The 72089-nt window shown below is 44.3% G+C and overlaps 3 protein-coding genes and 1 long non-coding RNA gene across 4 annotated transcripts; all 4 read right to left on the bottom strand.

The window, feature by feature from the left end:
- Window positions 1-15419: 15419 nt before the first annotated feature.
- On the bottom strand, window positions 15420-21536 carry LOC125760167 (uncharacterized). The gene is made up of 2 exons (XR_007417806.1): window positions 20839-21536; window positions 15420-18448 (listed from the first exon to the last, which is right to left on the bottom strand). It is a non-coding gene; the product is annotated as an uncharacterized LOC125760167 (long non-coding RNA).
- Window positions 21537-24125: 2589 nt separating this feature from the next.
- LOC119371930 (zinc finger protein 600-like) lies at window positions 24126-31777 on the bottom strand. Its single transcript, XM_049420082.1, has 4 exons — window positions 31488-31777; window positions 29779-30173; window positions 27963-28006; window positions 24126-25521 (listed from the first exon to the last, which is right to left on the bottom strand). Exons 1-4 carry the CDS (start codon window positions 31507-31509, stop codon window positions 24672-24674), a joined length of 1311 nt encoding a protein of 436 aa, XP_049276039.1. The 5' UTR covers window positions 31510-31777; the 3' UTR covers window positions 24126-24671.
- A 12811-nt stretch (window positions 31778-44588) lies between these two features.
- Window positions 44589-49666, bottom strand: LOC119406405 (zinc finger protein 271). Its single transcript, XM_037673149.1, has 3 exons — window positions 49322-49666; window positions 47126-47177; window positions 44589-45082 (listed from the first exon to the last, which is right to left on the bottom strand). The coding sequence occupies exons 1-3, from the start codon at window positions 49664-49666 to the stop codon at window positions 44589-44591; spliced, it is 891 nt and encodes a 296-aa protein (XP_037529077.1).
- Window positions 49667-64253: 14587 nt separating this feature from the next.
- Window positions 64254-70667, bottom strand: LOC119371931 (zinc finger protein 358). The gene is made up of 2 exons (XM_037642383.2): window positions 70338-70667; window positions 64254-68797 (listed from the first exon to the last, which is right to left on the bottom strand). The coding sequence occupies exons 1-2, from the start codon at window positions 70547-70549 to the stop codon at window positions 68506-68508; spliced, it is 504 nt and encodes a 167-aa protein (XP_037498311.2). The 5' UTR covers window positions 70550-70667; the 3' UTR covers window positions 64254-68505.
- Between the last annotated feature and the right edge of the window lie 1422 nt (window positions 70668-72089).

Raw genomic sequence — 72089 nt, forward strand, 5'->3', positions numbered from 1 at the left:
AGGCATCCTTCTTCAGCTGGAAAAGGCGAGTACACAATTAACACAATGCTGAAAATTGTGCAGTTAAACGTCACTTAAACATTCATACGTATGCCTCATTGACATTCTATTAGGTGAGTACTTCTAGAGTTATAAAATTTATTACAGCTAACCAATTAAACTTCATTATTGAAAAAATTGCTAGTGGCTACTTCAATGCACCCGGAACAATATGAACTAGGTTTGCCCAGCATAATACTGTTCCACTTTTGTTAAAAATCTTGGTGCATGATAGCTGGGACACCCTGTATACATGGTGTCTAGGTGTACAGGCGTACATGGTGTCCTGGTGTATAAGTCACTGCCTGTTTTAATGCGTCTATTGTGGGTCCATGCTTTGTTGAGAATACGAAAAAGCAGATAGCCCTGCGGAGCAACAACACACGTCAACAGTGATGCAGATCTTTGCCACCTCATCAACAATGCATTTTCACAGGCACAGATAAACACGGCACAGAATCATCCAATATAACCTCTGTCAGTTGAATCTTGCCCAACTAGCAAACATACACAAGAAATGCAAAAGCATAATAATGACAGTGCAGTGTGTTTTCACAGAACGCATTGATTCTCAGCAAAAATGTCATCAAAACACAACGGCAATTGAACGTTCTCTCACACCATCTATTTTTTACGTTATTTTCAGGAATTGATTGAAACACTATTTCTTCCATAATCCTATCTTTCATAAGATAGGATTAAGGCTACTCTTGATTCAATGCATCCATGCCACAGACCGTGTAATGAACCAGAAAAGAAACTGTGCCAAAGACATAAGCATCAGTCAGATATTAATGTTAAAAGTGACTGGTGCAATACATGGTGCATAGACCTTGATATTAATAAACACAAACATGGGCATATAAAGCAGATAGGTAACGCTACCCCCATATTTCCTCAATGATATCCTCCGAGTGTGCATCTTTGGCAAAATACTAGGAGCGTGCGAATAGTGAAATTTCATCTCGAATCGAATAGTGTCGAACAGTGGCCAAAAATATCGAACACAAAAGATGTTATTAAAAATTGAAAGAAGGAACAAAGAAATGAAATCTGCTCATGTTGTTGAGCACATAACGCGGTGAGTGACTGCTACAGAAAGACTACGAATTGTCATGCATAAACACAAGCTGTTCCACATGACCTGGCTTGAGGCTCTTTCGCCGTGATGTTACGGTGTTTCCTGCAGTTGAAACCATGCGCTCACTGGGCTGCCCTTATTTATCTTATTTACATGAAACGTTTGCCGCCACTTACTGCAAGACAAAGGAAAAATTCGGGACACTACGGCATGGTGACAGCTTTATTACGCGCTCGTCTGGGAGGGTTTTTCTTTTTTCAGCTTTTATGGGTGCACAGGTATGTTGAAGAACCGCCATTCCATCAGCAGCAGCAATCCTAACCATGTAATGGCTATCAGAAGGGGGTGCAGTAGCTAGTTTTCCCTACGGTCGCGCAACACGGCTCATCTGACAACAATAATGTTGTGCTTCATCGTTTTAGCTCCGAGCCCAAAAATCTTCGGGCGCCCATTCACAGCAGCCCCGTTCACAAGTGGGCGCCAGAACAATGGGAGTTTCTGAACAAGTGGTGCGGTGCGGCAGTGGCGACTGCACAGTGTAAACAAAGTTTTACATGTGAAGCCAATCACCGGGGGTATCGCGGGCCAAAATCTGGACATTTTACAGTGCTTGCGGCATATGCGACCGAACTACACAAGAAGTCTGGGCCTTCATTTCGGAAGCGAAGTTGTGAAGGGCTTGACAGTTTTCTAATGTTTTTTTTTTACATGCGGAAATGACATAACCTTCTTTAAAATAAACATGCGCTCGCTTTTGAACCAGGATATTGGTGAAAGCTTTAACAAAAGGCCTACTGTAATGACGTTAGCGTTACTTTTAGCCTAGCCAAGTTGCACCATGAGCCTTTGTCGTGTTTTAGATATTCATCCTGTCAAACTGTTCGAAACTTCAGATACTAACTATAATTGAAAGTCGAATCGAATTATTCGATTAAGTATTACTCAATTCGAATTCGAAACTCGAATATTCGCACCCCCCTACAAAATAACTTTTAATTGAGCATTAGGATGGACAAGTGGCTGTGTGGGTTTAGCATATTCTCAGGCGAAATGACAGACAAAAGGAAATACACACACACAGGGTGCCACTTCTAACAGTTTAATCTGAAATAAGACACTATCTGAAAGAAGACGCAGCCCCTGCAGTGATGCTACCGAGGACTTCTGATTTGGAGCAATTTTTGGAGCAGCAAAATTTCCGTTTTGGAGCACTTTGGAGGAGCAAAATTTTTATCTTGGAGCACTTTGGAGCAGATAATTTTGCATCTCGGAGCACACTGGAGCAGCCAATTTTACATCCTGGCCTGAGTGCACTACAGAAGCATATTGCAATAACATTCAAGCACCGGAATATTACTATGGGGCTCTTATGAAGGCTAGAAATATTTCGATTCATTGCAAATCTCATGGAAAAAATCATCTCAGGAGTACTCCATATTTCACTCGCTAATCAAAAATAAAGGCTCATGCAGTTGAGTGTTCTGGATTAACCTCTTCGGCGATTATTTTCGACACTAGCAAATAAACAGAATACCAGATTAATAAAATTGCACTTTATGAAATAACCCTAAATGCATCTATGTGGTTATCAGCAGACATTGTAGACAAACACTGTGATGTACAGCAGTGCCTCAATGCCAAAGAGCCAAACTATCCCTAATGCATTCCCCTAAGAAAACTCCAAGGCGAAAGCCTGATTATTTTTCTTCTCGATTGACGGGTTGATCCTCCCCCTCCTTCTCTGCATGCTTTCTGCACCTCACCTGGTTTTGCGCTAGCTCCATGATCGGCGCACCGATTACGCAAGCATTGTAAAGCGACGATGTCATGTGATGGCGTCATCACGTGACATCACGATATATGACGCCATGATGACGTCACAAGTTTTGACGATCTACGACGTGATGATGACGGCATCACATGATGATTATTTTTTGCATCAATCGATTTACGCCGCCGATGGTCAATTTTCGTGTTTGATAAAGCATCTGAGGCTTTCGCATTAATATTGCGTATTGAACGTTAACAACCTGGCCTTACATACCAAACTGTCCTCCACCATGTCACCTCTTTGCCATGCGCGAAACAGCTTCGCTTATCATCCACTTCACAGAGTGAAATGGCTCCTCAACTTTTTTAAAATGTTTATTGTGATAACAATTATATGGACACTCGCCGCGGATTTTTGCCGTCGCTATTGCCGTAATTTTCTGTATAAAGACCAAATTATTAACATCACCACGCGCATTCTAGCCGCGGTAAAAGCTCGCGAGCGCTGGCGACGAACGCGGCTGAAGCGGAGATTAAACTAGCCGGCCGTCTGTCTCCGTCGCACGGACAGCGCATGAGATAACATCTTCCCGTGTGCGGGCCTGCCGTCGATTGCTCATCAAACAGAAAGGAAACGCCCCACCCGTCTTTCGTAAGGAGCATGAAAGGACGCCAGGGGAGCGGAGGGGGGGGGGGAGGGGGGGGACCGCATCGTTCGAAGGGCGCAGTCGCTTGCGCGCGCGCTATCTCGAGGCATGAGGAAACGGCTCGTAAACTTGCTGTGCTCTCAACGCTTACTTCGTGTTTAGAGAACTCAGAGCAAGAAAATGCTTCGGTTCCTGGAGCGGCCATATTCCCTTAAACCAGTGTTTTGTTGAGTTACGCGAGATCGGATCCAAAATAGTTAGCTGCTAGCCTTACTTCGTTTAACTATACAATTTGTTGGTATCGCATTCATTGCTTCGCCCTTAAGCGAAACTGAGTTTTTTTAACCGTCAGCTATTCACCCTCGAAAGCGAGGGGCGGACGTGTAACATGGGGTAGCCGCTCAGTGGCGCACCGACGGGGGGGGGTTTTGGGGGTTGTGACCCCCCCCCCTGAGGCCGACCTGACCCCCCCCCCTCGTAACTGCTTCACGGTCATTGTTGCCGAGAATCCAGCGTACACGTTCACGGGCCTTTCAGACGTTGTTATTTCAATTCAAGAGGTGGTCTGAGGTCGATTTTCTCTCATTTACTCCAGAAATACGTTGTATTCACCCATCTACTCCTAAACTGAAAGAGCGCAAACCGCGTGCTCTGTGGCTCTGCGCTCACTTCCAGTGAAGCAGCTTTGGACGAAATAAAAGATGCTTTCACGGGTCGTCAGTTTGACCCCTCTTCTTTTCTTGCCCCCTCTGATTATTGCAATAGAGCAAATATTTCGGAATATTCGAAACAGCTATTGTTTTTTTTATTTGTTTGATTCTCGGGGGAAGTCTAAAAGGGGCTGTGTACAATGACAATGCGCCGCGTGACTTGACCACAGACGTCGGTGCACAGTGCATGTGACATGAAGAATATTACGTATAGCAGCTCATCCAGCTGTGTACGCAGTGCTACATACATGTTTGTCCAGAACAAGAGTTCGCAGTGTTGTTTACCGTTTGTAACGTTATTATCCGGTTCACACGGGCAAATCTAATGCACTTACCTGCGCACATGCAAATTATACCTGGTTCATTGGGACGCTTCTAATGTAATTAGAGATTAAGATATCAAGTGCCTAAATACCATTAAATTGTCGGTGTCACATGGCTTGATTTAATGGCACTAATGGCGCGACGACAAAATTGCGCAATAAATATATGTTGGTTTTGTCTTGAATGTGCAACTTCTTTCAAATTCTACGTCATAAAACTCATTTTATAGAAATAACAAGCGCTTTCATGTACATTCAATGCCTTACTCGCTATGGAAACGAAACTCGCTTAAGCGTGATGAACATTTCCTGTTGCGATGCCGGTGGCATTCCCGTTACTTTTTCTTAAATCCTTGATATTATAGTGAACACGAATTGTGTCCGTCATGGAGCACCTTTGTTTTCCTTTAAATAGTCAATAATGTACGCTCTCCTTGCCGACAAACATTCTTTTTTCATCATATAGATGGCTCTACAAAACCACGCCCTCTGGCCGTGACAAAACACAAAATGAAAATGAAGGCACTCATTCAACGGCAAGCCCTAAAGTATATAGCCACGTGTCACCGCTAAAATGCCCTTTATATTCACGGTGTTACCAATTAGCGCCACTTTTTACGTGCAGATGAGCTCTAACGTAATTCTAATTGGCAGGACCGAACCAAGGTAACTATCGATCCTCCAAAACGAAAAAAAAAAGGAGAAAAGCATTTGAAGAACTTGGGCCCTTCCAGAGACATATGGTGCGAATCTTCTTTTTCTGCCTTATCACAATGCATTAATTTTGCTAAATATGCAAACTTTCTCATAAACGTTTCACTATTTGGAACCCTGTGCCCATGTCTGTCGCCATGGCAAATATAACAATGAAACACATCGAAGAACAAGCTCTTAATTCATTGCAGCCGCTGTCAAAAATCTTTCACAGATACGTCTCAACGACTGTCATTCGAGCGTCAAGAGGTCATAAGTCACAATTATTCTCTCATCTCAATTTATCCAACGAGTACAGTTCACCCTTGGAACAGAAGACTCCCTGTCGTTTTTAGATGCCCTTGTAACTTGCAAATGAAACTGTGCGAACACACCTACACAAGTCGATATTTTCAGTTCACTTTAGAACCCCACGAAAATCCGCAATACATCAGTAGTAAAGATATTAATGCGAAGAGCCGGAACGCACTGCAGCACACAACTTTAGAAAGAAAAACAAGAAAAACGCGATATATTCAGGAAACGCGCCAGGAACGGCTACCCAAAATCTTTTATTCAGGAAGCATTTCGCTTCCAAAAACACAACGACGCAAGCTGAGAAATCCAGTAACAGGTGTCCCCAAATCAACATCACGACAGAAATACATATCTCCGCTATCCGTGGCGCCAGCAAAACCATCGCCCGTTTCCGCGGCCGACTGAGTAACGTAGACAGTAAGAACGCGAATGGCCCGTCGGCTCTTGCGCTTTGCCGCCTTTGTGCCATGCACACGTGCAGTCCGAAACGGGAGGGATAAAGACCTGACCGAAGCCAGTTCGAAACCGCTAACGGTGGCGCGCGCGCGACTTCAAAGTGAAACCACATGTTCGAAAAGCCGCCGGCGTACTAGGCTGCCGAAAAAAGAAGAAAAAGAAACGGTCTTGTTGACACCCCACTCCTCCGAGCGTGTGGCCCGTAGCCGACGATGGGGACCGGCGGTTCGTGAAAATGTTTGCAGCATTACGAACACAATAGCGCGTTCTATGCCTTCTCCCAAAAACCGGCCACCGGAAGAGCGTACCCAAGCCATCTTCAACAAAACTGATTGTACTGGCTGCGACGCGAGCTGCATCAGCGGAACTGAGAGAGACGGAAAAGACGTCCCCAATCCATCGCAGCTGAAGCCAATTACCGGAAATGAATGCTGGCAGGACTTCGCTTTTCCCCGCGCAAAGCGCAAGAAAAGGAAAAGGAAAAAAAGATGTACGCGTACAGCCTCACAGTCCGGCACTCCAAGTATCCCCTTTCCCTGTCTCTCATCTAACAGTGCACCTCGACACATCCACACGCCAAAGGTGCTCCCCACCACTTTTTACTCTTCAACTCATTCCCACCGGTCAATCCCTCGCACTCCTCTGTTCTTTGACCGAAGAGCACTGCCGCCGCCTGCCTCACCCTTTCATACCCACCAAACAAGAAAAGAAGCCCTGTTCATCCCTCCCTCGACCGCTCAAGAAGGAACCGTATGTATTCCGAAAAGTAGGGAAAAATGTTCACCCAAAGTTCCAAAGATAAGAGGGCGTCGGCGGCGCTTCGAAAATAGTGTTTTTTTGTTTTCTTCGGGGCTTGCGTTTTCTACAGGCAAATGGTGTCGCCAGCGGGGTGGCCGCGCATTTTTTTTTAAACTTTGTTGACAGAGGACGGACGAGCTGTATTGGAGCGGCGAGAAGAAAGGCGACCTCGTACGCGGCTCGTTCGTCAAAGCGACAGCAAACCCGGGAGGCCGTACAGCTCGAGCACATGGCGATATTCGTTTAAGCACGTACACTGTGGTTCCTGCACTTATGAGCAAGCCTTGGCGCAACTAGTGTGTGCGTCGACAGCCATGCCGCAGTACCGCGCGCACGCAGGGACCCCAAGCAAGCACGAATGCTATGCGAAAATCCATACGTTGCGAAGATGGGAGGAGTAAGACGACGGGGCAGAATGAGTAATTGTTTTCAAGGACGCGTGACAAGAAAAAAGGGCTTCGGAAAGTGCGAGAGTTATATTGGGATGCCACGTTTTCTTTCTCTTTTTTTCAGACAACTCTCGCCCTCTCTCTTTTTACCACTTCTTTTTTGTATGTTGTACATCGGACGGAAGCTACGAAGTTTGATGTGCCCCCATGCACACGTTCAGTTCGCTTGCTAGAACTTGCTTCTGTGTCTGCTGCGCGAATCTGCGTCGAATGAGCTACCACATCACATGCATTTCGCTGAAGCGCCAGTCGAACACGATCCTCACCTACTTCCCGAAAAAGAGTCCGTGTTCAGATTCAAGAGATGCAGCGACAGCACCGGAATGCCCGATTGCGGCCAAAAAGGAAGCGATGACCCAGCACTTATCGCCTTCAGATGCGTCAATCGATCAGTCACTTATCACTGAGGATACTTCAGTCGCCGAACCTGTGCACCCGAATGACATGGCAAAACGGTAAGCCTGGCTACAGTGCAGCTGCATTGAGCTGCACGTATATACTGTTTTATAATCAATGCCACAAAGCTTATAGTAAATATTTACGATGCACTTTCAGATTTGTAGTTTGGCGAGGCTTGAAGGAAGTATAATATAGGATGTTCTGCTCACATTGTGCACAACATTCTCAGTTGCAGAGTTCTTTAATTGCTAAAGTTGCCAATGGGGCTTGTTTGTATGACATTTCCTGATTACTGTGGTAATCGGGCACAAGACACAATAAATGGGACACAAGAAAGGCACACGGCGCCGGGTGTCCTCGTGTGCCTTTCTTGCGTCCCATTTGTTTGCGCTAACATAGTAATAATTTTTTTAACAGCAATGCGCGACCGCCAGCAGGCCGGCACGTCAGCACCCTTATCACTACCTGGAGCTGAAAAACTAGCAAAAATAAGTATTTGCAAGGCATCTTTGTTGGAACTATATTACGCGTTGGTTTATTCAATTTGCCATTTATTTTCTCCGTGCGCTGCTTCACTGAACAGTTTCTTGGCCCTCTCAAGTTTTTCAAGATCTTGCTGTAAAATGCTGAAAGATCATCATCATCATCACATCTGATATTATTATTATTATTATTATTATTATTATTATTATTATTATTATTATTAGCAGTAGTAGTAGTATTGTTATTACTATTTGGTATCTCATATTTTCTTTGTCGTTGCAATCCTCCAGCCTAAACAACGAAATGGCGTATTATGCAATGTGCCTGCACCCCCCCCCCATCCCACACTCCTGTAGGCTTCTCTTCTAAGAATTTCAACCCCCCCCTGAGAGAATTCCTGGGTGCGCTACTGTAGCCGCTTCAGTGTGGGCCGTCAGCGACGGGCCCGCTACTGACAGCTGCGCACTTGCGGCTGCTCCGACCAGGAGATATGCTTTTATTAATGAGGCGACATTTTTAAAAAGCAAGCACAAAATTCGAATTGGAACCCTAGCACGTGAGCTCGAAAGGGCAGGGCCTTTTAGGGGGTATTTACCGCAGAGTGATTACAAACTCGGACGTGCTGGTATAAGCAATTACGAAAAAGCTCTTCCGAATAAAGATCCATGGATGAAGTATATCTGAGGAAAAGTGTGAACGCGTTTCCACCGTTCGCGTGCTCTTCCATAAACGCGAAGCAAGGAAAATTCCATATTGTCCCATATATCTACTGCTAGCGATCCCAGATTTCATTCCGCGATGTCCGGAAACAGAATTGACAGACATTTTAGCAGCACACATGTAGTTATAACTGAACATTGCTTTCCTTACGTGCCGTACGACGCTTGAAACGAGCTATCAGCAGCGTTTCTAGAATAGACGACGTCCGCCGATGAATCGCCGTCGCACTTTCTCGCTACCGATAGGCCTAGACGTCACGAGCCTGTGCGGAGAGCGCGTTTTGCTGTCGAGCCGACTTGCAGAACGGAAGCTGCGTCGGCACCGTGCATGGCATCGTGGCTTACTCGGGACGCACGCGCGAGCGCTATTTATTCAGCGGAATAATTCTTGGTCCATGGTTGCGACTTTGGCAGCCCCAAGATCAAACTGCACATGTTCTGACGCGCCGACCGTGCGATTGCCGGTGATAGACGCCCCCAAACCCGAGACTTTGGCGCAGTTTGGCGCAATTTTCGTCGATATTATCAGGATGGCGCAGTAAATACAATTTGGCGCACTTTGGCGCAGTTGGCGCAGGAGTGGAATCACTCTGTCAAAGCAAGTGTCCACTTATGTGTTTCTGTTTTTCAAGTAAAACGCAGCTATAAGCAGTCTTGAAAGCAAATCTTTTTCTTTTATGCTGATGCCCACAGATTAGCATGCACACGACCAGTGTGGTAGAGACAATCTCTCTATAACTGCTGCTGGTGACATCCAACATAAATGTTGTAGTATTAGTCCATTGCACGATTGCAACTGCCTGGTATATGTGCACCTTTTCTAAAGTAAATGGTTGTCCATATTGGGTCATATTGTCCATAGAGTAAATGGTTGTCGATCTTGTCCAAAGTCCATATTGGGAATGGGTCGTGTCAATTTTAAGAGTACACCAGCTCGGTACTGCATATGGATCAACTCAATTTTCGGATTGGGCAAAGTCCACATTGGGGATGGGTCATGTTGAGTTCGGGAGAACACCAGTTAAGTGTTCAATATGGTCAACTCAATTTTCGGATTGACGGAAGTCCATATCGGGGATGGGCCATGTCCATTTTGGAAGTACACCAGTTTGGTACTGCATATGGGTGAAATCAACTTTTGGATAGGCCAAAGTCCATATCGGGGATGGGCCATGTCAATTTTGGAAGTACACCAGTTTGGTACTGCATATGGGTGAAATCAACTTTTGGATAGGCCAAAGTCCATATCGGGGATGGGCCATGTCAATTTTGGAAGTACACCAGTTTGGTACTGCATATGGGTGAAATCAACTTTTGGATAGGCCAAAGTCCATATCGGGGATGGGCCATGTCAATTTTGGAAGTACACCAGTTTGGTACTGCATATGGGTGAAATCAACTTTTGGATAGGCCAAAGTCCATATCGGGGATGGGCCATGTCAATTTTGGAAGTACACCAGTTTGGTACTGCATATGGGTGAAATCAACTTTTGGATAGGCCAAAGTCCATATCGGGGATGGGCCATGTCAATTTTGGAAGTACACCAGTTTGGTACTGCATATGGGTGAAATCAACTTTTGGATAGGCCGAAGTCCATATCGGGGATGGGCCATGTCGATTTTGGGAGTACACCAGTTTGGCACTGCATATGGGTCAACTCAATTTTCAGATTGGCCAAAGTCCATATCGGGGATGGACCATGTTGGTTTTGGGAGTGCACCAGTTTGGTATGCATATAGGTCAGCTCAATTTTCGGATTGGGCAAAGTCCATATTGGGGATGGGTCTTGTCGATTTTGGGAGTGCACCAGTTTGGTAATGCATATAAGTCAACTCAATTTTTGGATTAGGCAAAGTCCATATTGGGGATGGGTCTTGCCGATTTTGGGAGTGCACCAGTTTGGTATGCATATAGGTCAACTCAATTTTCAGATTGGACAAAGTCCATAATGAGGTGGGCCATCCAAAATTTGGGGGTGAGCCATGTCAGTTTTGGGAGTACACCAGTTTGGTACTGCATGTGAGTCAACTCAATTTTCAACATGGCAAAGTAAATTTTTTGGGTGTGGGCGAGGTTGGTTTGATTTGACATTGAGACGTGACACCACTTGAGCACGTGGGTTTTGGTACCATCAGATGTTAACAACGGATCCTGGATTTTTCGCTTCAAGGGCATATAATGCTTTCGCACTAATAAATATGAACAATGAGACAGCCCTCATCATCACACGAGCTGTGATGCTCTCACACACACACATATGAATATAATGCAGATTCTAAAATACGATCTATATTTCCACCCGGAAAAACGGCAACCTTGGATAAGCGACAACAGCATTCTAATGATGGGGTGCTCTTAAAGCACAAAGCCTCGGTCCAGTGGAGTAGATCCAATCAAAATGCATTGCCAGTTGTACTTACTAGTACCACGCATTTATCGTGGCTTGTAACAACATTTTACAATCTTGCTAAAGATCAGTTGGAAATTAGCAGATGGGACGAATGCCATTTTGCGAGCAACTTGTACTGCAATATGGCTGCCACAAAACCTGATGCATGCTCCCTTAACGACTAACTATGCCCATTTTATCTAGATTCTTCAGTGCCCTTCAAGTAGTTACGTAATGGGTTATTCTAAACAATATCCAAACATTGCTCTTTTCTTCTGACCACATCTGGGCACGTATGATCGCATTTCGTAGTAGTTGAAGACAGGCAAGGACATCTCTCATACGAAGATTTCCAACCTCACCGGCAAGTGTCACAGACATCTGGCCAGCCTGTCAAGGAGTAGTAGCGGTCCGCTTCAAGTGCTTGCACTGCTCGTGGTACTTCCGATGGAACTTGCGCACAAAGGCCATGGGACAAAAGCGGCACTGGAACGGTCTTTCCCCGGTGTGCGATCGCACGTGATCCATGAGGTGTACTTTCTGAGTGAAGGCTCGAGGGCACAGTTGGCACCGAAACGGTCTCTCGCCAGTGTGAATGCGGAGGTGGATGTTCAGGCTATTACGCCTCATGAAGGTCTTGCTGCAGTAGGCACACGTGTACAACACGCCGCCATGCGCAGGTTTAGAAGCGCAAGGATCGCTTCCACCATCGTCGGTGAGCGATAACTGTTGTCCCGCCTGTGTCGCAGACGAGTCATCCCCATGCCGATAAGCGACGTGCTGTCCTCTGGCGGTGCCTGTAAGAGAGACAAATAAATCTGGTGCAGAAACTACACCGAATGAAAATTCAGCATTATCTGCATTTTTTGCACCTTCCAGCTGATAAGTACTAGACTCGACTAAGACCTTAGAAAAAATGTCAGCTCCGCCCACAGCCATCGCTGTCCCACAGAGAATTAGCATAAATGCTTCATTCAATAACACTTACTCATTTTTATGACGTCAAGCCCTTCTCTGGTGTTTCAAGCAGTTGACTTTCTTATGCAGGCGCACGCTTGTGTCAATAGTTTTAGGCCAGAAACTTGAATGTCCTGGTAAATTTTTTCAGGGACTCTGACATCATTGCTCAGCTAAGCTTGATGTTTTAGGTAGTAAAAACGAACCTCTAACTCTTAATATGCGCAGTACTTACATTAGCCGAGAAAAAGTACTTACGGTTCAAGAGGAAACCAGCTAGCACGATCTTTCACAGGTGAAGGATAGATGTGCCACGGTACTGTGGGCGGAGCTGACATTTTTTTTCTTTCATTGTAACCGAGTATAGTATCGGTGACAGAACACATTATACCGGATAGTAATGCGCATCAATTCTGCATACTCTGACGTGTTTGAAAGTAACTCTATAGAGCTTAGACACAAGGAATCATGCAGCATTAAAGTACAGGGTCCTTCCAGTGTGGAACATGTTCCCACCACATCTTGCATGTGTCTCGCAGTATACAAGCACTTTTTCCAGCAGCTGGTTGGTGTGGTGTGGGCCATTCTCCTATGAAAGTGACACAAAAGTATGGTGGCTCCTTCCCATTAAGGACGCCATGGAAAACTATGCTAAGAGGCTTGTAATGGGGCTTATGAGACCAAGAAATCTCTTATTTGCCTCCATAACACTATCACCACAGCGACCACCGGTATCATAAAAATTGCGTACCTTAAACCAGCGAAATTGCAGTTAAACTCCGACATAACAAACACTAACGTTGAAGGTGACCATATAAACACAGTAAAACTGAAGCATTTTTTTACATCAGCATGAAAGAGAGAATTTGCATCAATCCAACATTAGCATGAAACGAAGATAACCTCTGTTTCAATGTGGTAGCTTGGGCAAGTTGTTGATTCAGTATCGACATGATTGCACAGTGCAAATGAAACAAAGACAGAAGAGAGAACGCAACACAGGTGCTGGTGTGTTCTATTTCAAAAATGCCCTCTTCTTATTTTTCACAACTTATTTATGCATTAGGTCATTCTGCAGAACTGATTTGCCAAGACCAAAATTTGTAAGGGTCATCAGCTTAATGAGCATCAGATGTGACTTTAATATAAAGAAGTTGAGCCAAGTATGTCATAAGTAGGGCATTTTATGCTACACTACCTTTAGTTTCAAGATTCTTGAACCAAGGGACCAGGCAGGATTTCGTACAGGCTTCTCAACAATAGACCATATTCATACTATCAATCAGGTGATAGAGAAATGCGCGGAATACAACCAACCCCTATACATAGCCTTCATAGATTACGAGAAGGCATTTGATTCGGTGGAGACATCAGCAGTCATGCAAGCACTGCGGAATCAGGGCATCGACGAAGCCTATATAAACATAATGAAAATGACATAAATGGCTGCGCATGTGTGAACCAAGGGCGCAACCTTGCACACGTTCTGTGATAAATGTTCTCTCGTGCCACACGAGATTGGTGGAGGCTCGTCTGACAGTCAGATGTGAGAACAGCAACCGGAAGAGGCAGCGCTGTTCATCGTTTTGTTGTCTGCTAGGCAAAGAATGGGCAAAGAACGGTCTATGGACAACTTGAATTGTATCGAAACATAAGCGCTTGGGCTGGAGAAGCGAATTAGCTTGCTTTGTTTGTGTCTGGATTAATCTAATTCCACGCCGACAGTTTGCGAAAATGGCCATCAGTGCCACCACCAAACGTCTCGTGAAACTGCGACACCACCTAGTGCCCAATCAAGACATTAACACAAATAAAATGCTTAAGTCATCCCACTTTCAATTTCAAGCTTTTAAAAACAATGGCCTCAATTATTTACATTCAGTCATAATCTATATTTTTTCATATATTGAACACATTTCTTAATTCATTATACGGCACCCAGCAGTTGATCAAAACGTGATGCATTCTTCAAGGGCAGTTCCCCTTCACCTATTGGCCGATTGCTCCCTCTCGTTCTCTTGTGACATTCCGTTCTATCACAGAACATCTACAAGAGTGAAGGAAAACAAGTGAAGGAAAACATGAGTTGATTCTCCAAGTAAACTAAAACACAACTCGAGGAAAACAGAGGGCTTGGTGTCACTACCTAAATCTTAAAGCCAGTCACTCACGCAGAGAAGGTACAAGTGAAAAACAATATGTATTGTCTTCTGAAGCAAAACATCAAGTGCTCTGTTCTCAAAGGACCGTATTGAGGCAATCCTGAACAGTGGCGCAGCCGCAAGGTTCGACCTCGCCGAAATTGTGCGAGTTTTCGTGGGTATATATACACGCAGACATACAAATGCACGCACAAACATACAAAAAGTGGTTGAACCCCCCTCCCCCCTCCCCAAAAAATATTTTTCGTTGGGGGTAGGGGGGATTAAATCAGTAGCTCACAAGAAACTACATTCAATAAAACTTTAGGATGGGTGCGAAAAAGAGTAATAATTACAGACATAAGCATCGACATCAACATCCATTATAAGTTCCAAGATCCTCCACGTTCAGCTCGCACTTGCCCAAGTGTCGCACACATCCTTTACGCTGTTTCTTATAGTAGCGCTGTGGCACGCTTCACTCAGGCATGAACAAGCTAGTTCCAACCTTATCATCTCTAGCCCTGCACTTGATGCCACAGAATCACCAGTGCATGTCAGACCCTTCAATCATAGAGTGTCCTATAGATACACTAGAGGGAACTCTGGCACTAGTGTCTATGGGAGCTGCAACGCATGGCACTTCAGCCAGCATGGGAATGATGGGTAGTACATAAATTTGTCTAAACTTCATTCTTTTGGCTCCGCGTCGCCTGCATCCGCTTTGTCGCAAGACGAAGTTCAGCAAAGGTCAGCAGTTCCACTTCACCAGTTTAACCTTTTTAGGCTCACCAATTCAAATCTGGTCGCAAAGTTCACAACGGTTCATTCTTTTACAAGAAACAAACGCAAAACACAGCAATAAACAAAGCCACAAGTGCATTCGAAGCCGTAAGCACGAAGACTAGGCCAATCTGTGTACTACCCATCATTCCCATGGTGGCTGAACAATCGCAGCGCCAGAGTTCCCTCTAGGCAACTGTAGGAAACTCTATGCCTTTGATAGCAGCTCACGTGTGAACAACATAGGGCAAAAGCTTCTAGCCCTTGTGTTTTTTCAAGTGGTGCACAAGGCCCGCCTTCTGGGCAAAGTCACTAGGACAGAGGTGGCACTTGAAGGTTTTTTCACCGGAGTGGATATAGAGGTGCTCAGCCAGATGGCCCTTCCGTTTAAAGCCCTTGTTGCACTGTGCACACTTGAACGGCCGCTCGTCCGTGTGTCTCTTGTGGTGATTCCTCATGACATGGGCGTAAGGCGTGGTGTAACCACACACGAGACATCGCTGCAGCTCTTTTCCGCTCTTAGAGCCTGGGGGCGATGGTGCGGCAGGGAGGTGACACACAAGGAGGAATTCTGGGCAATGGAAAGCGGCATCATTTTAGCAAAAAAAAATTACACGAAAATGAGAGTGAGGTAGCTATACTCGGTTACACCCAAAAAAAAAAGAATGTAGGCTTTGCCTGCAGAACCATAGCGCGCCTGCCATTCAACTGTGAATGACTGTCGTGCTAGTTGGTTTCCGCAAGAACAGTAAGCACTCTTTCTCGGCTAATGTAAGTACTATGCATATTAATAGTTAAAGTTTCGTTGTTACTGCCTAAAACATTCTCCTTGGTCAAGCAGCGATGTCAGAATCCCTGACAAAATTTAGTAAGACGTTCAAGTGTCCCACCTATAAGCAGCGACACAAACGTGTGTATCGGAAAGTCAACTATCTGAAACACTCGAGGAGTGCTTGATGTCGCAAAATTGAGTAAGTGCTATTGGATGGAACATCTATGCAAATTTTGAGTGGGAGGGACATGGCTGTGGGCGGAGCTGACATTTTTTCTTGGGTTGTAACCGAGTGTAGTATAAGGTGCAACTGGCTAAACTAGATGGCAGTTAAGGAGATAGCAGTACACAAAACACTGACAGGATTCTCAAGACAAACATGATGAAGTGCCAAACTGTAGCACCGGTTCCACAAATGTACTGGATAAAATGTCCTTATTAATATAAGAACAGCAAAACACTTAATAACAATAATCGTTGGGGTTTAATGTCCCAAAACCACGATATGATTACACTGCTTATACACTATACTGCGATATGACATAATTGCACTGCTAAAAACAGCCTCTTCAGCACCTCTATTTTCTTGATATACTGGAAAATGGTAAACTGCCAATGCATGCAATGAAAACTATAATAATAATATCTTGGGTTTAATGTCCCAAAACTACGATATGATTATGAGGGACGCCGTAATGGAGGGCTCTGGATATTTTGACCACCTGGGCTTCTTTAATATGCACCTAAATCTAAGTACAAGGGCCTTAGCCTCCATCGAAAATGCAGCCACGGCAGCCGGGATTTGATCCCGCGACCTTACGGTCAGCAGCCGAGTGCCATAACCACTAGACCACCATGGCGGTCTAGTGGTTATGGACATTTGGCTGAGCACCTCATGCAATGGAAAAAAAAAATGCTGTTGTGTGCAAATACGTGTACAGGTAAATCGTAATCTAATGAATTCCAAGGATACTGAGACACAACTAGTTGCAGTGAAAACACTTAAAAAACTCACACATGCAACATAGTCAACAGACAACAAATACATTTTGCCTACATGGGGTTCGGTGGAATAAAGAACTGCAGACTAATGTTGAACTGAGAAGAGAAATGTTTTATGTTGACTGCGACACAGCAGCTGATGCTATTTGGTAAGCAGACGCTGAGCTTTCAATAACGAAACACTGCGATGAAAAGACCCGCCTAAATCCTACGTGTTGTTTTCAAAACACAAGGCAGCATTTTGCAAAAAGCACAAAGTCAGTAAATTCACAAGTCCGATGAACAAGAAATAATGTCAGTGGCAGTAACAAGATGAGAAAGCAATGTACCATAAATTGCGTTGGGTGTTACATAAACATTCGCATTTATCACAACTACAGAAAGAGTAACTGTACAGAACCGCAGTAAATATTCAAGACACTGTTAAAGGGACACTAAAGTGAAACAATGAATCTGTTTAGATTGATTAATTGTACTCTGGGAACTCTAATATTGTTAATTTCACCATTATAGGTTTACTAGTGGAGGAGAAAATCAAGGTAAACGTTGAATTTTTAAATGTCTCACCGAAATCTCCGCGCATAACATCATGGATTTCAAAGTGTATTTTTTGTATTTTGACAACATTGGCTCCACGAAATTTCCTGAAACTTGGTATGTTAAGTCTATGCCCCCCCTCTGAAGACTATGTATTTCTTTTTTACTGATTAGGAACTACGCAAGACCTGGTAGATGCCGTCAAAATACATGACGTCACGACATTTGGTGTGGGAATATCAAGATAGCATGCCACCCGCATTTTCCTTATGCGCGTTTTCTCACTTACCAAGCATCGTCTCGCGGCAAGCATGGAGATTTTGGAATTGCAAAAGAGTAATTTACTAATATGAGAAAAATTATTTTTCTCTTTAGCATCCCTTTAATAGTACAATCTAGAATGGAAAAAAACTCTTGTACGTCTTCAGGAGTGTTAGCATCCATGTAATGTTCAGTACTGTGGTTGAGTTCCCATGCACAACTTCTCTGCAGAGTAGAACTAGTTTTCACCCGGAGTTTCACATGGCACACGTAAGCTTTCTATACCACTTTGCTTGAGCGCTGCTTAATTCTATGCAAGTTCTGCGGAAAATGCATGACCTGCCGCACATGAACTTTCTTTTCGCACTTTGTCCAATACAACATGTGGCTGGAAGTTGCTGGGCAAACATAACACTGAAATGATTCTTTGTCTGAGGGTCCTCGTACGTGGTGGAAAAGGCAGTGTTTCTGTGCGAAGCCCATGGAGCGGAGGTGGTGGCGGAATGGTCTGTTGCCGGTGATGCTACATAGGTGGCTGTCTAAGTTGCTCTTCGGCAGAAAAAGCTTGCTGCAGTAGTCTGACCAGTACAAGTGTTCTTTAGTGGTTTTTCCTTCTCATGTGGAAAGCTGTGCCGTGTGCACTCGGTGGCTGCTACACAAGACACCTTCCCATGTTTGGGCATGCATACTTGAGAGGACACCTCCAAGTGGTGAGGAAGTCTGCACCAAGGGAAAGAGAAAGATTCTGAGCCAATTATAGCCACCGGCACCAGCGAGCAGGCTGGCTCAGGACCTCGAACACAGACAGATGTAACTTGACAGCGTCTGAATGCAAGCCAGTTGGTACGTATCCATAAGTAAAATAGCACAAAAGGTAACTCGTGTCTGTTTCTGCATGTGCATGTTTCCTTATGCGCTTTTTTTACCTATGGACTGTCAGCTGTCCATGAAGGACAGCAAAGTGTCTTGCAGTAGCACAGCTTGTAACTTAAGGCGAGAAAATAAGGTAAGAGAATGAGAGTACTGAAAGTCCTAAGCATGATGGCAGGCAAATTATAGAATTGAGATGATAGGAAACCATTGCTTAATTTTGAAGCTCTATAAGTGTACTGACTTGTGGAGGAAATATCACATTTCAAAGCAAGGTCTGGGGGCGAGAGAAACAACTTCATTAGAGTAAGTCTGCTTGAATGCTGATTAATGTGGGTGGAGCCCTTGTTCCATGGCGCCACTGGGTGTGACTCTCCAGTTCTCTCTGGAGAGTCACACCTCACACGACCAATTGACTCGGGGGTGTGATTTATGCACATTGATATATATGACACGCTTTATCTTTCACTGTGCATCCAGGACGGAAAAAAATCTTGCCACAATGCATAATAATCTACAGTGAAAAGCATGTGGTATTATCTATGCTCTTTTCTTTGTTATGCATGGTAATCAATGGAATGATAAATACAATACCCCAATAAATATCACTGTTATTACAATGCCATCAAAGCATAAAGCTGCGCAGACACAAAATAAAGGAAGAATTAGGAGGAGTGCTAATTTCTTTCAAATGTTTACTTATATACCTTGCCCAACCAATACATAACAAAGCACTGTACTAATTGACCCAAAACCTTAAACGGGGTGTCCCTCCAATCCTATCACACACTTAAGAAGATGACTCTCGCCAAGAAAGAGGACGACACTTACATAATGTTCCATGCTTCTAAATAAAAAAGCCTCTAGTTGCTCACATGCCACAGTGTCCTCACTTTTTCCAAGAAACCTCATTCAGTATCCAAGATTCCTTATTGGCGCGGAATATTATGAATCGGTAATGCACCTGTCACACTCTTTTCTGCCGAGTCATCTTGGTGAGTGCATGATGGGATTAGAGGAATGCACCGCTGAATGTTTTCGGTGATTCTGCACAGTACTTTGTCGTCTGTTTGTTGAGTAAGGCGTCTGAATAAACAGTCGAAAGTTTAGCACCCCCTTTGCTTGTCCCACACCTAATTCTTTCGTTTAGCTAAGTCACCATAGTTTTTTTGGCCTGTGCAAACAGCAGGAACGAACAAACCCAGCAGCAAGAGCTACCCTATTATAACACCACGTAAAATGACACGTAGATGAACTGCCAAAACAGGGAATGAAAAACGAAGTTTCTTAGACACAGCATTGTGCTGTCTCCAGCATATCGGAACGGAACTGGAACAGGAATATACACAGTAAAGCACCTATTGCAAATCAGTGAAGTTATGATGATCTATTGTGTCATAACCGCAAGCTAAAGTACCTAGGAGTCTATAGCACAACTGTAGGTGTCTGTAGCATAAAATCAATATCACACACAGTGGCAAGTGAATGTGACATGAGCATGCTTCTTCCAGTCATTTTAGGAACACGAAAGTGCACCCCCCACACACAGACACACATACACATGCAACGCAGGTAGAAACTTTCGATGGCACAGCTTTGCAGGCATAATAGAAAAAGTACCACGGCGTCCAAGCAACTAATTTTTGCTTGAAAGACACTGCAATGCGTTTGGAACAGGTCAAACGAACAGTGCTATAGTTACTAAACAGTGTGGTTAACACTTTTGTGCAGGTATCACTACATGCCTATACACATGACACACGATGTAAAATGAAAGTGTTAAAACAGCAACACAACGCAGTTAGCGGACTTGTTCGACACCAAGATCTTGAGTCATTTCTGAAAATGATAGCTTTGACTCTTTTAACACGCCCTTCGTCTACTGGCCTATGGAATGGTTGTGCAAGTCTGCAAGAAACGAGAGCATGAAGCACACAGAATTGATGTCATCATGCACTTTATGCGTTAACCAGCCAACTTTTTAACAAGGTTTGATGACATTCTTGGAAACATTTCGGCGCGCGCACAAAAGACGGAAACGAAACGCCCAGCTCTCCATACTGTTACAAGGTTTGATGGCTGGACATTCATCACTACTCTGCAGAATAAGCGGATATTCACTCAGAATCATGTGCGCTAACACTCATCGGTTCTCACTTTCCTATTCACGCTCACATCGCTCGCATTTCATGATCACTTCAACTGCATTCACCGCGCGGCAACCACACAGAGGAACTCACTCGCATGTGTACAGGACGTCTATACTTTCGTTGACACGTACTACGCTAACTTCCTGTCATAGTCGCATCTGCTCAAATTCGCCAACCGTCACTCCCGTTGGTGCATTAACATCTCCGCGAATGCTTCGCTCCGCAAGTCCTTTCGTCGTAGAGTTCACATACAACACTTTCTGCTTTGTTATCCACAACCGTGCAGCCAAAAATCGCGGCTACCTCTGTCGTCAGTGGATTGTTGTGAAATGTATTGCTGAGTCCACGTTCACATTATTCTACCAAGCTGACCAGCGAGCACTTGAGCTTCTACTTGCAGGGCTCACCCATCGATCGAGACTATCGACTACCTATTGATCTTGCTCGCCGAAACACTGTGGTTCACACCCACTGTGGTGGACTGGCCAAGAACTGGGAGGTTTTATAACTTTACATAAACCTTATGAATACTTTCATCGCCGCGTCTTCGTCGTCTCTGGGTCCTTCGTCCTGCTGCTACGCGCTACACCATCTTTTAGCAGCCGCAGCCTTGCTGGCCGCATCGAAATCGCGAGCACTGTTTCATGGTCATAGGCTGGGACGTTGACATTGCACATCACCACTATGTCGGCGTAAATCTGCTTGGAACTGCGTCACTCCCAATGCGAAAGCATCACTCTTCTTGCCGCATCGGCGCCGCGTTACCGCTGGACGCAGCCACCTTTGTTTTGGTCACGTGGGTTTGATCAGGCGGTTCACCATCGCCGAGACTGAACGAACATTTTATATTCCATTAAATCTAGAAGCTTGGTGCTGGGTTTCTTCCTGTGCGTTAAAGAGAAAACCTCCGTGTTAATTAACACAAATTTTCTCAGGTAGCAGTGGATTGAGGAGGGAGCACGGCGCAGCGTCATTGGGGTGAGGGGAGTGAAGGAAGAGAGTGGAAAAAATTAGGAGAGAAGGTACTCCGGCCTGGCACATCGGCGTTTTGAGCACTCATTTCTCGAGAAGGTACCCTCTCCTCTCCTCTACTCTATCTCATTTCACACCTCTCCCCTCCATTGAGGGGAGAGGTGTTCAATCCCTCATCCCTCCCCCTGTGCACAACTGCTGAGGTGTCCTCCCCTGAGAGATACAGTTGCGGGGTGCACCTTTCTCTTCATTCCCTAAACTTAAAAATCACACCCCCCCCCCCCCATGGGTCACACGTCTTTCTTATCTTAAAACCACTACACACTCTCAAGCAAAGCGATAGAAATGGCAGGAGAGGAAGGCGATCATAAACTTTTACATAACGTAACCTCCAAGGTTTGGCCAAGCTGTCTTGTACCTGACCCAAAAAAACAAAGCATGAAATTTTAAGGCGAAAGCCTCATATGCCTCACTAAACATGAAATATGACCATCGGCGTCCTGCGGCGTCTGGGCGAGTGGCAGGGGCGTAGCCAGAAATTTTTTTCGGGGGGGGTTCAACCATACTTTATGTATGTTCGTGCGTGCGTTTGTATGTGTGCGTGTATATATACGCAAGCAAAACTGAAAAATTTCGGGGGGGTTTGAACTCCCCCAACCCCCCCCTTGGCTATGCCCCTGGCGAGTGGTGCAAAAAGTCACCATCACGTACCATATGACATCACAAATTCTGGCATGACATCATGTGACGTAACGCCACATAATGCCGTTGTAGTGCTCTCCTTTGGGTGGCAAACAAAACTGGAGAGCAAGCGACCTCAAGAGAAGAAAATAAAGACAGCCGTTTGCAGTGGCACGTGAAACCACGGCTCGTGTTCTCTGTTGGTGTTGATTCTGGTTCAACCGTCTCGTTACTTCGCTCCTGTGGCATAAGCCTACATCGTCATCACGTGACATTGTAGCTTGGTCAAAGGTGGGCTGATCGCGGAGGCAGTGCAAAACCACGTGAGGTGCCTCCAATCCTAGAGGCAGTGCGAAACCATGCGAGGTGCATAGAGCTTTGTGGAGGGGCAGGATAAATACATCTAGGGAGCCTACATAACCGGTCGTTCATGTAGGCTCCCTAATACATCGACTCAGAAAAAAAAGATGGCTTTCGCCTTTGAGTCATCTTAGGTGAATGCACAAGGGACCCTGTGATTTTACAGCGAAAGCTGTTATGAGATCACAACAAGGGCTGTTTTTGGCGCCGTAGTTGTCCGCCATAGTGGCTGCTACCCTAATTCACAAAAATTATGATTTATAGCGTAGTGGGTTCCTGGCAAGTGCACTTCTATTGACTGCCAAGGAAGCCCATAAGGCTCCCATGATCCATTTCCTCAGAGTCTCGATAAAGTTAATTCCCTCTCTCTTTCTCACGTTAACGTACGTTATAAAGCGTGGTGGGAGAGTTAAATAACGGCCGGGCGTCACACATTGCGAATTACGTAACTAGTGGGTCGTTTAAAGCTTCTAACCCATTACAAAGGGCTCAGCCATAATTCTTCGTCATCAACCGTCACATCAACAAAGTACACATAATGCCTTACAGATGGTACCTCGCTTCTCTGCAGAATGACGAATAATGTCGTGGTGGGTGCTTCCCAACTTCACAAAAATTATGATTTGTGGCATAGTGGGTACGTTGCTAGTGTATTTATATTAGTAGCCACAAGAGAGTTCATAACGGGCTCTAGAAATGCCGCCCCTTCAGCTTTCACCGAGACTGTGCTGCGCTTTCCGCGCAAGCCTGGGGTTTGTTTCTTGTATTCTGTAAATGTTAAAATAATGTGCCCGCACGTAACTGATAACCATCTCACTCACCTTTTCTAAATGGACACCCCAACAATGAAATGATCTGTGTGACAAAGGATTCCTTGCGTTCCCGTTCATTGCTGGCACTTACAGCATGCAAGCTTTACAAATACGTGTTCAGTATACCGAAGTGTCTTGAAAGTCCCAAACACTCTGTTATAAAGGCGCTGACTACAGTTTTTATAAGACAAGTTATCTTTTTGTGCCTTTGTTGGTCCTCGCCTATTTCGGCACTGCCCGATTAACCCATATTTTCTTGCTACTACTGCAGTACATTTTATGCAGCCATTGCATCATTAATCAAAAGGCAAACTGTAAGCATGTTAGTGCACATCTGTCAAGTATAGTGATGAAGCAGGTACTTTTTCCTTGCACTGTTCCCCAACGGCAGCATGTGGAAAGCTTACTCATATGCCGATATGCTAGCATAGTTGTGTAGAACACCGAAGTGTTAAGGGTAGCCTTCATGGTTTGAGCACGCCTCCACAAGTAGTTTGCTATACTGTTGTTGTTGTGTGAATAAATGCAAACAGTGCACTTTTCAAATGCAAAAACTGGTTTATTAACTTGCTTCTTACATACATGAAATGTAATCGTTATAATGAATGAAGCCATAAACCTATGATATGCTTTACCCAGTACTTTCAGGACATTTGCATTTTGGAAATATTTGAGCTTTGCAAGGAAAATGTCGTGAAAGAATTATATGACTCCGAGATAGTCGATCACGGTGAATGCAATTGCGTGAAAGAGTAATAAATATGCAATATATTAAGTGAAGCAATGAGAAGACATCTAAAGTATCTGTTTCTCATAACGAGTGCACAGTGATTGACATTCTATACACAACCTTTCTTCAAAACATGACAATTTTTTAACCCATATCTTCACACAGCAGGTGAAAGTTTTTCTATCACACAGAAAGATAGATAGGCGGGCTAGTTTGTATAGATTTATTAAGAAAAATTGGCCGCACAAACGAGAGAGGCGCAGAAAGGGTAGGACACAGAGCATTTATGTTCCTTCTCTTTCTGTGTCTCGTCCATTTGCGCTGCCAAGTTTTCATAACGTTTCTCTCACACATAGCTCAACTGGTGCTTAGCTACCCTGCAATCCTTGTGCAGCATGCATGACAAGCCGCATGTGTACTTTCTCCTCGTGCTTCGTCCGATACGACTTGCGGCTGAACAACTCCGGACAAAAACTGCACTGAAACGGCTTTTCGCCGGTATGCGCTCGTATGTGGCGCACGAGGACACCCTTTTGAGCGCACGCCATGGGGCACAGGGGACAGCGGAACGGTCGTTCGCCAGTGTGGGTGCGCAGGTGCAATTCCAGGTTGTATTTCTGCATGAGGACCTTGCCGCAGTAGTCGCACTTGAAGGAACCCTTCTCGTTGTGCTCTCTTCCTCGGTGACCTTCCATCCTCTTGCGGGAAATCGTCGCGTAGCTGCTAACAGGATGCCGCAGTGGACGCCTCACCATGTTCGAGAACAGTTGAGAGGATGACTCAGGGCGATGATACGTAGCGAGCGTGCCTGCACCAAAGTGACACATTGTGAGCAAGACACAAGACGCTTTGTGGACAGACAAGCAGGCTGGCTTGCTATCCCAAGGCTGCCAGTTGTCAGCCAAGGATATTGGCGTGTTACGTGCCAGTAGGAGAGATAATTGAACATGGCTCTCAAAAATATGGCAAAGCACAACTAAAGTAAAAGACCCCGATTTGTTATTCTGAAGATTAGGTGTTAACTCGGTAAGAAAAGTACGCTTGATCTTTAAGTAGGAGTAAGATGCTTCTTGTTGAGCTAGGTTGTGAAACATTGTTGGCACTAGTACTGTCCATTCATTTGTGTATTTTTTAATTTCCGAAGGAGACATCATATCTTGTGCATAGCTTTCTGGCAATGCGCACACATAAACACGTTTTTCGCTGCTGGGCATACATCTTTGCCATCATTTAATGACTGCAATGGCAGAATGTAATTATCATGTCATAAGACACCTCAACTTGAGAATTTACAGGCCATGAACTTCAGCTACATCACACACTATGCACTGTCATGCTCAATATGACTTGCTACACGGGAGCGCCTGGCCTCACAAGCTCAAAGATTGCACATGGCTTCCACTAGCCTTTATTTTCACAACTAAACAATGTTCTGTCACTTGGGGATGTGGCGACAAACTCTGCGCATATTGCCGCGCAACCTCCACCTCGCTATCATTCATCGCGGCGTGACACAGCTACACGCTGCATTTCACTCCGATAAACCACAGTGCCATCGCAGTGTCACGCCGGGCTGAATGATAGCGGAGGCGGAGGTTGCGCACCACATCCCCAAGTGACAGAACATTGTTTAGTTGTGGAAATAAAGACTAGTGGAAGCCATGTGCAATCTTTGAGCTTGTGAGGCCACATGCTCCCGTGTTGCAAGTCATATTGAGCGTGACTGTACCTAGCAAGGCACGTGATCATTGGTTACATGGTTATTCGTAATGTCTTGTTATGCCAAAGTCCCCTTCCCAATACACCGAATAGTTGCCATTTACTGGGCCTTTGGTGCCTCATTCAAGGTCTGGACATACAGGCTTCCCATAACAAATTACAGTGAGCCCGCCAAGATTTGGTCAATCAATGTTCAGAACTGAACCAACTGCTCCTAGCACTGAACACATGCATCAGCAAGTGAGGGCAACAGAGTCCCGCATGTCATTGCTGGACATGTTTTGCAACACATTGCACTTTAGCTAAAGAAATTTCCTGGCTGCAAAAGCAACTGAGTTCATGTTCTCTGTAGAGCTGTGCGAATAGCAAAATTTTGGGTGCGAAGCGAATTCGAATATTGAAGTGTGAGTGCAAATCGAATCGAATATTTTTCGAATATTTCTCGAATATTTCTAGAATAACTTTCTAATACTTCGAAGCGAAATTGCAGAAAAAAAAGTTAGGATTCCTAAGCATATTCTTATGAGATAGCAACATGAAAGTGTTTCTTTTCGCTAGGTTGATGAAGCACTGGCGGGGTCATGTTTCATAGTTGTCTTATCAAGAATGAGGCAACATAGAGGCCGAATTGTATTTATGTACATGATTTGGTGCAACCAAAGTGTTGCCGACAACACTTTATACGTGATAGGCAAAGATGCCGTTTCCTCAGCCTCTCCTCCTCTTTCAACTTCTGTGGAAGCCCAACTGATGTGGCGGACAAGGGTGTGCTCCCTTTAAGTCCGGAGTTCCAAATCTGCCCCGCAGACTTCGATATATAAGAATATCTAAAATTTTGGATGCTAAATAGCTTCGGCTTCCGATTTTTCGGGATTCCTGCCCAAATTTCAGGTCCAAAACAGCATTATTTGAGCCCCCACCTCTGCCACATCTTTCATCTCCATGTTGGAACCAACGTTTTCTTGAGTTAATACATTTGCGACCGTAGCAGAGCTTGAAAGGCAGCTTTGCCGCAATACAGGGGTGTGGTGAGGTGAAGCATGTTGAAAATCTAGGGACCACTTTCAATCGGACGTTGACTGTGTCTTGGCAAAGTTCGACCGCAACGGAGCTTGAAAGACTGCTTTGCTGCAATACCAGGGTGTGATGAGGTGAAGCATACTGAAAATCTAGGGACCACTTCCAATTGGACGTTGTCTTTTGGCAAAGTTCGACCGTTACGGAGCCTGAAAGACAGCTTTGCCGCGATACGAGTGTGTAATGTGGTGAAACATATTAAAAATCTGAAGGGGTCACTTACAATTTGGTGTTGACTGTATTTGTTTTTGAGAAGTTCGAATAGTAATATTCCAGTGCGAATCGAATCGAATAGCAAACACTATTCGAAAAATATTCGAAATTTCGAATATTCGCACACCCCTAGTTCTCTGCACGACTGCTGTCCATAGTAAATTGAGTTACAGAAAGGAAGAGAGTTAGTCAGCTTTGTAAAACAGTTCAAGTTTTGCTGCACCATGCTAATAGAAGACCAACATGAGATATTACAGCCAGGATTTTAGCCATTAGGACAACTCTGAGACTGAGAGTGGAAAGAAGAGCAACATGAAAGGTGTGAGGAAGCGCGTTTTGTGATTAAAGCACATCGTACTGACCACAGGCTAAAGTGCTCCAGTATATTTCAGTGTAAAAAGGCACAGTCACATTTGTAATGTGAAGAAGGCAATGATAAAAATCATAACAGAGAGAATGCAAACATCAAGGTGACAAGTGGAGCAAAGATGGGCAGCAGTACACATAATTGTCCTTTGACTGTGCAAGTTGTAATAGTTATGAAGATACAGCAGGAGGTTAACATGAAACCATTATTCACTAGTCACCGATTACTGTAACCCTTGTGTATGCTCCACAGTATGTGAACAATTAAACGAAAACTCGTGTACAGATTTGCCGTGCGAACCAAAAGCAGATATCCCAGTTCTATAAACTGCATCCATCAGAGCATTGAAAGAGCACAAATCTGACATATTCATTTACAAATGATGCAAAATTCTTACAATGCTGAGTTTGGTTTTGCAAAGGCCATACTCAAAAAGTAGTATATTTCAGTGTAATGTATACCGGCATATCAACTTTTTCTACGTTAGGTTCATTGTTTATTAGGTGTAGTATACAGTGCTGAAATACTGTTTTTCATGGCCAAGTTACAGAGTTGAAAACTTACTGCTGGAAAGTGTTATGATTCACAAAATATAAAAGCAGAGGAACATTATGCATAGAGGGAGCAAACATGTCATACCAACTCATCCAATCTTCAACATTACACACTTTAATAGGTTGTAAACAATACTTAATAGATTTCTTTCGAGAAATAAAGGTCACAATAAAAAAACCTGCTTCCTACAGCCACTAGATTATGACTTCTTTTAAGTGCGACATACCACATCAAAATCGGTGCAGGGGTTGCTGAAAGATCTCCGTTCCCATGTATTCAGCAAAAGCTTCGTCATAATGCATGCTAAGACTGCATGCCAGTGCAGAGATAAAAAATGATGACAATCATACACATACAATTGGAAAGAGATTCAAAGTGATAACTTGGCTTCATTGCTTCATTTGCTAATAAACACTCTGGTTGTTCAGTGAATGGGTAATGCGAGTAATACGCAAAGTACACGTTAAATTATCTTGACATACTGTTTAGCAAACCAATCAAGAAAAATATTTCACGAGAAATACCATTGCAAAGCGCCAGCACCACATATAACGCCATAACCCAAAGGTTATTTGCATGCTTGCCCTTGCTGTTGCCTGTGTGAGCACAACAATAAAATTGTGATCCATAAAACTGATCAGTTAGTCCCATGGATTCTTGAACGGAATCCACTGTAAGGCATGGACTGCCTTCAGGAAGTGTGAGGTATGAATTCTTTTCAGGCATCCATGCCTCGCATTTGACATGAGGTCGAATAACACCATACGAAAATCACATCACTGTGCAAAATCACTGGGGAAATAAATGGCGGCACTTTTCGCAGTCAAGCCACAACAAATCAGGTAGGTAGGGGAACAATGCACCGAGACTTTCTCTTCAAATTTCTCAAAAATATTAATGAAGCAAGCATATATACAAAAATTTCTATCACTGGTTTGTAGCTTTCATAATTTATATTTATACACTCAATTTAAAGAAGGGACAGGGATGATGGTAATAACTTAATTATGGTTAGGCTATTACGATTATAATAACCTAACAACGGTAATAAGTTATTTCCAATTACTTTGACACGAGGATAGTTTTCCTATGAAATACCTCTACTTTGTGGCAGCTGTATACGTTACGATACGTATAAATTAGACACACTTCATTTCCACGCATCAAGTGTTGCAGGACAGCAAAAGCTAACCGTGATGGTTTTGAAAGCACAGGAGCCCGAAAATGGTGGTTCACTGTGACACCACGTATCAGCCAAAAACTTCAGTGAGGAACGTGAAAAGCAGGCAACACAAGCACCTCTTACCCTCTTTCCCATTTTCGCACTGTTTTCATCGCAGTAATATGTAACAACTGGCCCTTCAAGATACCCTTCTGTCTTCTAAAGTACCCTCAGCACCCTTTGATACAAAGGCAGCCTCACTAATCGCGAGGCTGCATTTCGTATTCAAGCTCTTCGTTTAGTCGACGAAACCACGTCTGCCTCCCAAAGTGCACAAACGATGCTCATCACGTAGGACACAGTGAGAGCTTCTTCAGGGAGCGTTCAAATGCTTCAGATGCCTTCTGCGCTCGTGGTCCATCTGTATCATCTTTCGCGCAAAGGACCTGGGACAGTAGCGACACTGATATGGCTTTTCTCCAGTGTGCGTTCGCCTGTGATACACGAGAGTTGCCCTCTGCGTGAAGCTCCTAGGGCACAGGTGACAATGGAATGGCTTCTCGCCAGTGTGGATGCGAAGGTGAGCTGTCAGGGTTCCCTTCTTCCTGAAGACCTTATTGCAGTATGTGCAAGTGGGCCGCTCTCCGACAACCACTCCTTCAGAGTAGCCTGAGTTACGCCCACTAGTTTGAAAGGGGTTGCAATGAAGCCACGCTCGTTGGGTAGACGAGCCGTCGCCGAGGTGATGAGGGCTGCACTGAGGTAATCTAGCAGAGCCTGCAAGACAGAAAATGGAATCGGTTAGAGGAGCTGCACTCATTAGGAAAGGTGGTCATCTCACTGGATATCTGAAACATACAGTGAAACAAGAATGCACGACCATGAGCAAAATGTGACGTACAAGTAGCTGAGGTGTACACGTATAGGACTGACACTAAGTGACTATCCAGAGTGGTTACCTGGCTACAAGATCCCTTGATGTTGTTGCTCTTCGTTCTTTGCACTGTTGCCACACTAAGAATGAGTGAATAAACGTGTGTGCTTGTGTGTATGCGGGTAAGTGTAACAAGCTGCTTAGGAGTCATAAAAACAAAGCTATCATTTAGTATGACGAAAATAGAAAGAAAAAATTGGCATCAGGGAAAGTGAACACGTGAACACCAGGAATACTTTGTTATTGCACAATGATAGGCTGGTTAGTCACCTGATTTGTACAACATACTGAGACCACTAAGCACTTCCGCATCACAAACTACCCATGTTTGAAAGACTTCATAAGTTCCTGGGGAAGCATGACAGAGAAGTGCACATTACAGACAAGAGCAAGACACAACAGGCACAGGGCCTTCGTGTTGCATACGTCCATATTTCGCTTGACTAGTACTATGTAAAAAATCCCCAATTACGAAGAGAGAAAGAATAAGTTCTAAGAAAAACTTGGCAGTGGGCTAGTTGGTTAAACATTATCGATGATTTTTGCGCAAACTTTACAAAAACTGACTGGGAACGGAGTAAGAGCACACAAACGGCACAAGGGCTTGCAAGACAGTAATCCACCTTTACAAATTACATGTGACATTATTTTCATCTTGCACCGTGTTTGATGTAACTTACAAGAAGGCATAAATATAAAACCTTCACAACCCACGTGAAAGGCACTGTCCATATTTCCGGGTTATTTTATGACATTTTTTACACATTTATTTTTCTAGTTCACTAGAAACTGCCAGTCAATAGAAAGAAACATTGATGAACAAGTCTTGCCCACGTCACTTGCGACAGAAAATCAAAGCAGAATACTATGAAAATACCATCAGAAACAAAACAAGCAGATCGTAACAGCCTCTGGCACTGATTGTTAAAGTAATGATCATGAAGCAGCATGAAGTGACTATGAACAGAAATTACAATGTCACTGCTAATATTTTCCGCTGTGTCCCCTATCGCCACAGATCTATGCCTGGCACTAGTAAACGGAAAGACAAAACAGACCAGGTTGCCATGTTGGATGCAACTAGGTGACAATGAGCAATGCTGACAAGGTCGACATAACAATGAAAAAATCCACAGTTACCAACAAGACAAACTCACTGAAAATCTGACAGAATGACATCACGCCAAGATGCACAAGCAGAAAGCAACACCACCAAAATGGCTGTTACAGCCGGATGCTATGTATCAGCCGATGCCGCTGAAAGCAAACTCCATGTACGTGCTTGTTTGCAAACATTCGTGGAAGGGAAAGGGTCACCAGTAATTCCTTCGACACAATCCTCCACCATCCTGTATTCCTTGAGTTGTGCACGTGCCTGGAATTCTGCAAACTGGGGTACAGAGAAGTGGACTCAGTGAAAGGCGAATCAGTGCTGCAAGTGCGCCGGTCTATTGCACGTATTGTCATGCATTCAGCAATCACTCTATACGTTATCACGTATAAGTGGGGCACGTATTTACAGAACTTTGCTAACATAACATAACTGGCCACATACTAAGGGGAAAGCCTTCATGGCATGCAGGATCCCGTGCACTGCGAGATGTCAAGGCAATATTCAATCTCCTACGTACATTGATCAAATGCAATGGTGCAAACAAAACTGCATTAGTATGTGATTCTCTTAAAGGACCTCTGACACAAGAATTGAAACCTCGAGATGTTTGTGTTGTTTGATTTTCCTGTATATGGGGCCAATTATGACCGATTATTAGTGGCAAACGTTGCCTTTAAGATATTTTAATTTGGTTTTAAAGTAAGCGTAAGCGCTAATCTGAGTTGGCTGCGCTTTGCGACATCGCACTGGCATGATCGAGGCCCCGTGTGATGTTCCACGAGTAACGCAAGTATTGTTGACGTCACAGAAGGTTTGCGGGGCACACACAATACCACAACTGGCACCCGGCACCCCTCTCGCTCTGTTGCCAGGCTGCTCTCGAGGTAGTTTTCGTGAGGGGACACATGCGTAACAGATTTAATCCATACCGAGGCACCCACATCATTTCAATCTCTACCCCGCGTGGGGCCCCGATTTGAAAACTGCGCTTTCAACGTCACTACAGCTTGAGTGCACGTGATCTTTGGCACTACCCCGCTTGGGAAGCTAGTTTCTTATGGTTTTTAGGCGGGCGTTTTGAAGTGACGCTAAAATGGTCACAATTGACTACGCTAGCATTAGTTATACGATACACTCAAACCTCGATATAACGAACTCGGATATAACGAATTATCGGTTATAACAAAGTAAATGAAGAATAGTCTTGTCATAGATACAGTGCTAAAAGTAAACGTTTATAGCGAATTTTCGGATATAACGAAGTTTTCGTGGCAGATGTGACTTTGTTATAATGAGGTTTGAGTGTACGTTAGAGAATTTACGATTCAATTTAGGGATTGCCAGACACAAAGCTACAAATTACAGTAAAAAAGTCACAAACAAAAATTTGCTGTCAGGCGTCCTTTAAGAAGCATCCTTCTGCCACACAGTAATCATAATCATTCTGCGGACTACTTCTCTAGCTTAGTATGCCTAGTTCACTTGCTACAAGAACACTGATACGCACAGATCATTAAGGAAAAGGCATCATTTACAGAAACAATTGTTTGCATGGTAAAAATATAGCGTGAAATGACTAATTACAGGAGTTCCACTTTCCTTTTGATTGTTTTGCAAGAGATCGTGCGATGAAACAGCATATCGAAATACACACTATCACGTACTCTATTTGAAGATTGGCTATTATGTCAGGCAATTTTTACCCATTGGCTTAATGCAAAATGAATGCTGACATTGCAAACACCCATTGAACAAGACTGAACATCTAGCTGCGTCTCCTAAGGGGATTTGCTATCACTCAAACTGCACGTAACATACACCATAAAAAGAAAACGGTTAATTCCCACTTTGTGTTCAGTGATGGCTTCTTTCTTGCGCAGTGTACGCAGTATATTTAGACATAAAAACTAATGTTCGGGCAGTGCTCATCATTGCTTGATCGGAAGTATTTAGGTACCCTCTATACCCACTTTGTTTTTTTTTTTTTGAAGGATATCAACATCCTGTGCACAAAGACCGTCTAATCACACTGCGGAAATGCAAACGAGAAGATCAGCTTCACCATTATACAGATCTGCTATAATGAAAGCTTTACATTTTTGGAAATAACTTTTTGCTTGTACGTGGCCATGCATGACCTTCTACCAGAACCTTACGGTGTTCTTTTTGCCCGTGTCACCGAAGGAGGTACAGAAACTTCGTTGAGCGGTCAGCCCTCTTTTGATGACAGGTTGACACTTGTGTGGTTTGAAGATCGAAAACTTGATGATGAAACAACATCGACGAAATTGAATACAGACAAGAAAGACACTTAGCTTGCAACTGAGTTAGATAAACATGAAATAATCCCATAGACAGCAACCGCGCATGTGAAAGAACCAGTCTGCCTCTTGAGAAAACGTGTTGACCAAAAGCAGAAATATAAATTAAAAAAAGATCATTTCATCTTAACACATATATTACGTCGTGAAGTGAACTAAAAATGAATCTGGGCACCCGCAGATACTTCGTTTTTCTCGGTGATGAGGAACCTAAGAGTGAAATGGCGCAAAGTGTGAACATATAAACAAACAGAATGTACTTGGTTGAGTATAACCATGTAAAACAACACCCAAGTCCACTAACTCGCCAAGAAAACTCCCTCCCTGAAAGATGTACAGAAGGTACACTCATGCACATGTCTCCGGTTGCGTTGATGCTACCAGCCTCAAGAATCTATAGACACCGTTGGCATTTGCCACACACGGACGCGATGGGCCGTACACTCATCGGAAGTACACTTTGGACCTGAGCGTCGACCACTGCGATCGACGCTCAAGTCCTTGAGGAACACACACGTTTCATTTGTTCGGGCACATCTCGCCAGCAACTTTCAGGTCCAAGTTGGCAATGTGGATGTAGCGTTGTCTTTGGTGAGCAAGCGTTCATCGTGTTTTACACTTGAGTTCGCCTAGCGTGGATTGCTCGTTTGTAGACTCTTCAACAAAATTTACGACCAATGCCACAGGTAGTCGCAGATTGGCTCAGTGTACTAACGCTTGCTAGCAACGCAAAACACGCAAACACGAACACACAGCGCTTTTCTATCAAAGTACTGCTCAAATATGTGAACTAGGATTGCTAGGATGTAGGACTTGGGAACTTGGGCAGACGACAAAAGGAGCGAGAAACGTGATGTCGGTGGCGACAGAGCTGACAGAGCTCCTTAGGCACTGAGAGCCTGCTCACAGTGACTGTGCCTTTAAAGGAGTACTGACATGAATTTTAAAAATTTTCGGGTTGTTGCTCTAAATGAAATCACGGGTGTCGAGAACCCTAAAAAGAGTGTCGTGGTGCCTGGGGATGCATTGCATATAGTTTTCATACCGCCAGCAGTTTCGGTTTCGGTTTCGAGAGGGCGGTTTCATAGTGACGTGACTGCAACCCACGAAATATGCACCTGCTGTCCTTTGCTGTCAGTCGAACGTGGTTCATGATCAGTGAACTGTCGTCCAGTGCCTCCGACAGCGATTTCTGTGATTTAGGCTGCATGCAGAACCCAGACTTCGCAAACCAAGTGAGCTGACTTGAAACGTCATAGGGCTCTCCATGCAGTGAAGCTGCCTTGCAGATGCTGGGAGATGAAAACTTTAAAATCAAACTTAAATATTTATACGTGTTTCCCGGATGCGGTGTGGGGAGAGCGTTAACACTACATGCCAAGGAAACCAAAAACGTCCGTTTTGCTGCACTTCAAAATCGTGTCAGTACTCCTTTAAACGAATAAGCGTAAAAAACACGTTTGAGTACACTGCTTTGTGAACAAGCTTAATAACCACATATAGTAACAAAATTGAAGACTGCTGTTAACTGAGAACGTCGCTTCAAGTTGCCAACGTAGCGCGAAAATACGAAAACGAAACTCAAACGAAAAACAAAACCTCGCGGCTTAACATGGCGTCCGAGCGCGCGTGCTCGTCAGTGCTCAAACAGTCTTTAGGTCCGGTTTTCTTGTGTTTGCGGTAACAGCTTTGGGCCATGTGTCGTCGTAGAATTGCTCTTCGAACTGGAGCGAGACTGAGGAGTTCGTAATGTTTGGTCGAGCTGGGTGCCGCCGCGGCTTGGTGACATGCTTCCAACCACGCTCGCTTGACTGGCGCAGCGGAATCGGCGTTTCAACGCATTTCTTCCGCTGATTTCCGCAGTAGCTTCACTGGGGATCATGTTTTGGAACACTGTAGCTGCCGGTGAATGTTGGGAACCTCGAAAATTTCCGTCAGCACGTGATACGAGCTGCAGGAGCCGTCCCCCTCCGAAAGCTTTCTGCACCGAACGTTGTTTTGCACTGCCTCCAGGATTGGAGGCACCTCACCTGGTTTCGCACTGCCTCCGTGATCGGCCTGCATTTGACCAAGCGACGATGGCATGTGATGACTTCATCATGTGGCGACACGTTATGTAAAGTCATGACGACATCATAGTGACGCCACGATGACGTCAACACTCCCGGAACCGACGACTGCGCTCGTGCATTTTCCTACTACTACCTTGCAGCTTTGTGCCAACGACGATCTCTGACCTCCTGCCCTGCCCTATTGCATCGACTACTTGTCATTGTTAGCCAACCGGCGCACAAACGGCGCAGAATATCTGGCAAGAACTGTGGCAGGCATCGGGGATTTACATCTCCGTCACCACCCCGCCCTTTTCTTCTAGCGGGAATATACCACCGCCCCTCCCAAAGAAAAAAAAAATCTTCCACACCAATTCATCCCCCCCTCCCCTCTTACAAACAGGCACTCATCCACCCCTCAAAAATTTAAATTCTGTATAAACCCCTGTCGTGCAGGAGGACCCCAACAGCTTGGCCAAATATAAATGCATTTGTGTTGGTCCATTTTGCAAAAAGTTCCCCTGGGTGTCATGGCTATACATATTTAGGCCACCGTATCTGTAGAATTCACCAGCTCGTGAGCACACATCAGTGAGTGAAAGACATTAAACTGTCTTTTAGCTCTACTCCTGCTGGTATAAACCCAGTAAATGCCTTTGTGCATGTGTTTGACCTTGAAGTGTTCAGCAAGCTCAATGGGCAGGTCGAAGCGCAAGTGGGTAGCTTTTCATGCAACGCAATTGTTCCCCAGGTTGTGTTCCCACCTCTCTTCTGTAACAGGCAACCATTACACAGTGCCAATAGTCTTTCGAAGGAAGAAACTATACTCCCACCTTCTTTCTGCTTGCCATGCACATCGCCACATTTGTCTTGATGAAGTGCTGCTGTGGCAGCAACCTTACTCTGGGTGACAGAATGCTTATCAAGTACCAAGACCTACACAACAGGCGCAGTTCAATGCACTTTGGAAGAGCTCACAGCCTGCTCTGGTCTACATTATTTTATACATTTGTTGGCCAACAAGCATTCAGTAGGTGGGCAGGGGCAGCGCCAGGATTTTTTGGCTGGGGGGCAGCCACGATAAGTGAGTCCCTTTGAGGAGGCAGGGAGGCGGGGAACTTAATTAAGGCGAGAATTCTGGGGGGGCTGGGGGTGGGGCATCTGCCCCCCCCCCCCACCCCCATACCCCTGCCGGCGCCACTCCTGCAGGTGTGATAACACGAAAGTGTGCGATGTCTTTTGAACCTCTGTCAAAGTCTGCAAAAACAAGGGAGGCCATGATTGAGCGTATTGTTCGTAAAGACGTGGCCGTTCTTGCATCTTGCTGGCCATTTCACTTGCCATGGTGTTGTACGCAGCTTTGTTGGTATGGCATCCTGGAATAATACTGTACCACACAGGGACTCAAGTAAAGCACACGTGTTCATGTGACTTCTTTGTGTCCTTGTTTTAACACTATGGTGAAATAGCAATTGTATATTTCATAGCGCAAGCATATTGTAAAGGTTGTGCCTGGTGCAAGTTAGTGTGTGCATGTTCATGCTGTGAGATGTCTTCTTTGCTGCCACACGCAGAAACAGCCAAGGTTGTTTTATTACTGGTAGTCCTTTTTATTGAGTTGGTCCTATCGTGTTTCACTAAGCGACATTCTTGTCTGCATTTTGCAGGTACCCACAGTGACCTCATGCACAACTGTTGGTGGAGAGTGAAGCCCAACATTTAGGAAGCCTTCAGTGAATATTTCGGCCTATATGGCTTATGGAAATTCTCATCATTGAGATGATTGGCTGTTGTCTCCAACAGGCTGTTCGATGAATTGTGCAGTTACGACTGAGTGGTGTTCTAACATTTATTGGTGCTACCTTCTGAAGAAGTTTGTACGTAATTTCGATCGCGTATTACTAGAGCAAATATACAGAAGCCCTATTTGTATATGCAGTCAACCATTTAATGATTGCTCTGTTGTTATTTAATAGGAAAATTTGTCAATATTTACACCTTGAAGATACTTAGACTGGTGATTCTTGCTGAGAACATCTGGTGAGGTAAAGAATATATGTGTAATGCTTCTTTATGTGCTCACGTTATTGTGTACCTCTAGTACGCTTTATCTGCGTGTGGCACCGTGCCAAATGATCATACTCCTTGAACAGGTAATTTTATGCTGAAACCTGTACCGTGCAATCAACCAAGACTGCATAATTAGGTGTGATATGTTACCAATTGGGGTAGCTGACTGGAAGTCATTTAAACCCACAAAGTAAACCTATAGTCGGGAACAAATTTAGAAGGCAATGGCATTCCCACCTCAAAGAATGCACACAAGCCTGCATCAATGAGCGCATGCTCTAGACTGACATCACAAACTGGATGGTCAGTGACCCTGCCATCAGAGGATGAGTGGGACTATTTCTTTAGCCACAGAGGCTGCTGCGTTTTATCATCTAGGCAGGGCCTGTCCTGTCCTTAAGTTGTACCCAACTACAGGTCTGTGTGCATTTTAGTTTTTACAGAGCCATATAGAACGAATAGCTGTTTTATCCGTAAATCCTGTGTTATCCTGCCCGTCAAATTCAGCACAACCGTTCGGGCAGCCAAGGCCATTGCTTCAATATGCTGTTGCACTACTTGCAAATACAGTGTCTGTTTATTAGAAGTGCTTGCAGGAATACCGCTGTACAAATGAAGAGAGATGTATGCAATTATTACAGAACGTTAGGTGCAAATAAGTATGGAGAGTTTGCACCAGATCAGGTGTCAAACAAACAAAAGAAAGAAATGTTGAGTTTTCCACTGAGTTCTTGCAGTTTCAACTATGCAGTAATGGTGACAGTGGTGTTCAGTATCTGTGAATTTGGTAGTCTGTCAGGTGTCTGTTCAGAGGCCACAGAAGAGAGTAGAAGGACCAATCAACAACTCATTTCTTTCGACCTTGCAGCGCACGAAGTGCGCAGGATTTTTATCTCACAGATATTGCTAATTGGCGATTGATTTTAGCGTAGCTGCTCGTTCTTAGACCCGCCAATATTGTCGTGTCTGTGATGCCCTGTTTAAGAGCACATATTGTGCTCCTATGGACACATTCTTAGTGTTTGTGTTTGTGCTACCCCTTTCTGCTATCCACACACAAATCTTCCCATGATTCAATGCTTTGCACTGCACTGCAGCAGTCTACCTGTCCCTTTGTAAAAAATAAAAAAAAGGGGGAGACTAACTTCTCAATGCAAAAAAAGGAGGAAAGAAGAGGCTACAGGTATCATTACCAGCTAACTTTTTAACTGACAATCGAGCTGTCCTGGCAGTGGAAATACAGCATAAAAATAAAGACTAAAAACAATGTTACAATAAAAATGAAAGCGAAGAAAGAGGATAGGCACAGATGAAAGGGGACGTAACTGCAAATACTAAAAAAAAAAAGGTAGAAATCAAATAATTGTACAGACAACCATCCCACTGCGACGATACATGTTCTCGTGTATGCAACACTCATAGACACACAAAGATGGAGTCGATTGACAGGTCAGTCATGCATTGCACTTTACTGTTCATGTGACTCTTCGCATTTCACTAATTCCTGTCCTCTCGTTTTTAAACAGAGTTTCGAAATGTTTGTCCCAAAAGAGTTTGGCCTTACTTCACACCTCATCCTCCTGTTGCGTTATGTGCTATTTCTCGCCTGTCGTAATTGCTTGTATTCCCTTTTTTTGTGCCCTTCTTCCAGTCCTTTCGGCCCACACATACGACCGTCCCTTCATGTGTGACCAGCAAACGCAGTCCCTGCCTGTGATCGTGAGTGGCTGCACGATCCACTGCAACCTGTGCAGCTTCTCCACAGCGCAGGTGGGGACCATGGAGCAGCACCAGCTCACGCACACAGGGGAACGACCTTTCGTGTGCAGCTACTGTCCCCGCACGTTCACACGCTGCTATGACCTCAAGATGCACGTGCGCATCCACATGGACGAGCGTCCCTACCCGTGCCCCATCTGCCCGTCGACATTCCACCAGAAGTCAAACCTGCAGCGCCACATGGTGTCCCACACGGACGAACGACCCTACCGGTGCAAGCGCTGCCCACGGTCGTACCGCAGCGCGTCGGCGCTCGACTACCACGTGAAACGGTGCACGGTTCCCGCGGAGATGCCACCGACGTGAGAGTGTGTGCGTGCGATTTCGTGTGCTCACCTTGACAGTCCAAATGAGGTAGAAGTTCAGGGGATGATGGAATCTTCAAGCGATCAAAAATCCTTGGAACACGGGATGTCGCTGGGGCCAACATTTCGACAAGCGGGCTTCTCTTCTTAATGAGGTGTCCCTTGAACATACAGACAGATCTGTGTCGAATATGTTCACATTTAAACCTTGAACATTGGATGGTATGTTAGGTAAATGATGATTTAGAAATTTCGATAGCGGCTTAATAGGTGTGTTCTTGACGGACACTGTAGGTCTGCCTGGGATTTGCGCAATAAGTTATTCATCTATGGAAACCTTATGAATCTTTGGAAAAACGTAGAAGTGGCTTGCTTGCTTGTTTTTAGGCACCAAGAAGCAGTACACAGAATGTGTGGTTAATTCTCTGGCTAGAAAGTCCGTTGTCATGGGTTGTATGCTCTTGCTATATTCGGTGTGATATATGCCAGGGGTCGGCAACCTTTTAAGTCGGAGGGCCGAGTTGCATGAAGCCGACACGGCGTGGGCCGCATGGAAAAGCAGTGGGGGGGGAGGGGTCTTTGCAGGCAAAGAGAAAAAAAATTTCACGGATTGACAATAATGCATGAAACTGGAATAGAAAACAATTATTTTCAGCACACATGTCACAAGCTTGCAATTTACAAACGTAGGTTACGAACAAAAAACAAAAAAAAAAGTCTTTCAATGCAACTTTTTGGTGCTGAACACTCTTAGCCGACTCGCAAATATCTACATGAAGGTTGCTCGCCGACAGACGCAGATTGTCTTGGAGATGTTTATCAGTTAGCTGTGAACGCAAGTTTGATTTCATGAACGTCATTCCCGAGAAAGTTCGTTCACAGACATATGTACTGCTGAACACTCTTATCGTGGCTGCTGCAGTTTCGTCAAACTAAAAGACTTTGAGTCTGTGAGGCCAGCGTAAAACTCCACAGTGTCTTTTGCGTCAAATGCACCTTTGAGCTCATCGTCTGTCTGCAGATCAGCCGGTTTCAAGTGGTACATATCCCCACCTTAAAAGCATTCTGAAAGAATCAGACGATACTCGAATGGCTTTTATTTTTTTTGAAAATCAGAGACCCTAACTTCAAGCTCCCTCCTTAAACCCCGTAATATTTGACAGAGTTTTTCTGTGGGAAGCAGTGTGCTCGTATCTCCCACAAAACTTCTGCAGCAAGGGACGTTACAAAGGTTAGACTCACTAGCCTGCTGTTGGAAAAGGTTAGGTTTCAGCCAGACACGAGTTTTCCTTTTCCTTGGATGGAGGTCCTTCCCTGACTTAGTGTTCCCACAAAGAATATTTCTTCCCCCTTTTTTGCACCTGTGCAAAGGATGTGAAGACGTTATCTGGCTAAGTGTGAAGATGAAGCACAATGCGAATTGCAAGCGATCTTTCTTTGTTCCTATCTAACACCAATTGAGGTCAAAACTGCCATGTCGGCCTTCAGATCGGAAGTGGCAAGGGGATGGTGGGTTCTGATGTCATGCCGGGGGCCGCATAATACTGACCTGTGGGCTGCAGGGCAGTATTATGCTAGCCACTGATATACGCGATATAGTACGGCATATGCGGTACGAAAAAGACAAGTCCGCTTGTCAAAACGTTGGCTCCAGCAACACATCATATGGAGTGGTCATAGTTCACAAGGACAGCACTGAAGGCCGGATCTGAAATAAATGTCATTTGGTGCGACAGTTCACGTGCATGTGTGCGTTCCTTCCTGTCTGCACTGTGGCGTGCTCCTTCAAGTGGCTGCAGTTACAACAACCCTACAAGAGTCGAGACCAAATGTACCTGAGCTGCACAGCTTGCGATTTTACATTTTTCTTAGAGAAATGACTACTGTAGCAGCGTGCACCAGAATTCGGAGCATAGGATTTGCTTCGTGCTCATTCACCATAGGGCAGCACATGAGTGTTGGCAGGAATCTGTCTTGGGGGGCGCAAACCCGTGTTGCATTGCGTTAGAGGAGGGCGGGGGCGCTGGTGAGGCTGGGGTGCGGGGCAAGTACTGGTGTGGCTGGGGGGGGGGGGGACAAGTGCGATTTTGCACTCCCCTGCAAACGCCCATCGGGAAGCACATAAACTCAGCCATGCGTATATTTGTGACAGAGAGTCAGGAAGAAAATATATTTCTCCGTAATGTGGACATGTCACCTTTGAAGGACTCAATGAAATGTGAATTGTGTGTGTTTATTTCGAATTTTATTACGTGTGTATTCTATTGGGCACAAAAAAAATTTTCTTTCGTGATTGGCCTGTTCTTTAAAATGCCACAACAAACAGTGCTTGTGTGGTCGTGACCAATATGAGATGGAACACTGAAGTTAGCTTTTAAAGGCCATAGTGGATAAACGCAGTTGGCAAGCGCAGAAATGTTCATGACGCTAAATGCCCATGGGGAAAGGTATCTCTGGCAATTCAGTACGTCATATTCATATCAGTACATTACAGGTGATTGTTGAATAATCATGAACTCGGTGTTCCAGCTCATATTGCTCATGATGGTACATTCTTGTGGATGCTTGTTCTTTTAGATGCATGCAGAGAACTGTAATGGTAGGGAATTGCACCAGACACTCTTTACAATGTTGAAACGTGCCAGGCAAGAACACAGCGTACAATACACATACAGCCAATAAATGTTGGTCGTTTTCATGATCAACAGCGTAATGTCATGCACAGAGGAAGCAGAGCTTGGGGGGGGGGGGTGCTATGTTAGGCTGGACCTCCCTAGCCATATTTAGTGGGACAGTTGAGGCGATATGAATTTCGGACGATTAATTATTCCACTCGTATCAGCTCCTTTCTTGAAACTCGGTATGGCACTCATTTCATCGTGCTCCTCAGGTATACAGAAAGATGTCATAAGCCCCCTTTTAAGATTAGCCACATTAAAAAAGCAAACAAAATGTCACACCATAAGAGAAGGTGTCAAAAGACAGAAAGGACTCTAGAATAAAGGTGGCATTGCCACCTTTTCAGCCACTACAGCCTGGTGCTATATCATTCACCTTCTACCACGCGAATTATATAGATTTGTCCAGCCTTCATCCTTGTGACTTCAGACATTCTTAGGGCATTATTTATCTAATGCACATCTCCGGATTTTCAAGCAATCACATTTTTCTGAATTCACGAAATGCAACAAGCCTCAAGACACGGATAATCGTAGCAAACTGTTGCCTCCTTTTCTAGTTTGACTTCCCACATAACTTTACCAAGTTTATTGGCCTTGTATGGTCGAATTATTCTCCCTAGACACGACTGTGTAAAAATTTCCCCCTGTTCACACAAAATCTTATCACAGTCTTAAAAATGTCATAAAAAGAACAAAAGGAAACTAACCTCCCACAATGAGTCATCAGTGAATTGGCACCATTGATGCATTAGTTGGTTAAAGTCAAAAACAAGTGGACAGCAAAAGTTATAGCTATTTTAATTTTTATTAGCAATAAAGAGTCAATACCCAGGCAGTGGAACAGAAGTCTGTATTGACTAGCCAAGGAATACTTACAAACATGAGAAACATGCATATTTGTTCTTGTACTCTTGCAGTGATTTAACAGCTCTCTTTTCTTCCAGTAATGTAAAGCCTCTGTGGCAGTGTCATCTTATGCGAAACATACGAAGTACTTTGCCAATATCAAAAGAGCTAACCACACCTTGCTCCGAGTAGCAGCTGACTAATAGCAGTACACAGTGTTACGGGTAAAATGTGAAGAGACAAATGGATGGCAGTCAGTTAATAGGATGACGAATGCAGAACCTGCGTCATGGCAAGAGCGTTTGGGGCAAATATAATGTTTGGGGGCCAATGGTGTGATCACCCCGTAACAACAGGCAACAGAAGTCCTCGCATGAACACTGCTGATCAAACTAATGTGATTTGTACTTATGTGATATGTCTCAAGACCCGAGTGTCACTGTATACTTCAGCAATGTGAACATCTATGCTAAAGTAATTATTTGAGAAATTCAATATGGAAATACTTTTTCGTGCACAGGTGTCCCTTTGTCTTCCAACGGTGCCATTCTGTACAAATTAAGGAGATAGATGCAGCGGGAAATTATGAAAGCAACCTGCATCAGCAGTTTTTCCGAGGCATGCGTCACTTGGCCGTCCGTTGCTTTGATTACCAAGGAGCATATAGGTACCTGAATTTGTCGTGATGGGGTTATCTCCCCTCTTTCCTTTTCTAGTTCATTTTTTTTTTCTTTTTTGCATGTGTTTCCTTCTTAAGAGTCCTTCTGGGAACATATAGTGCGACGAATGTCACTATACATCTAATGTTTCAGTTTGAGTTGACAGTCGGTGCTCATCCCATGTTCTCACTCTCTCAATGTGTAATTATTTGTCACGTTGTCCTCTCTAATGTTATGCAGGCACATCGACTAGCTCAGCTTTACACCCTACTAAGTACAGAAGTCGATGATTTTGTTGGCAATCACTGCACGAGTTATGATGCCTGCAACAGTCATTGCTATCGCCTCAAATCAGATGCCTTTAACACATGGAGGTGTGTCCTCCTGATACACCCCAAACAGTCCCCTCATCTATTGCTCACTGCACGAATGTTACTGCAGTGCACTCGGTGAGTTATTGAGATCAGTCCAAAGGTCGTGCGAGCTCACCTCGTGCCTCTTCTGATCCCTCTTGACGGCGAATGCCATCGGGCAGAAGCGACACCTATATGGTCTCCCGCCCGTGTGCGTGCATGCCTCATGCCTGTTTTGATCCGACTTGCTGGTGAATGCCTTGGGGCAGAAGCGACACTGATATGGCTTCTCGCCCGTGTGCGTTCGGACGTGACGCGCGACGCTCTGTTTGTGCGTGAATGTCATGGGACAGAGGTGGCAGACGAACGGCCTCTCGCCAGTGTGGACGTGTAGGTGTTTGTCCAGGTCATACTTCTCCTGGAACACTTTGCCGCAGTAGTTGCACTTGCGCGGGTTCTGGCTTCCGCGGGATGTTTCCGCGTCGCTGCGCCCGGAATGTTGCAGTAGGTGCACTTCCTCATTCCAGTCTTCTTGGAAGGACGGTTCCAGCTTCACAGGTATAGCGACGTTTTCTGCAAAAAGAAAAATTACGAGTGAGGCATAATAGCCATTGCTTCCAGCATGGCCTCCAGACACCAGCAAGCACTATGGCTGACCATTGTGAAACCATCAATAAAGCACTGCCATCAATGTAGTGCTCCCAGACTTCAGTAGAAACAGCTCAAAAAGACGGGATGCAGGAAAAGGAGAGACAACAACACTGGTCATATGTTACTTTAAAAAGTTACTCAAAAAGGCTTTCTGACATGAGCATCCGTGCAGATGCCATTTCATTTTTCATTCTCTTGCTAGTGGACTGAGGTATTAGGAAATGGCTATCTTCACAAGGCAAACTACTGCGTGAGGAGTAGTCCTAAATTTGAGGGTGCTATTAGCTAGTTGTAATAATAATAATAATAATTTTTATTTGCACAACAATGTGAGCCCTCCGGTGACGTGCGAGGCTAGACAGAAAGGAAACAGGTACCCGTCACCGGAAGGCAAGAAAGAGAGAAAAAAAGGGGAAGGGGGGGACGGAGCGTGAGGTCATCACGAGTCACTGGACAAATGGCGACTGTACAGAGAGCAGAGATGTTTGGAGTCTTCGCTGGTGCGAGGGGGAGGTGCGCGAACACTCATGGGAAGAGAGAGGAACTCGCAACGGCGGCTGGGATGGTGGAGGAGCCGTGACGCTTAGTTCGTGTGTGCAGAGGCTCCGGCTGACCGGAGCGTTTTTTCACACGTACTGCTGATGATAAGGGGGCGGCTGTCAGGGAGACGTCGAGTATACGACAGAGCAGGCACATTTGTGTCACAGCACGACTTTGTCGCAGAGGACGCCACTTGGCCATCTTCAGGCGGGTAGCGTAGTCCGCCGGCGGAGACTTTACGGAGCGTGCGTAGAAACAGACTGTACGAAGAAACAGATTGGGCATGCGAAGCAATCTCGAGGCACTGCTTCTAAAGCTCTATAATATAGTTCAGGAAGGTAGACTCGTAAGAAAACGAAGCACTATTAACACGTCTAAAGGACCAGTGTGTGTATGGTTTTGAGTAAATGAGAAAGAAGAGGTCATGACAAGAATACTATTTCACAATTACTTCACTTCTACTACGAGCAACATTCAAGAACTTTAATTACTCAACGGGGATTCTGTGACAGACCGGCAACATTTGATACCTCAAGGCATGTTGAGCATCCGTTGTAGATGCTGCTGACAAGCCAGAACAATGCAGTCAAGACGAATGTTACAAGTGTTTTTTGCACATTTCTTAATTTTTTTAGATGGTGCAAGGCGCTAGCCAATACAAGAACAGAATATAGATAGCAACACACATTATTCCTTTTTTTTTTTTTAGCACACTGCTGGAGAAGCAACCATAACACTGATGTGCTTCATTACGCTGCTGTTCATTTGTATTCTTGCAGATTCAATAGACTTGTGTTAATGTGCTAAGATGAACTTCCACAGGACAGATTCCCAGAATCTGTTAGTGTTGCTCTCATAACTCCACGACCTGAAAGAAAGGAAAATGTTATCTCATACTGGAGGTGGACTTTTTCTTTGATAAGTCCAACACTGAATTAAAAATTAAATTTCAAGGGCTAGTGGAGAAAATAAAAAAATCATGTTTATGAGGCACGCCATAGTGATTCTGGTTTAGTTGACCACCTGCGGTTTTTTAACGTGTGATTAAACCCAAGTGAATGCTGTTTTTTAATTTAGCCATCATTGATATGTGGCCACTGTGGCCTTATTTGGCATTCAATTAAAATGAAATCCTAAATGAAATGAAGAACCTAAAAATGCACTAAGAGAAAGAGCTGGAACCAAGCCTTTAAACTTTTGTTTGCTTAATTATTCGTTTATTCATTCATTCATACGTCAAGGGCCCCAGAGGGACATTACTAACTTTACATGTGTAGTGAGTTAATGAAGGCAGCAGTTGTCATATAGCACGATAGGTAATGACTCTCTATGGCTGTACTGGAGGCAATGTGGGCGTGATTGTCAGTGCAGTTTTGTGCGGCGCGTATGAAGAAAAAAAAACAGGCTTCTGGAGTGTACGAGTACGGTGTGCTTGGGCATTCACATGGCAATGGAGAGACTTGCGATGACAGAAAACCTATAATAGAGGCACAAATTCACACTTTTAAGACAAGAGGCAAGAGGAGAAACAAACAGTACGGCTTTCATAGTAACGTAAGCTGGAACTGTAAGTGTAATTAGAAATAGTGAAACTGTAGGCACTGTTCTGGAATGATTCAAGTACTATTGTAAGGTAGCTTGACGAGGGTAAAAAATGGCACTAGCATACTCAACTTTAGTTCTTGCAAGCGTTTCATAATCTATTACTTTTGTTGTGGAAGGTGACGTGGCTAGGTTGCAACGAGGATAACCTTGAATTCAGTGGCACAATTAGTAATGTTATCAACAAGTTATGATCACATGAATTTCAGTACCTGTATACTTTGTGTTAATAATGGGTATTGGACAATTATATGGGGTACAAATAAAAGCTGTGATCATTAGGTTGGTGGAAAGGAATTGCAAAGGTCCTGTCAATATAAGCGAAAATTACAAAGTTGCCCTCCCAGTCCTGCATTTTAATAAGCTGAGGCTCGTCAGTTATGGAGCAGTACAGAGCACTGTCATCAGTTAAGCCTATCTAATGTCGTCGATTGACAGATTGCAAATTAAAATTTAGGAGAGAGTGCACAGTACAGTACTTGGGGGGAATGCCACTGTGGACACAAGAGAGGGGAGCGGTGTGGCAAGCATGAGCTTGTTAAAGGTGTGAGGTAGCTTGTATCTAGCTCACATCATATTTCATTTGATAATGCACTAATTTTATTCAGATAAGTTTTAGGAATCCATTTTCACCAAACACGAGTTTCCATCGCCTCATTGCACAAAATTTCCGCTATAAAAATGTTATTCAAGCTAGAAAATGTTACTCCAGAAACACTTCCTAAATGTGCCTGATGAAAAGTACTTTCAGCAGAGGAATGAACACTCTCACAAGAGGTCAAAAACACTTTATTATCGCACCTTAGTGTTCGAAGTGAACGGAGTCCTGTGCAGTCGTTGTGATGTGGCATTTATCGTTGCCACTAAGCAACACCTTCTTTAGTTTTCGTTTCGGTGAGGATTGCTGCCGTTTTTATGCTGGCATTTCTCCCAACATATGGGTGTGGTTCTGAGGTATCCTTGTTCCGACTACGGTTGCTGACCGTCAAGTAACAGCACTATAGTCGGATACAACTTTAGAAGTCCGCAGCATTTCCTCCTCAAAGGCGTATGCACACAAGCCTGCAACAATGGGCACCCACTCCAGACTGACGTCATGAAATGGGCGGCCGGTGACCCCGCCTTCAGAGAACATTGCCGAGTGCATGAGCAAGACTATTTCTTTAGTCGCGAAAGGGATTGGCTGCTGCGCTTCAGCCGTCTTGGTGGGGCCTCTCTGGACTTCTCAAGTTGTATCCGACTATAGTCCGTCTCCCATTTCAGAGATCAACGCTAAACTGTTCCTTCCCTGCTTTCGCCCAGAGATGTTCTCATCTCTTCTGAGCTTAAAGCCCCTTGTATGGTTCAGTTGCATGGAGGACAAAGGGGGCAGATGCAGCTGCAAATTATTGAAGTAGCACTCATCGGCAGTTTGTTCGACGCATGCATCACTCGACCCGCCACTGTCTTGGTTAGTGAAGAGCATAGGCACACGAAATTTGTGATGATGGGGTCATCTCTCTTTTTTCCTTTTCTTGTTAACCTTCTGTTCATGTCTGTTTTTTTTCCTTCACGGTCCTTCCCTAAGCACTTCATGTGATGGATGTCATTGTGTAGCAGTGGGTCTGGGATTAAAGTTTCAATTGGCAGTCGGCGCTCGTCCAGGTTTTTTACTCTCTCCCTGTGTAATCTTTTGCTGTGCTGTACTTTATGCAGCCACACCGACTAGCTCAGCGTTACACCCTACAAAGTACGGAATTCAATGATTTCGTTGGCAACCACACCACAAGTTGTGACGCCTGCAACTGTCTCAAATTGGATGCCCTTAACATTCGGAGGTGCATCCTCCTGACATGCCCCATTCAGTCCCCTCGTCTATTGCTCGCCATACGAATGTCACTTCGGTGCTCTCGGCGTGTAAATGAGAACAGTATGTCGCTTGTGTGCGGTCGCCTCGTGCCTCTTCTGATCGCACTTGACGTCGAATGTGATTGGACAGAAGCGACACTTGTAAGGTCTCGCGCGAGTGTGCACGCAAACCTCGTGCCTGTTTTGATCTGACATGCTGGCGAATGCCTTTTCGCAGAAGCGACACTTGAATGGCCTCTCGCCCGTGTGCGTTTTCAGGTGACGCACGACGTTTTTTTTCTGTCTGAACGTCATGGGACAGAGGTGGCAAGCGTAAGGTCTCTCCTCGGTGTGGACGCGTATGTGGTCGTCCAGGTCACGCTTCCTCGAGAACACTCTGCCACAGTAGGAGCACTTGTTCTGGTTCTGTCTTTTGTGGGACGTTGCGGCGTCGCTGAGCGTGGAATATTGCAGTAGGTGCACTTCCTCGTTCGAATCTTGTTGGAAAGACGGTTCCAGCTTGACAGGTATGGTCATGTATTCTGCAGAAAAGAAAAAAGAAGATTACGAGCGAGACAGGGTCGCTGTTGGCTTTAGATACCAGCAAGCACTATGGCTCGCTGTTGTGAAACCAGCAATGAAGCATGCTGCCATATTTGAGTGGAAATATCTCAAAGAAACAGGACGTAACAAGAAGAGAAACAACACTGTTCACACATCACTGCAAAAAGTATTTCTCGCATGTTGCTAAAGGCTTGATGACATCATGAGCATTCGTGGTGGTAAGTAGAACTGCAGTTGCCATTGCATTATTTCATTTCACTGCTACTGGACCCAGAAATTAGAAAATGGCGATCTCCACACAGAATTGTCATAAATTTGAGGATGCTATTAGCTAGTCATATACAAGAAAACGTACACAAAACAGTTTGGGAATGCGAAGCCATCTCACAACACTTCTTCTAAGGCTTCTTATATTTCAAGAAAGTAGACTGAAATGAAAACAAAGGTTCACAAACTGCACTTTAGCAATACAACACAAGAATGCACACTGGTGGAGCCTATTAAATCACAGTTGTCTTCAACTTGTAGTGGAAGCCTACTTCACTGCAGAGGTTCACAACACGCGCTAATAGGTGTTGGCTAAATGAGCAGTGTCGGCACGGCTTCGAGTAAATGAATGAAAAGTTGTGACAGGAATGCCATTTCACAATTACTGAACTTTCAATACAAGCAAAATTCAAGAACTCCTATTTAATTACTCAATCAGAAATGCTGTGCGAGACCAGAAACATTTCATACGCGAAAAGATGTTGCAGCTCCCTTACAGAAGGTAGTGACAAGCTGGGACAATGCAGTAAAAACAAATGTGCCTAGTGTTTTTCATACATTTCTCAGTTTTGTGAATGGTACAAGCTCGAGCACAAACTGGTTCACAAACAGAATGTAGACAGGAAACACATTATTCTTCTGTTTTAAGTAAGCACTGTGCCAGGGAGGCAGCCATTTTGCAGCCACTCTGGCATCGATGTGCTTCGTCATGCTGTTCTTCATTCAGATTCATGCATATGGAATGGGCTTGTGTTGATATGCTGAGATGAACTTCAATGAGATGACCAGTTTTCCGGAATCTCATTGTGTTGCTCCCATGACCTGAAAGAGAGAAATTGTTATGTCATATTGAACTTTTCCTTCGGTGTAGTCAACACTGAATTAAAGTTAAAAGTTCTGGAGGCATGCGGTGCTGAAAAAACCCCAATATAATCACGAGGCACACCACAGTGGGAGACTGGACTAATTTTGACTACCTCAGGTCTTTTGACATCCACGTAAACCTTAGTACACGTTTATTTCTAAATTTTTTTTGCATTTCAGCCCCATCACTATGTGGCCTTAGTCAGCAGTGAGGTGGAATGATAAAGTCTGAGAATAGAGCACCTAAAATCCACTAACAGAAAGAGCCGTAACAGTGGCTACAAAACTTTATTAGCTTATTTATTTATTCAAATCTCAAAGGTCCCAGACGGAGTTACAAACATTCCGTGTCATGTGAGCAATCGAGGCAGTAGTCTTCAAGTAGCGTGTTAGGTAATGACTCTCTGTAGGTGTTCTACAACTAGGGGCAATCTGTTAAGATAAAAATGTGGGCATGATCGCCGTTCCAGTCGCCGCACGTAGAAAAAAAAACAAACAAAAAAAAACTGCTCGTGTCTTTATACGGCGTGCTTGGGATATACAGCATCTGCATGGAAATGGAGAGACGTTTGATGACAGAAAACAAATCATAGAGACATAAATACAAAACTTTAAGACAAAAGGCAAGAGCAGAAAACAAGATAAACAAATGGGTTGACCTGTACCTTCAGAAGTTTTTTAGCGCAGTGATGGATGAAACACGAACAGGACAAGTGCCATGTCCCATTGTTTCTGTTCCGTGTTTCACCGATCGTTGCATTAAAAATGTTTTCAAGACAAGCGAGTAAAGTTCGTGCTGTGATCTCACGGTATATATATACTGAAAATGTAAGTGTAATTAGAAATAGTGAAGCTGTAGGCACAGTTCCGGAACGATTCAAGCATACTTTCACAGTAAGCTTCATGAGGGTAAAAAATGACATTAGCACAATGAACTTTAGGTCCTGCAAGTGTTTCGTAAGCTATCGCTTTTGTGGTGGAAGGTGACACAGCTAGGTTGCAACAAGGATAACTCAGAATTCAATGGCACCATTAGTAATGTTATTAAAAAGTTATGATTAAGACCAGCCACATAAATATCTGTACCTAGGTACTTAGTTACACTAGTAGCAGCTATCGGACGATTATGTGTGGCACAAATAAAAACTATGTGACCATTCAGTCGGTGAAGAGGAATTGCAAAGGTCTTGTCGGTGTAACAAAACTTGTCGGTGTAGCTGTATATGACTAAGTTGCCCCTGCAGTCCTATATTTTAGTAAGATCATTCAGCAAGATGCAAGGCTGATGGTCAGTTATAGAGTGGTAGAGAACACAGTCATCAGGTAAGTCTGATGTCATTGAGTAGCAATTTTAAGTGGCAGGTCGCAGATATAACTTGAGGAAAGGAGACTTCACAGTACAGTAACTAGGGAATGCCACTGTGGACACAAGAGAGGGGAGCATTGCAGCGTTCATGAGCTTGTTAAAGATGCAAGATTGACAGTGAACGTCGTCATATGCGAGCATGCTGAAATGCTGCTGTGTTCTGTGCTGTCTTTCAAAGACGAGAAAGGATGTCAATGTGGGCTATTACTAATTTTCATGTAGCACTGAATGGTTTTAACAGTTCACAAACTATAAGATGAGGGATCATCGTTCCAAAAAAAAAATTAGACATCGAGGTAGGTATTGATGATGTGGCCCCCAATAATATTTGCCACATTAATGAGATATCTCATTAATATTGTTTCTAACAACAAAAAACAAGCCCTTAAAAGTCATCTTCTTTCCTTCAATAATATTTGCCAGGATTTCAAGGCTTGTTTTAAGAAAACCAGTAACACAAATGCTCACTTATTTTCATTAAACCTCTTTGGTTCAATGCAACTTTCAGCGACATAGTGGCAATACAGGCACAACCAAGTGCCTCCTGCCATTTTTAAAGCATGCAACAAGCTGCACCTATCTATCGAGTGTCCGTGGTCGTACAGTTTCTCAAGTTTTTAACGTGATAGTGTTAGAGAGCTTGTTTCGCAGAAACTCCGGTGTTGTTGTCGTTGGTTGTGAGTGAAAAGTCAGCAGTGTCCGTGGGCGAAAATTCGAAATAGATGCGAATATATAAATAATAAAAATTTTTGGTTCAAATGAGTCAAACCCCCGATTTCTGTGCGACAAGCAGTGTTCTACCACAGAGCCACACCACTGCTTGAAACTGTTTCAGAAAAAAAAAAACATACCAATGTGTGGTACAAGGAGTCTCCTTAACACATCTAATATTTCATGGCAGAAGCGTAGAATTGCACCAGGTGTGAAAACGTGAATTGCACAACAAGTGGTTGATTTAAAGGCCCACCATTTACAAAAGCACACAGCATAATTAATCGTCGTTATAAGCAACAGCATCAAGCAAATGTGCGGGTGCGCATGTTGCCTTACAGACTCGTAACGGGTACTTCGCCGATTTGCAAAAGGAAGAACTATCACGTGGTGGGCCCTCTGCATAGGCATTCTAAGGTAGTTTGAAACGGCCAATGTTACACGTACAGACAATCCTTCCCTTGTGGCATGGTGTCCACCAAGAAGCGAAGCAGGCTAGCAATTGAGAAGGCAATGCTAACGGGGCCTGTTTATGCTATCGCGTTCTACTCTTGAAGGCGAAGCTCAAGCGTCCTCCAAGCTTTTCTTGTTCCTATGTGCATCACAGGGCATGATGAAATCAAACGCAGAAAGGTGAGTTGGTGCATGACTATGAAACACCCATTGTCAATGCAATAGCTTATGCATCACAGTAAACCGTTGCGGAGTGCAGTTGCACAGTGCGATTACTAGGGAACGGACTTTTCGACTCACCAATTTCCAAATATGTTCCCAAGATAAAGCTGCCCAGGTACAGGGAACAAATGAACCCTAAAGTACCTCTCATGCACCAACGTTCACTGTGGCATGGAATTCCAGAAACTGCCATTCATTGTGTAAATCTGTTTTGCTGTTACTCAACAATCTCTGGTCAGAAAAGTTAGAATATAGCAATAAAATAATTAAGACAAGAATGACTGCGTTTTGGTTTTGGGTGTATCTTTTAAAGTATGCAAATAGCATCAGTTAATTAAATAGACTCAACGCGAATCTGGGTAACCTCGCTCACGAACCCGACGTCTACGCAACGCGCCACGATACCCAAGCGAAAAATGAGGTTTTTGCTGCAGTGTTTGAGAACAACCGTCATGCAAAGTTTCAATAAACAGCAAATTCGGCCCGCTCGAAGTCAGTGATTCATTTAAAACTGGTCTGATGACGGGTGAAGTGACACGGAGTAGTCCATCAAGGTATTGAATTATAACTATTAGCATTATTTTTGTGCATCACAACATTCTTAGACAAATACTACTCGATTTCCACCAAACCACACAACATGAAACAGCAGTAGCGCCAGTATACACGAGCAATGCGTGTTCGGAACCGCGGCCACCTGTCGCGTTACTGATAGCCCATGCTGATAGCACATCACTGGCTGCACCAACACAACTTTCACCGCGCGTAGTTAGTCTTTTTTAGCTGGAAATTCCCAGCCAAGAAAGTTTACGCGCACACCTTGGAACACACCGGCGACAAGAGAGAGATAAAGTGTTTTTAAGCGGTTTGAAACACAGAAGAACCTGGTTGAAACAGCTAAAACACACGTATCTCCACAAAACACCACAAACACCGACACTGATGATAGCAGCAATGCGGCTTATGACTGGGCCGCTCTGGCGTGCTCGGTTCGGTTTCCAAAAATTTCCGAATAGAAAGCTTTGTTACAGAATCTCGGTAAACACATGGAAACACTTCACTCGCAAGAAACAAGAAGTTAGTTGTGAAGCATTTGCTCTAAGTTTTTTGCGCATAGCGAAAAAAGGCGCGAACGCGCCAGTTTCTTGAATGGTCTTCCCCAACTTCAGTAGCTATTACGATGGTCAGCGCCTCTCAGCCAGAAATGAGAGTGACAAGTTTGCGTCAGAGGTTGCGTACGTCACCCCGCGACAGCCAGCTGAGTGAATGAAATAAAGTTAGTACAGAATACACTCGCATCGAGCTGTTTCGGAACGTTGCACAATGCGCGCACGTTTGTGGGTTACGTTTCGTTGTAACCGGCACCGTTGGAAGGGGTGAGGATTAAAGTCCCTAGATTTTTCCTTTTTATAAAGAACAGAAAAAAATCTTGGGACTTTAGCGAGTATGAAAGGCCACGAGAGACAGCAAACGCATCATAGGGGCGTAGCCAGAAATTTTTTTCGGGGGGGGGGGGGGGGCAATCATACTTTATGTAAGTTCGTGCGTGCGTTTGTATGTGCGCGTGTATATATACGCAAGCAAAACTGAAAATTTTCGGGGGGGGGGGGTGAACCCCCCCTCCCCTGGCTACGCCCCTGAGCTCAGAGTTATTCGTTTTACTTTCCTCTTTCTTTAGTCCTCCTATCTTCCTTTCCCCTTCCAGAAGGAGCAGGCAGGGTTGCGTGTTCTCGGCCTCTCCTCCTGCTCCTATCTAAATCAAATCATATTAATAACACTCACAGGATCCCTTATGCATTCGCTTAAGACGACTCGAAGGTGAAAGAAATCTTTTTCTTTTCAGTTGTTGATGCACTTATCCTCCTTCGTCCGCCACCCCCCACTGAAAGCTTTCTGCATCTAATATCCCACGAAACACAAAACCTCTATAAAATGTATTTAAAACGTTTAAAACCTCTTTAAACCTCTATAAAACGTTTTAGAGAGGTATCGTGTTTCTTGGGATGGTTTTGCACTAGCGGATCGGCGACACTGCAAATTTTCTGCTCCTCACCTGGTTTTGCACTGCTTCCGTGATCGGCTCACCTTTGACCAAGCGACGATGTCAAGTGATGACGTCACGTTACGTGACGCCATGATGACGTCACAAATTTTGGCGATCCGTGAATGGCAGAGCGCGGGAACTCGCGCCTGCGATAGCTTCCGCCACGCGTGAACGATTGGCGAAAGGGTGGATGAAGTACAGCAAGCGCAGTTAAGGGAACGCCGTGAGCTGCACTTTCAGTAATTTTCTTTCAGTAAGGTGCTTGCTAGACGGCATATTTACAACTTCCATGGTGCAACCAACACTTGCAATGGGGCCTGGTGGCTCAACCACTACTGGCTCAACCACTACACGGCACGTTGTGGGGTGAAGCTCACTTCTACAACTGCCTTTGTTACAGCAATCCGGGTAGGACGCTAGGTATACCTCTCAAGGTGGCAGTGACCTGGTGTAGTGCCGCTTGCAGGACATGTAGCTATTGCCATAAGCTTGCGCAGGGCTCCCCATCATGGGGGTGGGGGGGTGGGGGGGCGAAGGTTCATTGCAGCGCTCCCCCCTCCCTTACTAAGTCAAAATGTGGGGCAGACTTTGCACCCTCCCCTTATGTGACCAGGGGGGTGCCCCCCCCCCCCGCCCCACCTGCGCGCACCTATGGCTGTTGCATATGTATTCAAGCAAGCTGTGGATAACGTTTCCTGCTATATGTGTTGCAAAAGGACCGAAATGAAGAACTGTACGTATGTATTCAAATGAAATTCTGCTACTTTGCATTAAATTAAAAAAAAGACTGCTATAAAAACACTAAAGGCATATATTTCGGTCAAATTATGCTTAGCATGCAGCGGCATCTAAACTTATGTGCACTAGCTGTGACATTATAAACAAGTAAAAATTTCCTAGCATGGCATCAATGAAACTTCTATCAACTAATGAAATTATTGAAACATACTTTCCTGCTGATTACTAGAATTACACTGCTCTTGGTTGCTTTGCTTTTTTTTTATATTATGAAAGAATGGCAGTAAGAATAAAAGGTTATGATAGAACACACGTGAAAACTCACTTCCAACAGCTACGTTATGTGATTAAAAATGCTTGTCCTGTGGTCTGAACTCAATGCTGACACTGTATACAAAATTTGTATTTTCTCAGCCAAAGACGAATTGTTTTCAGAATGCTGTGAGCTGGCTTGCTGGCATGACCAAGTTACCTGGCCACAAGGTTTTCCCTAATCATGCTTTAGCAGTCCTGGCCTATGCCTTTGTGTTCTTTTGTGTGTGTTTGCTTTTGCATACGGTGACAGTGACAGAACAATCTTTCGCTTTTCTGAAGGGTGAAAACGTTCTTACCTTCTGTTCAGCGCATGACCCTTTTTCAAGTATACGCTCGAAGTAACCAATTCATGTGCCTCTTCCCAAATTAAAAGGCACAGGTAGAATTTGTTCACTTGTAAAAATAAACATTCCTATGAAACTATACAACATGTAGAGAGGTTGTATGAAATTTTATTGTTTAAAGCATCATAACATAAAAAGACGCACAGGCACTTGCCATCTCTCGGCCATATATGTACCAAGAAATGCATACTACATTCCACCCACCTAGTTTATTCATCAGGTGCTACCAGGATAGTATGATAATGGTGTATTAGGGCACATTGACACTTGCTTGTAGCCTACAACTACAGACTACCCAAAATGCATTAGAAAGTGTACAGTGCATGCCGCTAAAACAACGCTATAGTCAGATACAACTTAAGAAAGCAGGATAGGCCCCGCCCAGGCGACTGAAGCGCAGCAGCCAATTGCTCCTGCAACTAGAAATAGTTCTGCTCATCGCTCATGCATTAGGTGATGTTCTCCGACGGCAAGGTCACCGACCATCCAACTTATGACGTCAGTCTAGAGCATGTGCTCATTGTTGCAGGCTCGAGTGCACTTGCCTTCTTAAGTTGTACCCGACTACAGAAAGGCTTATACCTGGTGCCAATACAGAGCTGCACAAAAGTGGCCGGAATGAAACATTTGATGGTTTCTACAAAAAAATGAAAAAAAAAATGACATATAAAACATACGTTTACAGTTCTTACACAACAATGGTGAACAAAAGTCAATAAAATAGTGCACCAAAAAATGTCTTCTCAAACAGTAAAATAAAGACAGTGAATCAAGATACATCTTGGAGAACTATGGTAATGACAACTAATGAGTACCATTAGTGAAATGGAAATACAGTACTAAAATAGAAATAAATTCGCTTCAAGGAATCAAATCCTCGATTGTGACCTGACACACAATAGGAAATATACAGGTACCATGTAATCATCCCTGGCATCTAAATGGCACCCATTCTCTGTGCAGTGGCTGCAATTCTTTGGGCTCATTTCATCATGTTCTCTAACACCACAAAATCCTATGAAATAAATGAAAAAGCACACAGTACCAAAAAGACAGCTAACTGCAATGAAAATGCTGATTAGCAACAGTACTTATTGACTACTGACATTAATATTTTATGACTGTTTTTTTTTGTTTGTTTGTTTCACACAAAAGCACTGCTTGGTGAACCAGAAACAAGTCGAAATTTGTTCAGTTGTGGCTGATAGCATTCATAACGAATATAGGCTATTGGGTATAAAAGCCTAGAGAATCTAAAATAGTACTATGCACAGCAGTGCCCTAGAGAATTAAAAATCACACCACCTCCCGCTAAAGGGGACCATGAGGCGATGCGAAGCAGCGTTTCGGCATGTCGAGCCTGCGTTTCAGAGGGGGAGTGGAAAGGGGAAGTGGAGAGAGGAGGGGAGAGGGGAAGTAGAGAGGAGAAAGGGGGAGTGGATTGGAGAAGGGAAGTGGAGAGGAGGTGTGGGGAGAGGGTTTGTGCATGCGCAGTAAGGGTGGTCATGTCGCATGACGCTGCGCCGTGCTCCCGACTGGGCTGCAGAAATAAGCGTCTCTTCCTCCACCATAACCACAAACAACAACAACAACACCACCGGATCGAACTCCGCCTGAAGATGCTTTGCATCTAAAATAGTACTGTGCATAGTGGTTCACATGCTCATACTAAGCCCATGGCCAGTGAAGAAAAAACAAGCAACAAAAGTGTCAGGACAATGCTCTTGATAACCACAGAGATAAAAACTTCTAGAGTTAAAGCCTACCAATATAAGTTAACATTTTGTTTCAGTGTCCCTACAGGCATACAAAACACACTGCAGGTGCCAAAACTTTAAAAGGGCCCTGAAACAACTTTTGAGTGCAGGCAGTCACAAATTTGACAGCACTTATCACAGAGCTGGCGCTAATTTCCAAATCTGTTCAAAACTGGTGTGCCTAAAAAGTTTATTGGCTTGAATTAACGAGTTTTTGCATGCGCTGTGAATAGGTAAAAAAAATAATTAATGAACCTTTTTATTTAAAGACTACACACCGTCAATATGCACTGTGATTGCTTGTGAACATAATGTCCACCTCTTTGGGTAACCCAGATCAAGAAGCTCTGTGATGCAAAAGCCACAAGCAATTTATGAAAATTCAGTCTTTTTTTTTTTTTTCAGGAACTCTAAAAGAGACCACCTCTCACAGTATTGTGCTATTTCACTGACAGGCTGCATGCAACAGCTGCACGACAATTCTCAACTCTGCCTAATGCGGAACCTGTAGGCATTTGAAGCTGATCATAAATGTTGATACCATGTTTGCCATAAGTTATTCCTGACTATCCATTGTCCTGGATAATGCCCCTATGCATATTTTCGTCTAATTAAAGGTCAACTTCAAGGCCATGCTTATTACTGTTCTAAATGTAAGCATGCACTTTTTAGCATTTCATGTACATTAGTTACTTTGCATTTGTTGGTATTCAGTTGAACAGTTGAAAGTCGGGCTAAAAGCTAAAATGCCCATTCATTCTGCTGAGAAGGTATAGGATAAGCAGTTAGGATGGACAACAAACTTTAGGCGAACAATAAAGTGCACAAATCACCGGCTATTCGCAGCTTGGCAGTCGCAAGAAAAACCATTCTGCTGCAAAATGCAGCTAACAAATCTTTAGACAACTGTGGCAAAAGGCCTCCCAAGCTAGACCAGAAGAAAGATATTCACCAAAACCCCACGGCATCTATGGGTCAGCAGTGAAACTATGAAGTTAAACAGTTAAACTAAATTGGTGTGTTATGCACGCCTACGTGAGGCCTGAAGGCACAGCGGTATAGAAGGCACAACTTCGGCCAATGCTCATACTGCAAGCATAGCAAAACATTTGCATAAGCCAATGCCAATGCCGTAGCCCAATAGGGCTGTAGTGCTAAAACATGAACAATTTCAACAATCATTCTTCTAAAGCACCGGGAAAGAAAAAGGGTTTACAATACACATCATAGACATACAGAACAATTAGCCTTTAGGACTTAATATTAAATTTAACCCTTTCGCTACCGTAAGAAAAGAAAAAAAAACGTAGCAAAAAAACGTACCGAAAAATTTTTTTAGCTCAATTTTTTTTAGCTCAAGGTAGTATGCGAGGGATTATTGGTCAGCTGCCAGCTCGCAAAAAGATCACATGCCAGACAACGCCAACAGGCAGACAAAAGAGTGTTCCACACTCGCCACCATGGCTGCGATCGGCGCTGACTAACACTCCTAGGTTTAAAATATACATATACACCCTATAAAGTGGACGGGCGGATGAACGCTGCCGTAGCTCAGTGGTAGAGCATCGGATGCATTATTCGAAGGTCGCAGGTTCGGTCCCTGGCGGCGGCAAGTTATCTTTTCGTCCACTTTACTTTCTTCACATTTATATCCGAATTATTATAAGTAACATCTCCTATACTTTCCTTGGCATTATTGTCTGTTAGTTCTGATTAATATTGTGTCTAACATCTAGCGTTAAGAAACACATATCACAAGTATAGTCTTTGTTGGTTCCGCGTGGGACCGATATTGATGACGAGTATAGTTGTCATCGGTCATTTTGTTATAAAATCCCATGACGACTATACTCATCCACGGTAGCAAAAGGGTTAAGCAGCATGCTAAAATGCCCCTTGCATAGGTGGGACAGATTACCTGTTATGTTGCATACGTATGCACAATGCACAAGACAACAACGGAAGGAACAGGGAATGAAAAAAAGCATCATGTACTTGTCCAAGTTCTCACACTTTAGTGCGAGAACTGGGACAAGTACATGACTTCACACTTACTGAATTTACTCATATATAGGCTGATGCCTATACGAAATGCCCAAATACAAAACCTGGGACGTGAGTTCAATTTGAAAACTTGACTTGAAGAGCTGGAAGGGTTCAATATGGCTAAACGAGGGTTAGTTGCAACCAGCGTAATAATAATTGTTGTGGTTTTACGTCCCAAAACCGCGACATGATTATGAGGGACGCCGTAGCGGAGGGCTCCGGAACTTTCGACCACCAGGGGTTCTTTAACGCGCACCGACATCTAAGCACACGGGCTTCTAACGTTTCACATCCGGATATCAAAATGTGGCTGCGGAGGCCGGGATTCGATCCCGCAATAGCAACCACTGTATGCCAAACATTAACAACCGATACGGTGGCTTAAGGGACGCTGCATTGAACAAATGTCCAAGTGAAATTGTTTACTAATGACAACTAGTTGCATCAAATACATAGAGTCCAAGAAAAGTGAGACTAGGAAGATGCGCAAAAGCAACATCCTGAAAACAGAGTGCAGTTATCTGGAAGCACTGATTCAAACCCACTGACTCATAGAAATAGCAATTCGAAATGGTGTTGCACGTCAGAAGTGCAAAATCCACATCAGGTTCAGAGTCAAATTTTTTCATATCTCTGACACTTGATTCTTTTGGCGGCAGTTTAAAGCTAAGCAGCCCAACACAGATTTGAGTAAATATGGTACAAAGAGTTGTGACCTTTAGTAGAACTCATTCTTGGCCTAGTGCGTTATTGATGGCAGTGTGGATATGCCTTGTTTCACCAAGCGTTCCAGGTAGCACATTTCAGTGCGTTCAACATGCCCGGATGTGAGCATATCCAAGCATATCCAAACACTTTGATATTACCGATTTTCACACAGTGAAAGACAGAGGCATACGTCTGGCATGGATTTAAAAGAATCACCAATAAATATTATATAACTTAAGAATTACTGGTGAACACAAAATTTATGTCTGTGTACTCGAGGCACTTATGCCATGCAGTACTATTTCCATATTACAACTGCTGCTTAAAAGTGAACTTTGTTGAAGATGTTCATTCTTCTATAGATAAGTAGTTTTGTAGACGGCATGCATTAAGCAACATTGCACAGCAGTTTAAAAAAGTGCCTCGCGGATTACATCTATGTTCACAAAAAGCTACCAAAAGAAGCAGCGAATGTGACAGACTGTTGGCCACAGCTATTTGGGTCCTACAAATGTGAAGCAAAACAGGCAATTAGTGTTACTTCTATGCAGCCATTTTTGTTACCTTTGCTTGTAATGAGAAATCCGTAACATTAAAGGCCAACTGCAACGAAATTTCGCACACCCCAAAAAGCCGATTTATAGGTAGTCTAGCTGAAGATAATGCTACCTGCAAAATTTCACCTTTGAAATGCAAGTGGTTACCTCGGAAAAAAACCCGCCAACAACGCAATTTTTGATACCGAAACTAGAAAAACGACGCCATCACAGCTGATTGGAAGTGACGCAGACTGCAGCCCGACTGACCGACCAATGCAGGCGAATCGTCTGCTCTGCGCTCCGAAGTATTCGCTTCGCGGCCACACTACAGTATATTCTAGGTACCGTAGCCGCACCACAGAGTTTTGTTTTTAAGATGGTAACGAAAAAAACAAAGTATGTAAACATCCACCGTGAAGGAAACACGAATACATGCCCATAAAGTTCTTCTCTTAGCAACGGCTGCCTGTTTTGCACCTATCATCTCGATCTGTTGTCTTGCAGAACTCGCTGGTTCACAATAAATGATGCTGGTAGTTTACACATCGGGTATTCTCGGTTCGTTGATAGACTACAGACGGTAAGACAGCGTTGTTTTCGATATCGATGCTCGGTTTGGCACACTCCCATGTCTACCGAAAGCGTCCCTGCATTTCTGTAAACACTTGTCTGACTGCACCCAAAACTTTTACATTAAACCTAACATAGCACAATTTGTTTTCTTAAAATACGTTTACGTGCTTGAATTTCTTTGAACCGAGCATGACTACATTTCTGTCGAACTTTGCTGCTTTGACTACTAGCAACTAGAAGCGAGCCAATCAGCTTTTGGAGCTTTCATTAGTCGCGCGTACATGGCGCAGCTAGTCTAGCGCTTCACGGGGCGTCGTTTTACCGACTTTACGTTATGCTAATGTCTTTCAAGTAACGTTATGCTATATTTTAGCGTGCGAAACACGCTGATACAAGCATTTTAGGGGCGAAGCTCCTTATAGCGGCACCCGTTCGTCCCTCGTAGTCGTAGTGCGTAACCAGTCGTAACGCTAGTACCAGATCTTGACCTCCAAGGTGGTGCCGGTGGGAGATTTTTCCTGTGCGTTGTTGAACAATAAAAAATTCGCAGCGTGCGCGTTAACCAAAAGCCGAATTCTTCTGTCTCTCATTCCCCATTAGCAGCCATTGGCATGTTCCAGTAGGAAACGTTAGTACAAGTAGAAGTGTAAGTGTTAGCTATAAGCCGAATTTTTCTGTCTCTCATTCCCATTAGCAGCCATTGTTTACCTCCAAGGTAGTGCCTGGTGAGATTTCTCCTGTGCGTGATTAAACAATAAAAATTTTGTTCAAAACGCCGTTGATTGATGAAATAAACCAACGAAAGACGCCAGATGTTTTCTAAAAGCAAAACGAAAAGACGCCAGCTGCTTAACGAAAGATGCCAGATGTTTTCTAAAGCAATGGTTTTCTAAACAATGAAAATTCACAGCGTACATGTAAAATTAAAGTGAGCTGCAAGTCGTCATAACTCTCATCGAACCTTTAGTATAAACGCGCCCGATCTCACGTCGGTGATGATGTACTGGGCAGAATTCACGGAAGATTCACGGTTTACCGATGAACCTCCGCAGCTTCGCCCACTCATCATCATTCACTCCGTGGATATGCTGTGATTTTTTAGGCTATACTAAAGCTGTCTAATACGAATACCTCTTGTCGCCAGTGCTTCTCCAAACACTGGTCGAAGCTTCCCACTGTTGGGTTTGTAGAGCTAAATATTGAAGGCACTTCATCAGGATTCAACATTCTTTTCAGTTTCAACAGTATTCGGCCAAAAGGGACCGGTCATTCATAAAGTCGTCGTCTTTGAAGTGCGCCGCGTAAAGTACCACGTTCTTCAATAGCTCCCATTCCTTTCACCTCACTGTGATAACCCGCAGCTGTTTCGGAAAAGCGTGAAAGCTAGTCCCGTCCGTAACATATGTGTTCCAGCAGCCTACGGCCCTGCATTTCGTCCTGCAAAATAGTTAACTTTTCTGAATTAGCCGCTCGTAGAGGGGTGTGACTAGGCATGTGTGCCGGTCCCAAAATCGCCGGCGGCAGCGCGCCGGTGTTTCCACCTCCGGCTGCGGCCCGTGATCTGCGCGGGGTTCACTGGATCAGCAGCGGCGCGGCGCGCGGGGGGAGGGGGTTAGATTTGAGAGTTCGTGGCAAAATTTGTCCTGAAATTCGCAAAAAAAAAAATGTTTCAACGAAAAAGCGAAGCTGTAAATGCGATAGAAATATGTCGTAATGTTGTACGAACTATAGCTAGTAGCTGACTTTTTAATCCGATCTCTCGTAACGCTAGAAAACGCTGGTGTATTGGAATACGGCTGCTCCCAAGAGAGAAGCGGTTTTCGTTAAGTTTATCGTATCGGTGGTTACAGCACGAAGTAGTGAGATCACAGCGCGTAGAAGGGTAATCGAGCCGTTTGCTGATAACTGACGAGATAGCGCGCACGCCAGAGCTCCCGATCGCGGCCTATAGTGAATGTTCACAGTTGCTACTCGACCCACGCAGCCCCCTCCCCCCTCCCCCGGCGTCCGTTCATACTCCTTCGTCCAGTGAAAGACAGGTGGGGCGTTTCGTTTCTCTTTGAGGAGCAATCGACGGCAGGCTTCGCACATGGGCTGATGTTATCGCATGCGCCCTCCGTGCGACGGAGATGGCCAGCTTGTTTCATCTCTGCGGCAGCCGTAGTCCTCGCCAGCGCTCGGCAGCTTTTATTCGCGGATAGAACATACGATGCGCGGAGCGATGTTATGGATTTGGGCTTTATACGGAACATGACGGCGACGGTTAAAACCTGCCCAAAATGTCTATATAATAGCTATCGCAATAAAAATATATTAAAAAAACCATGGATGTGGGCTTGCTTTTTTTCTGGAGGGCTGCATTGCCTTCGCTGTAAAAAGTTCGTCCGTCAGAAGAACCAAATAATCCGGCTCCTTTTTCATTAGTTTTATTCTCGCCTTCACTACCCTTCTTACAAGCGATATCTCCTCGCCACTTATTTCTTTATAAAACACACGTACAATGTCACCACTAAGCATTGAGCCTATGAAGATTTCGCGCTTGTCCACTACGCCCTGTTATATCAGCTTGCGCAGTCGGAAACGCATAGAATGGAGCGAAAGCAGTTGAATGCGCACGATGGTCATGCGAGACAAGGAAGAATGTGTCGGCGACTGCATGGCAACGTAGGGTGGGAGACAATTCACAAGTGATATATCTTGTATGTGGACCTATCGAGAGTATGTGCCCGAATGATGTCAGGTGAATCACCGTTCTGGCGTCGCTAAGTGTGCCACAAAGACGAGAGACGCCAAGAGAGAATAAGGCGCTCATTTTTTAACAGCGAAGCAGTTCTAGCTCGGCGTAAAGAGCTTGACCGTGCCCAAAAACCATCATCATCATGAACGGGTATGTTCCACAGAATTTGGGCAGACCCAACTACGGCAGGGCCTGTAATAACCGTAATGGAGGAGAGAACGAGTTAGAGAGAGAGGGAGAGAAATAAAGAAAGAAACGAACAGAGAGACGGAAAGAATGATATAAAGAAAGAGAAAGGAAAAAATTCTTCACGAGGCTGGATTCGAACCAGCCTATCCTCGATCCGACGGCGCTCGAGCGTCTTACCACTCGGCTATTCAGGCACGCTAGGAGAGCATAGCATAACCTTGTACAGTATAGAGTAGCAAGGCGGTTGGAATAGGAAGTGAGCATGTGGAGGAGATATGTGACGGTGAGGAGGAGGGAAAGGAGGAGGGGAGAGAGTAAAGTGTAGCACAGAAAGAATGAGAAAGAGAGATATAGAGCGAAAGAACGGCAGAACGAAAAGGAAGAGAGACAGAGAAAGCGTCAACGAAAAAGGGAGAAAGAAGAAGAGAGAGAGAAAAAAGATAGAAAGAAAGTGGAAGTAAGCATCGCATCGTCTAGCTACCAGATAGTGCACTACTCGGTGAAACCGCGCATGCGCGGTATCTAAGCCAAGCCCACCGATGGAGACATCGCCTGCAACATCCGCTCTATAGTGTATAGCCTGGCTGTGCCCAATCGTGTCCAGTCATGGGGCGTCCGAAGAAAGTGCGCAGGGCCGTACCCATGAATTTTTTTCGGGGGGTGTTTGTGTGTATAACGCTAACTTTGGCAACTAGTGGTCGCTGTGAATGCGTGAAAGTATTTTATTGCCACCTGAAAAGTTAAAGCATGAAAAAGTTTCGGAGGGTGTCTTTACTCTCGAAGAGGAAGCCGCGGATCTCAAAGCTAGACGTGTCGGTAGATGGAGTATGAGCGGCGACGGGCCCGTGCTTCGCTGTGCCAAGCTTTGCGCGACTTAGTGCAAACTGCCCGTATTTTTTGTATTTTCAGAGGCTGTTTTGGGTCCCTTTAAAAAGACAGGGCGACGAACACGTACCCAAGAAAGTAGTCAAGGCACCGCAAGCGCCGCTAACAACTGAAAAATCATACAGCGGCGGAAAAGGAGGTAGACGCAAATAGTACTTATCTGCGCATTCCCAGGCAAGAGGCGATACCGATCGGATGCACGTGGCGGTCTGCGTGAGAAATAACTGTTAATTTTCTTGACTTCTCTCTTGTGTTCGCGTTGGCACGTCCTGTCTCTTTAACATCAATACCTAACAACTACCTCCGCTATCTGCTGTTTTTTTTTTTTCCGTGGTTGAAGCACATTCTGTCCCTCTCATTTTTGTCGAGAGTTGTGAAAGTTCGTGACGTCAAAATGACATTGCAGAAGAAAACCGGAAACAGAGAGCGCACTGTTTGCCGAGCTCCGGCCAATCAGCAGCGGCTGAAATGGGCAGTCCCTTACATACACGCATCAAGAGCTTCCCCGGTGCAGTGTGTATTTTATGTCCCGATTTCCCGTTCGGGTTAAAAGACTAACGGTGGCGCGCCGCAATTATTGTGCGGCGGCGTGATCTCTCCCGGGACTTCGGCGGCGGCGCCAGCGGCGTGAGCAAAAACAGGTGGCGGCGGCGCGGCGCAGCGGCGCACATCTGTAGGCGTCATGCAGAAAAGGAAGGGATGCGGCTGCAGAGAGTTCTGCTCACGAGCGGCCATGAACTGTGATTTATGTGATTTCCGTTTGTGTCCGATTTGCCTGGGCACACCGCTAGGGCTCCGCGTCGTCTGCTACTGAAAATTAGAGCAGCGATTATAAATGGAATACGCGACTGCAAGATTTTTCACTGTGATTACAATTCCTTACACAACATATACAGTGCATTCCGAGCGAATTCTGTCCAAGTCAAATTTCGTTGCAGTTGGCCTTTAACACAACAGGTAATTTCTAATTTTACTTACGAAGCCCGTGGGTTGTCCCACTGATTTCAAGAAAGGAAACTGCATCCGTTTAGTTCCTGCACGTCTTGTTTGTATTACCGGTCGCAGTTATCACCGTGCTGAAATGATAGTATAAGGTGTTTCATAACCGGTGAGAAGTATGTCACTGGGCATTCTCGCACTGTTCCTGTAGTGCGAGTTGATGTTCCGAAGCACTGCTTCATTTAAAAAGAATTGTCTGACGAGTTGTAAGGGTATATGCTTCGTAACACAAATATTTGTGACTGTGCCAGAGTGCATAATGTACTCGCTTGAAGCGTAAGGTTACCATGTCCCATATATATATATACAGCTCGCACTATATAATAGTAAGGCCAAACGTCACAGTGTGCTACAGTACACTTATAAATGCTGTGCAACAAGTGCCCTGAGGAGTCCAAAAGATGCATGGATAATGGCAGGTAAGCATGCGGAAGGCATGTATAAAAGACATCACCTTCCTCTACATCAGCTCCTGTCTCAACACATGAAAACACAAAGACCATTGCAATGCTATAAAAACTAGAGGTAGATTTCAACATGTGATTACTTTGACATTTAAGTAGTGTGTGATGAGGGTAGTGAGTCCCAAGCAATTCCCATGGCAAATACATGACTTAATGAAGTATTTAGTAACCTGACCTTCAACTTTTTCATCCTATCTCGTGTCTGCTTCTGCAAGACAGGTTAACATATAATGCTAACAGAAAACTTCTACAAATGGCTTTCTGTAACTGTTGACAAAACATAATTTTTTTTCATATAAAAAAAAACTCTGCATCACACACCCATTAAGGCAGAGTTGTAAACGTAAACACCTAAAAAATAAAAACAAAGAACATTAGACAAGCACAATTTGGAGAACTTCCTCTGTGCATCTCAGCTGCATTCCATTCAAGCATGGAGATAATGCTTTGCACAGGCTAATTCACCTGAATGGTAGCAAAAGAAAAAGATATGCTATTTGTCTATGCATACATTGTCAAAAACAATGCAGGAATAATACACCCCACCCAGACATGTAGGCATCATAATCTCCACCTTGCCCTATGCAGCTGCTACAATGTTGGCAACAGTGAAGGGGGCGACTGCGGCGGTGACTCCGGCTCCAACTCTGGAGACTCCTGGTCGGCAGACTGTGGCGAGTACATCTGCAGCGGCAGGTTGTCAGAAAGGACTTGCCCCGGTAGTTGCTGCAACTCTGGTTCCATATTCGGTTCTGGCACCGGCTCTTGGCCTGGCTGAGGCTGTGCGTGTAGCTGCGAAGGCCTGACAGGCACGCCGTTGCACTCTTTCAAGTGGCTGGCACGCTGAGACTGGGTTCGGAACAGGCGGAAGCACTGGCTACACCTACACGAAGACAGCCCATTAAGTATTCCACTAACGGCAAAATTCAGACCCTCTTGCCCTGCCATCTATACTCCATTTCATACATCAGCTGCAATGCTGTGGAAGCTATGCAAGGAGTTCAGTCAGCAAAATGTGTAAGTGCAACCATCTCGCACTTGGATTTCGTTGTAGTAAACATGGCCTCTGTGACTGGCTCCGGCTGCACGCTGCCAGAACTGATCGCGGAGGCCACGATACGAAAACAAAGGGACGCTATGTGATTTAGAACAACCTACTGACCGTATAAATAACAGAGTTTGTTTATTTCTAAGGCACAGGGCATCTTCCATTTATTAATCAGTCTAAAAAAAAAAATCACATTACGGGTGGTAAAATAATTTAACTATTTCCTGGCGTGAGCGTATCTACTGCAAGAAGTTTTGCTAGTTTCGATAGTGTTGCACCTGATGTATGAAACGGAGCATAGACACGAAGAACTAACAAGTTTTCCTCTCAAAGCTTACATAAAACTTTTTCCTGAAAACTGAATATCTGCATACATCTGTCATTAAACCCATTCACTTCTCAAAAACAACCACACATACATTCATCACGTTTGTTTACATGTCAGTTGACCGATGCTAACTTGAGCAGTCAATGTATAGTACTGCGATCACAGCCTACTCTCAAGAGTCTTACGCTGTCTCTCACTGGCCATAGTTAATGTGACTGCCTAGTTACCGTTGTAATCGTTACCTTTATAAGCTATTGACTAAATGCCAAGGCAGAGCTTGCTAGGCCAGCCCTAGAAGTAAATAGTAGCTAGGTAGGTGCCCACGCAATTTTGAAGTAGCGTAGCTTCTTGTTGTAAGAAAGAAAACACAGGGTTCGTCAGTCTGATGTGTGTGAAACAAATAACAAAGGCAAATGAGATGCTATCGGCACACTACCTTTGTTCCTAATACATGCTGCTTGTCCGAGTGCTACCTGCATCCATCCTTGAATTAGCCACATGCTCCTAGACACCTCCCAGCCATCAAAGACTCTCAACATAGAAGACAAATCAGTAGTACAGAACGTTGCATAAGACCTGTAGACTTGATAGAGACTTCCTTTTTTTTTGGCCGGATTTTGTTAATAAAGGCTTGCATTCAGGCCTCATTAGATAACCAAAGGTCTCAGCTTTCACCATTGCAGTTGTACCAACTCTAATTCGACTTTCAATATAGACCTATAATGCGCAAACAGAAACAAAAGTGACAGATTATTGGTTTTTAAACAGGCTCACATAAGCTGTTGGGTATGTGAATGAAATATATGCATGAAAGCTTCCATAACCATTGCATTTCAAAGCAAATTCAGGGTCCTACATACTCTGCATTGCATTTACGTTTGATGTTAACCACATCCTTGCATGCTATCTTTCATCACTGCACAAGAGGTGCTGCTGAACTCCCATTATCAAAGTTTCTGTAAAAACACTATGCCTGTCGGATCAGTCCTATTCTCTAGTACAGTTGGCACACACTCCTACCACTATAAAGAGAAGTGCACCCCTGACCTGTATGGCTTCTCTCCAGTGTGCAGACGCATGTGGCTGAAGAGGTCCGACTTCTGCGAAAAGGATGCGTCGCAGTGCACGCAGGCAAAGGGACGCTCCCCTGTGTGGGTGCGCACGTGTCGCTTGAGGTTGGCACTCTGAGCAAATGCGCTCGGACACAGGTGGCACCGAAAGGGGCGCTCGCCCGTATGCGTGCGCAGGTGCGTCGTCATGCTCGAGCTGGCCGTGGTTGTGTAGGTACACAGTCGGCAGGACCGCACTCGGCCGCGCACAGACACAAGCGAACGGGACAAATGTTGAGACCACGAAGGAAAGGAGCCTGCAGAGTCACAGGAAGCACAAGAAAGCAATGCAAATGGCATTCAATGAGACATCCTCAATCCGTCATTACAGCTGCAACTGCCAAGAACTATTTCACATCGTGATACAACACTGCTGTGTCAGCTGTGTGTGAGGGTAGCCTTGGCTAACTCGCATAGCTATTGCATTGGCATGTGCACTATGTGTACATGTGAAGAAACCATTCGCTATCCTCTATGCACCCAAAATTTTTGGCACCCACTATACAAGGTGTTTTTTAGACAATACAGATTTTTAATAAAAATTCTATGACTGTCACACTCTTGTTGTTTCGCACATGATCTCTATTTCGAGGCGGAAATACATTTTTGCAGCTTGAATGGCATTGATGTGGCTAATTAGCAAAAACTCGTTAGTTACCTTTTCAATTATTGACTTGAGGGCAGTTGTTTATGTTAGAAAATTGTAGTGCAATATGGCACACCCACTTTTTAGAAATAACGAAAGTTGTACGTAATGAAAGATACTTGTAATTGAAATTTAAGGGCAATATTGAAACTGACGGCACCCAGCATGCATGAAACGCAGCCTCTCCGTTACGTAAGACCAGGACTGCCCGTGACAAGAAAGTGGCGAAATTTGAATCAAGGCGCTCCGAAGCAGAACCTGGACAGGAAAATTGGCAAGCATTCTGAAATACACGAGTAAACAGCTTACTGTTTGCATGCGGTGTGTAGTGCTTGTATCTTTCTTTCTTAAAGTATAAACAGGCGCGAAAAACTGTTTCGCCTGTCTGCAAGAAGAAGCACCGCAGTGGCTGCCCCCCGAGTTCTATGCTTCACAGACAAACAAAGGTTGATATTGCTGTTTTCTTGTGCACAGCTCAAAAGAAACAGATAAGCACCAAACACACACACGCAAAGGTAAGACGATGAACTGGTGCAAGTGAGATGACCTGCCGCTTTTTACAAAAACATTCGGCCGCGACGCGCCTTTTATTCAAATTTCATCACTTCCTTGCCACGGATAGTTCCGGTCTGACATAATGAAGCAGTCGTGCTTTTTCGATATCGCTCTAAATTTCGATGATGAATATCTTGAACTACGTGCAACTTCAGTGATTTCTAAAAAAATGGGTATGCCATAAATTGTCGCGCACTACTACAACTTTCTAATATAAACAACTTGCCTCAAGTCAATAATTAAAGATTTAATTAACAAGTTTTTATTAATTAGTCGCAGTGTCATTGCAGCTCAAGCAAAGTATTTCCACCTCAACATAGAGTTTTCGTGCGAAAACGACAGGAGTGTGACTGTCATAGAATTTTTATAAAAAATCTGCATTGTCTAAAAAAAAAGCACCCTGTATGCATGTGGATGTTGAACTGACACGTGGTATGCTTTCGCAACATAACTAAATGAGTTCCTTTTTGTGGCAATATACAGTTCTTC

The sequence above is a fragment of the Rhipicephalus sanguineus genome, chromosome 10 (genome assembly GCF_013339695.2).
Source record: "Rhipicephalus sanguineus isolate Rsan-2018 chromosome 10, BIME_Rsan_1.4, whole genome shotgun sequence".
Lineage (NCBI taxonomy): Eukaryota > Metazoa > Arthropoda > Arachnida > Ixodida > Ixodidae > Rhipicephalus > Rhipicephalus sanguineus.

Coding starts and splice junctions, on each gene's coding strand:
- LOC119371930 (XM_049420082.1), bottom strand. CDS start 31,509: ATGTCATTCTGTCAGATTTTCA. Junction 28,007..29,778: donor GGCATCTGAAGCATTTGAAC/GCTCCCTGAAGA, acceptor TGATGGATGCAG/TTTATAGAACTGGGATATCT. Junction 25,522..27,962: donor TTGGTTCGCACGGCAAATCT/GTACACGAGTTT, acceptor ATGATGGCAAAG/ATGTATGCCCAGCAGCGAAA.
- LOC119406405 (XM_037673149.1), bottom strand. CDS start 49,666: ATGACCATACCTGTCAAGCTGGAACCGTCTTTCCAACAAGATTCGAAC. Junction 47,178..49,321: donor CAGATCAAAACAGGCACGAG/GTTTGCGTGCAC, acceptor CCTCTATTATAG/GTTTTCTGTCATCGCAAGTC. Junction 45,083..47,125: donor TGTGAATGCCCAAGCACACC/GTACTCGTACAC, acceptor TTCTTTTTGCAG/AAAACGTCGCTATACCTGTG.
- LOC119371931 (XM_037642383.2), bottom strand. CDS start 70,549: ATGACGACGCACCTGCGCACGCATACGGGCGAGCGCCCCTTTCGGTGC. Junction 68,798..70,337: donor ACTGGAGAGAAGCCATACAG/GTCAGGGGTGCA, acceptor GTCTTCGTGTAG/GTGTAGCCAGTGCTTCCGCC.